Source organism: Diabrotica undecimpunctata, chromosome 11 (assembly GCF_040954645.1).
Source record: "Diabrotica undecimpunctata isolate CICGRU chromosome 11, icDiaUnde3, whole genome shotgun sequence".
In the NCBI taxonomy this organism is placed as follows: Eukaryota; Metazoa; Arthropoda; class Insecta; order Coleoptera; family Chrysomelidae; genus Diabrotica; species Diabrotica undecimpunctata.
Window position 1 is genome coordinate 18514874 of NC_092813.1, and position 62528 is coordinate 18577401.

The 62528-nt window shown below is 33.2% G+C and overlaps 1 long non-coding RNA gene across 2 annotated transcripts; it reads left to right on the forward strand.

Moving 5' to 3' along the window:
- The first annotated feature begins 36614 nt into the window (after positions 1-36614).
- LOC140452983 (uncharacterized) lies at positions 36615-59801 on the forward strand. 2 transcript variants are annotated; one of them, XR_011952273.1, is made up of 3 exons: positions 36615-36826; positions 41362-41530; positions 59549-59801. It is a non-coding gene; the product is annotated as an uncharacterized lncRNA (long non-coding RNA). The 2 variants fall into 2 exon arrangements; XR_011952274.1 differs by lacking the exon at positions 59549-59801 and adding an exon at positions 55195-55783.
- The last annotated feature ends 2727 nt before the right edge of the window (positions 59802-62528 follow it).

The window sequence follows — 62528 nt, forward strand, 5'->3', positions numbered from 1 at the left end:
AATTCCAGTATCTAGTATCTTAAATGAGCTTTTAACACCATTTATTCCAACTTGAATCGAGCGATCTTTAAAATTTTTTTTTATAAATGCAAGTATGTTACCTTGAATACCAGTATCTTTTAATGTTTGTAGAATACAGTGTCTCCATGCTCTATCGTAAGTTTGGGTAATATCGAAAAATATTAGTTTTTGGTTATTTGCAAAAGCTTCAATAATTGAAGTCTGTAATGCAACGTGATTATCTAATGTGGACCTGCTTCTTCGAAAACCACTTTGAAAGGGAGTAAGAAAGTTATTATTTTTCAAGTACCATATAAGGCGGAGGTTTAAAATTTTTTCTAGGATTTTGAACATGCAACATGCAAGAGAGATGGGTCGGTAAGAGGTAGGGTTGTCTTTTGGTTTGTTAGGCTTAATAATGGGAATGATAATTGCTTTAGACCAAAGATCTGGGAATTCATGCTTTAAGAAGCAGGTATTAAATAAATCTAACAGAATTAATTTGGCGCCGAATAGTAAGTTTTTTATGAAGACTGGTAGAATATCATCTGGTCCTGCAGATGTGTTTTTTATATTTGAGAGAGAAAATTCTAACTCTTGAAGAGTTATAGGAGCATTTAAGGGCTAGTCAGAGTTGTTAATGGAGATTGTAGAAGCTTCTATGTTTTTCTTATATGTTAGGGATTTGTCAGAAATATTTTTGTCGCTAGAATTTTCTTGATAGACATTAGCTAAAGTTTCTGCGATTGTATTTTTGCAAGTGATTAATTTATTATTGTGTGTTAAGGTGTTTATATTTCTATACGAATTGGAGCCTTTAAGTTTACGAATTTTAGTCCAGATAACCTCGGAGGGTGTTGACGAATTGATAGATGATACGTACTCTCTCCAGGTATTTCTTTTGCTTTTCGTTATGAGATATCTTGCTGTAGCCCTGAGTTTTTTGAAACTACGTAAATTTTCATTAGTATTATGTTTTTTAATTACATTAAAAGCATGGTTGCAAGAAGATAGAGCATATGCTACTTCATTGTTCCACCAAGGTACTGGAGGTCTTTTGTAGAAGTTTGTTTTACTGTAATGTAAACATAGCAAGGAAATAAAGAAGGAAAAATTAAGGGGTAATTAGCCTAGAAAAGAGTAATAATTATTTAAGTAATTATTATATATTCCAAATTGATTAAAGAACAAATAAATTCATAGCTAGTAAGTAACATAGTTAATGTATATATTTTTACATTAAACAAAGATTGAAAACTCGACCCAGTTTAAATGTATTACACGAGTCTCAAATATCAGGTCACCACGGTTGCTTAAAAGAAAAAAAATCACGTTTAAAAAACATAGACCTCCGCTGAAAAATAACACGGTGACTCAGTCAGCAAAAAAACCAATAACTCGGCCTTGGTACTACGACTAAAAATTGAGAATACGGGCTCATACAATAACGATACGCAGCGCTATTTAACTCGACGGGATAGTGTGACGCAGAAGTGCCGGTATCTGGAGATTAGAAAGTTCGCGATAGCGCGCCGTGCTTCAACGGACGGATCTCGAATCCATGTAGGACTGGAGGCGTATTCATTAGCTACAGCCTAAATACGCGAAGGTAACTAAGATCTATATACCAACCCAAGGTATATCTAATAATACGGAATTGTCCGCCCTTTAATTCCTTGCTTTGTCTCTTCTCGTCTCCCTTCGCGCCTGATCGAAACATTATTGGTCATAACTGATAGTTTGTAGTATACAGTCTATTTAATACATTGTAAACTCGAAATTTGTTTTGTTGTTCTTCCCGGCCGTTACAGGTAGAGACTAGAAGAGATACACATTTTCGCTTATGCAGTGCTCCGGCTTCTAACGTAAGCCCATAGCTTCTTACTCTTTGCAGGACCTGAGCCCGAAAATTCCTTAATCCCCTTCCTCCCAAAATCTCCCTACCCTCTTGTAAATCCGCGAGGGCGAAACCAGTCAGTCCAGGCTAGTGGAACCAGTAAGCCGTGCCCCGCTCGCAGGGATAAGTATCCCTAAGAATTGTAGATACATTGATAAGGATATTGAGACAGGCGTCTTCTACAATGGTGACAGCATTTATTAGAGTGGCGACAAATTATTAGAGTGGTGACAGCGGTTCCGGTTTAGGGAAATTAATTCGGAAAATAGGGATGATTAAGTCACTTCTTCAGTTTTTTTATTTTTTTGGTAAACTTTTGCAAGTTTTTTTATATTTATAATAATTTCTTCCATCGTTGAAATTTTGGTTTCACCAGTGACATTCCAAATTTTTTTTTCCTAGTACAGCAACAGAGTGAAATATACAGTGAATAATTCCCTTTCGTGTGCAGAATCTTTCGTGAATAAGCAAATTAATCAGTTGGAAAATTTCCATTCAGTACAAAATAATTTTTGCACTGTAGCACAAATTTGTCAGTAGAAAGTAGATTTTTTTTTTTTAAGGAAATAGCATCCTAATAATCCCGTCCTTAAACCCAGAATCCTAAGAAGCCTTACTAAGGTAGGTAAAGCCTTTTATAAACATTAAAGGAAGGACAATTTAAATATTTTTTCAAAAAAATTTATTATTACTAACACTTTACTGGAACAGTCGATTTTAATTGAACGTACAATTCTAATTTTATTTTATTTGACAACAATTTATTCTCTATATATTTGTTTTTTTTTACTTCTTAAAAATTACCATATAATACTCTACTAAACATATAAAGTATACAGTTTAAGACACTGGTATTATTTACATAGTAGTTGAAAATAAGGAATTTCAGTAACTAGGTCAAGTTCACAGTGTCGAGTGCATGACCTTGTTGCTTGTAAAAGTGCAAAATAGCATTTGTTGAGTATTACTAGATAACTGTTCACATATCACATTCAATTTTGTTTTAATGAATCAAGTGTGCCATATATATTTTGTTACTCGAGGAATATTTTGAAGAAAGTATAAAAGTATAAACATATATAAAAAAAAATTATTTTTTAACATGCCACAGGCAACGCCTATTACCCCAGTAACGATATCATGGCCACCGCAACCCCTAGGAGTTGTCGCGGCTACCCTAGCAGATTTCAATACAAAGATCCCATTCGATACTTCGAGAACCTAGAACAGCGCGCACAATTAGATAAACGGAAAGAAGAGGATGCCTTACAAATATTAAAATTCAAATTAACAGGATCGGCGTACCAATTTTTCAAATCAGATCCAACATTAGATAACCTGAACTACGGAGATTTAAAAGCGAAGCTAATCCAAAAATTTGCACCAAAAAAATTGCCAGGAGAGAGGACGATGATGCTCTCAAATTGCTTCCAAAGACACGACGAAAGCGTATCGGATTTTACGACAAGACTACAAATACTAGCTGTCAGAGTTCTAGAAGAAGATTTGGAAGGAGCAACAACCGAAGAGCAACCAGGTATTAGGAAGAAAAACAAAGAACTGGTACTTAACCAACTTAAGCTAGGACTCAGAGGAGATCTAATGAAAGAAACAGGCATCTTACTGTTAAAGGAGCCAAACTTAGACTTGGAAAAAGCAGAGAAAATAGTACCATTACAGGAGATAAATGTAATGATGATACAAGGAAGAGCGAATACAGCCAGAGTTTCAGCCATAAGAGAAGAACAAAGATGCCATTACTGTAACAGAACAGGGCATCTCATAAGGGAATGCAGAGCAAGGAAAAGGGGACAATTATCACCAGCAGCACAAGAATTTAAATGTTACAAATGTGGGAAAAAGGGACACTTCATAGAGGAATGCTGGACAGGAGCCAATCTAGCTAAGAAAACGGTAAAAGAATGCTTTGAATGTGGAAAGAAAGGGCACTGGGCAAGAAATTGCTTACTTAACAGAAGAACCTAACGACACTCAGCCAAAAAGTAGACGAGAGACAAAAACATACACGCAAAAATATGGAAGGAATAATTACACAAGCAAGCAACGAGACAATTCGCAAGGAAAGGAGAGAAACAGATGGAACAGCAACAGAGACAGGAACGAGGATAGAAGAAAACAAGAAACACGAGAAAGTCAACATAACAAGAACCGCAACCAAAATTTAAACTTACCATGGCCACTAATAAGCCCTCACCCAGTGGCCAAAATGGAAAAATTACGAGGGGCACACACAAAATAGAACACATCGATGACGGCACAGAAACAAAACAAACCTATGTAATAACACTCACGATTAATGGAAGAAAACTCTCCGCCATGATAGACACGGGCGGCGCGTTCTCATTGATAAGGAAATCACTAATAAAAGATGAAGATATAAACCCAGAAATCACGGAATCACTATCGCTACGAGGGATAACAGGACATGAGGTAGATATATACGGAACAGCATATGTGGATATACAAACAACACCCAAAAGCAGGAAAACAAAAGCCAGATTCATAGTCTGTAGCGACATAACGCTAGGCGAAGTATCAATGTTATTAGGTAGAGACTTTTTAGCAAGCCACAAAGCAATCATCTCATATGAAGACGAACCTTCACTAATATGATGGGGACAATCAATTCCAATGATAACAGCAGGAGAGATAATGGAAGTAATGACGGTAAAAGCATTCGACAATGACCACAAAACCACAAGACAAGAATGGAACAAATGGTTATCAATAGTAAAAGAATTTTTGGAAAAACAACATAAAAGTGTTATAAAAGAAGACAGAAAAAACTTTCCGAACGCAAACAGACAGGATACATCAAGAAAGAGCGAACCAAATAAACAAAAGGAGACACAAAAGGAATCCCAAATGCCAAGAGTATCACCAGAACAGCAGCCAACCACTACTAAAACATCGAACAGCAGGAACAAAATGAAAAGGACAGAAAAAACTAGAATCTCTACAAACAAAAGAACAAAGCAAAGAAGGAAAAACATGAAACAATATACAGATGATAAGAGAAAACGGCTATAAACAGCACAACACAATCAGGAAGAAACAGTACACCACATCAATGAAACACAACAGAAAAATGATCAGTCAAAGGTAGAAAAGACGGAACCTAAACAAAGAACGAGACCAAAAAGAAGAAACAAGAGAAAAGATAAAAAAGCCGAAGAAAAACAAGTGGACTTGGAAGAGATACCAGTCGACAAAAACAACGAATCAGAAAGGGTCAAGAAGATCGAACCATGAACCAACGATACAAATCTAAAGAATGAAGATAACCAACAAGAATACTTCTCAAAAAACAAAGAGTCTCCAATAGTACTGAACGAAGAGCTAGCCATACCGGCCCGATCAGAAGTCGTCACAATGGGAAAAATCAGAAAACAAATAGATGGTACGACAATAGTCTGTAAATCACAAAAAAATGGGCCACACTTCATACGAATGGCTAATGCAGTAGTGGATACTAAGGAAAATGATTCCCATAAGACTAATAAATGCATCGTTCCAAAGCATAACTTTGAGAAAAGGAGAGAAGATTGGAATAGCATCAGAATGTATTGTAGAACAACAACAAAAGAAAGCAGAAACAATCTCCAAATTTGATGTCTCAAACAATAAATGGATTGAAGATGAATTCGAAATGGAGCACCTATCCAGGGAAGCAAGACAAGAATTAATAAAGGTAATAAGAAAATATTACCACATTTTTACGGACGACAACGAGATTATTACAAACACATCGAAAGTCAAACACAGCATTACTCTAGAACCAGACACAAAACCAGTTTTCAAGACCCCATATAGAATGCCATATCAACAAAGAGGAGCACTCAAGAAAGAAATAGACAGACTACTAAAAGCTAAAGTCATAAGAGAATCAACCAGTCAGTGGAGCGCCCCAGTAGTATTGATTGTTAAGCAGAAACCGGACGGAACAGAAAAAATAAGATTGTGCATAGACTTATAGACTACAGAGGATTAAACGCAGTAACACAGAAAGAATATTACCCCTTACCAAACATAAATGACCTTCTACAAGGATATCAAGCAGGAGAGAAATTGTTATTTTCAGTAATAGACGTCGCGGACGCTTACCACCAGGTAGACATGGACGAAAAAGACATTCCACTAACAGGATTTAGTACATACCACGGACACTACGAAGTTACGAAAATGCTTTTTGGATTAGCGAACGCCCCAGCAACTTTTCAGCGATTTATGAACGCCATACTAGCCGGACTCACAGGAATATTTTGCATGGTATATCTAGATGATATGATACTATTCAACTATTTGGGCGAAATGGACCACATAAAGAAAATAGAAGAAGTCTTCGAAAGATTAAGCGACGCTAACATAAAATTGAAACCAAAGAAATGCAATTTTATTTTGCAAAAAGTAAAATATTTGGGACACATAGTAACACAGGAAGGAATTTCCCCAGATCCAGAAACATTGGAAGCAGTGCACAAATACCCGTTACCGAAAAATGTCAAAGGAATTAGATCATTTTTAGGACTTGTAAATTGGTATAGAAAATTCATCCCCAATATAACGGAAATATCAGCCCCTTTGGTAGAATTAACGAAAAATGACGTAAAGTTCAAAATATCAGAAGAAGTAATAAAAGCGATCGACACATTAAAAGGAATTCTAACATCCGACAAATTACTCATATTCCCAGATTTCAATCAACCGTTTATATTATCAACAGACTCATCAAATATAGGTGTAGGAGCTACAATAAGCCAGATAAGAGAAGGAAAAGAGAAACCGATTGCTTACGCAAGCAGAAAACTCAACAAGGCCGAACTAAACTATTTCACCACGGAAAAAGAACTATTAGCAATAATATACGGAGTGAAAACATTCAGATGCTACTTACATGGAAAAAAATTCACAATCATTACAGATCATCGACCACTAAAATGGGTATTATCACTCAAAGATCCTAGTTCCAGACTAACCAGATGGGCACTTACTCTAGCAGAATATGATTTCGAAGTCATTCACAGATCAGGGCGCAAGCACGGAAACGCAGATGCGCTCAGTAGAATGTACGAAACAACCAACAATTTCATAGACACCACATATGACGAATATTTAGAGTACAAAAAAATTAATACCTTACTAGGAATCCAAAATAGTACGATTAAAGAAGAAACCCCGATAATAACACCAGACGATCAACCATTAGCAATATTCATACCACGAGAAGGACTCATCATGGACCCCGTAACAAATCAACTCACAGAAGTGTTTGGAAAACCAGTGATACCGAAAAATCATGAAATATGCAGCATAGTACAATGGAACGTACCAGAAAAGAATCTCTACTATATTATAGAAAAGGCAAGACCAGAATGCGAGTCATCATATCAGAACGTTTGGGAATGCGTAAGGAACTTAAAAAATGAATGTGAACAGAATAAAGAAAATCAGATTACGATAATATACTCAGAAAAGCAACTTAACGGATTAGGTTGCGAAGAAATAAGCAAAATGGCTAAATTTATTTTTTACAACTCAAACATAAAAGTAGAAGTAGTAAAGCCGAAGAAAGAAAAGAAAATTCTATCATTTAAGGAGGAAGAACAATGGGAACCAGTTTGGGATAAAGATAACCTTGAGGAATAAACAACAACGAGACACCTTTTGCAAAAGTATTATACAACAAATGGAAATGGGAGAAGAAAAATGTAAAGAAAATTCTTACATAGACACGGAAGGACTGCTCTATCATTGTGACAAGAAAGGAGGAGCAGAGAAATTAGTAATACCCAAGACACTAGTAAGAAAAGTCTTAGAAGATTTCCACGATACACCGCTACATTGCCACAAGGGACAACAAAAGACGATAACGTCAATAACAGGTAGATTTTATTGGCCAACCCTCAGAGCGGACGTTACAAATTATTGTCAAAAATGCGATTCTTGTAACATAAGGAAAACTTCCCCGCATTTCAGAAAAGCGCCATTACAAATATTTACAGCAGTTACTAAACCATGGGAAATTGCGTCAATGGACATAGTAGGGCCTCTAACAGTGACGCATAATGCAAATCGTTATTTACTTACATTTCAGGACCACCTTACGAAATATTGTGATCAATGGATACCGTACGTATTAATGGCTTATCGAGGAAGTATACATTCTTCTACAGGATACATACCATATTATATGTTACACGGAACAGAACAAATATTACCCTTATATCTCATAACACAACCCCAGAGGAGGAGGTACGATTTAGACGAAAATTATGCAGCAGAGTTAGAAGCAAGAATTAAAACAGTATATACAAAAGCGCAGGAGAATGTAGAAAAAGCTAAAGAATCAAGGATAGAAAGATACAATAAAAACACAGAAATTAGAGAATTTGAAGAACGAGACAAAGTATATCTGAGAGACTTAAGTAGCACGACATGTCTTTCAAAGAAGTTACAGAAAAAAATGGATAGGACCATTTGAAATTATAGAAAAAGTCGGACCAGTGACGTATGCAGTGGGTACAAAAAAAGGAAAAACTAGACCGGTAGTGCACGTAAATAGGTTAAAGAAATATTACGAGAATGAAACAATTGATTACTGCACGGAGGAAGAAGAAGAAATAGGAGAATCAGAAAAAGAAGAAACGGAAGAAGAAGTTGACCTTTCGAAGGTGGCAACACTGCCATTATGGGGACCAGGAACTTCACTTAACAAACCGCCGAGAAGAAGAAAAGGAAGCCAGGGAGACATCAGCCAACAACCAAAAAGATCAGAACGAATAAGGAATAGATTAGGCAGCAAGCCCGAAAGAAAATGTTGCTGCATATCCCATAAAACAAAAAAGAAAGGATGGAACTCATACAACAGAAGAAGAAATAAAAATGAGACAACAATAATAACACTGAATGATGAGAACGCAGAAATGTTTTTCGACGCAGAAGACCAATAATGAAAATATCAATCAAAGATAAGAAAGGTTAAAAGCTTGGTATTACAAGAGACGGCCGCTCGAATGATACTAAAATTTTAACAAGAAATTCAATAAAGTAAGAAATCCGATATAAAGGTATACCATTACAAGTACAAGTCAAAAATATGTATTACTAACGTAATATACTCTGCATATTATCTCGCTCATCTGTCGCGTTCTATTATAAATAAACTTTCTTTTAATGACAGTCATATTATCACCGTATAGCAAGTATTATCATTTCTAGGAACGGAAGTGTTATAAAACACTGAAATGGAAGGCGACCAAAACTTCAATTTTCATGGCGACGTTTTAGAGAATGAGGCAGCGATGTCCAAAGCTAACAATCTCATAAATGACCCCCAACTCAAAGAAATAGCACTGGCTGTTTTCTGCTATTGTGAAATAGCTCTAATGTCAAACGCATTAGCGAACGACATTTTCAGCGGCGATGTAATCACCGATCCCGACACAATCACGGAAATAAAACAAGAATTTAATGTTTGCCGAGGCAAACACATTATTGGTGGTATTACCAACAGATGGGTAAATACCACATACTGGTTTCCTATATTAACAGAAGTAGTTAATGGAAGCTGTTCCAGCTGTACAATGCCAGCTTATAGCGTATTGTGCAAATGTGCAGAGAGGAATTTTCAGGCATTTGACCTGCGAATTCAAAAAGACAAATTGGGCAAGGCACCCAGCACAAGGACGCTCGCGTGGAGACCGCCCCCAGAACACCCACAGAAAATATACACGGAAAGAAGGAAGGAAAAACGCCGAATCAGAGCACTAGAATGGCGTCTGAAGAAGGCAGAAAAACGCCGAAACACTTGGTGCGACGAAGTAGACGTCGGTTTCAGATTCTCAGACGAGACACCCAAATTCCCTATATCTTACCAGCAATTTCCATACATCATCAAGCGAATAGAATCATACTTGCCTTGTTGGAACGTATAAATGTTCCGATGTGCATTCGATAATGTTTGCAAACACCCCACATCATCTCCTGACATATTATTTAGTGTCTCTAAACCTTGTTCACCCCCCGTAAGAAATTATTGTGCCTGTGACACAATCCTCTACCGACATACCACATTAGCACGGAAAATGTTAGCTCCCATAATCCGAAAATATGGAAAACAAATAACTATAGAAAGGGTGGGTTTTGCAATCCAGTATAAATGTAACGACGGATTGGAATATGGTCGTCACCCTTCCTAACAGAAGTACACATGTTAATAGGTAAGAAAATTCGCCATTAACAACAAGGGACGAAAGACCAAACACAGGTAATATACTCATTCACAGTTAAAAATAAATAGAGTTAATGAAAATAATTTTCTTTGAAAATATAAATAGGGCAGGCTCGAAAATTAAACAAAAATAGTTAAAAACTAATGTGGAAAAAGAAATCACTAAATAGAAATATAAGATTATTATTTTATCATAAAAATAAGCAAGAAATGAGGAAAAGAATAAGTAAATTAATAAAGGTTAATAAGGGTCTAAGCCTCTGCTAATTAGTAAAGAATAGGAGACTGGATTAGTACGGTTCTATACGCTATCCATGACTGCTATGTCGGAAACTAGTTGACAGACTTGGATTCCTATCAACGTAGAAAACAATAATAAAAAAAATAAAATTAGAGGTCAAGTTAGAAATCGTCAACAATTAAAAATGTAGTATAGTGAAAATGTAGTTCAAATACCAAGAGTTCATATTATAGGTCAGTATGCAATTTCTTCAACAAAGATTTGCCGCTCAGCAAAATGTAATTAATTAGCCTTGAATCATAATTACGATAAACAGTTGTAAAGTACAAACAACAGGTCATTTTGTTTAAAAAAAAATAAAGATAAACTCTATCTTGGAATTATTTTGGAATTTTAGGAAAGATTTAAGGAATAATCTTGAACTTTAAGAATTACATTTGAAAATAGGATACTTGATATAGTTTTCTGATAAAAGCAGAATTAAGTACACATATGATACTGTAAACAATAAGTGATAACAAGTTGAAAATTAAAAATATAAGACTTTACTTTACAGGGTGTATATATAACATAAATATCATATAGTACATTGTAATCGTTTAAAAATGCAAAGTCCCAATTATTAATATAACCTTTAATAACTATTTAAATATCAATTTATTTTATTAGTTTATGGTCATAAGGCATACTAATATGCAATACAATGTAGGTTAGTTTATAAGTCAGAATTATGTAAAGCTATCGCTACAATTGTCTGCAATAAGCAGCTATGTACGTATGTATAGGTTAAGGTGCGTTGGACTTACGCGTAAAAAGTACTAAGGCTAACTAAAGTTTGCTAACAGGAGTGCAACTGCTCGGGCAGTAATAACAGTGCGATTTGTTACAGAAACCACAAAGAAAACCATGGGTACTGTTCCAAAACCGATCACGCTGTTAATTATCATATTCCTGGCAGCAGTAACCAGCAACCAAACAGAAGGACTAATAGCTTATGACTGCAACGACCACAGATCAAACATTGCCGCCATATCCTTAAGGGAAGTTAAACCCTGTTCACCACCAGAGACGTCATACAACAAGGAGAATGTCACAGTGCAGATAATACAAAGGAACGCATTCGAGACGAAAAGAGTAATGACCTGCCTCATCACGGTGGAGAGACTCATGTTCCACTGTGGGATGTACAGCCACACCTCCATAGTCGATGGAGGACTTGACAATTACATCGAGAAGATAGGAGCAGAGGAATGCCGAAATCTACACCGCTACCGATCAATACAACTTTACAAGAAAACCATAGGGCAAATAACACTAAATGGGACCACCACAGCGTCAATCACATGGCAGCCTTCAAGAAAACGGCGAATGCTACGGGATTCTATATCAAGAAAATGGTAGAACGTGGAAAGACGTAGTAATACTAGTAACAGTAAAAATAACAGTATCCGACTACCAAGCTACAGTAAGCATAGACGACAATGAAATCCACCTACGAGAGGGAGTAACATGTCCATTCATCAATGGCTATTGCTTCGACTCTACAATAGGCGAAATAACCTGGGAACAATACAAAGACAACAGTTGTGAAAGTCATTTGTCACAACTTTATAAAGGGCACGGTGAAAAGATCACTAATAAACAATCCCTAGAAGAGCTGGTAATAGTAGAACAAGATAAAAACATATTTGCTCTAACGCTACACAAAAGGGCTATAATATGTAACACAGAGGTATGGCAAACTGAACACCCCCGAATCCTAATAAATTTCCTTGTAAACAACAAAATAAATCCTAGTATGCCACTCCTTCCTCAAAACGTAGACCTAATGACCTACATCAATAGCAAATTCCTTTACACCGACCAAGTCTACCAAAGAGAAATAGAGAATCTATACTTAGACACACTACTGCGTCGATTTCAAACAAAGAGAGAAATTTTAAAAAACAGATTACTAATGGCCCCATCCCTACCTAACGCTGTCAGTCAACTCATGCAGAACATGCCAGGGTACACAGGAAGAGTACTAGGAGAAGTACTTTACATAATGCAATGCACACCGAAACCAGTGACCATACGAAGAACAAACAAATGTTTCCATGAACTACCGATCTCACTACTAAACCAGTCAAAATTTATGTCACCAGTAACAAGAATAATCCAAGATTACGCCGAAGAAATAGATTGCAACCATGTAACACCTCCGATGTACTACGTAGAAGAACAATGGATCAGCTTGACACCAGACCCAACCAAGGCAGTCAATCCAACAGAAATCACAGTAGAAGCAGAATCATTAACAGACATGGTACCACTACAACCATTAGCAGCTGGCGGAATATACACACAACAAGAAAAACAAGACGCACAAAGGATAGTCACGTTCGGATCAGAAAGAAAAGCAGTAGAGAACATAATCACCAGAAGAAAAGCAGGCCTAGAGACAATAAATCAAGGGTATACATTAACCAAAATATTTGACGAAAATGAACTAAAAGAGATCGCTCACTCCACCCTCAATAGAATATGGGGATGGTTATCCACATTAGGAAATATCACCAGTAGCCTAATTGGCATATATTTAATATATAGAACAATTATATATGCTTGTGAAATAATACTGAATGGGTTAAGAATATAACAAACAATAGGATGCAGCTACATAATCATAGCAGGGTTATGGACAAACCTCACCAACTGGGTAACACACCGACATCAAAAATCAAAGAACGAAGAACAAAATATAAACCTGAATACAAGCAATGAGCAACCAGAATCAGAAGATGAATATTGAACAAAGAGATACAGCAAACGCATACCAGATACCAATTTATCAGAAGTATAACGCGGCAAAGTAAAGCAGTACCAATCAGAAACGACCAACCAGCGAGAGCAACCCAATGGAGACAGATAACACTTACGGTACGTGAAAATTGGCAAACGGACATTAGAAGCCAAGACGACGCGAGTAAAGTGCGGAATATCCCCACAGGGATACGCCGATAGTAAACGATCATAAGCAAAACCGCGATTGCCGAGAAACGCGAGTTACATTCGGAAAGAACAGTTTTAGAATTTAGAATTTTAGAATAAATGACACAATGTAGTCACAAAACACTGTAATAAGTCAAGAATGTTTTCACTTGTAAATTTCAATAAGAATTTAATACAAAAGTAACTCAACTTGTCATACACATAGGTACAATACGGGGGCAGCACGATACATTCGCTGACCACCGCACAAGAGTCTATAAGAAACAATATAATATAACATAATAATTGGGACTTAATATAAAAGAGGATAGTAGGATATAAGTAATGTAAGATGTAAGTAAAATAATTATTATGGTTTGGAAAAGGAAAAGGCCTCTCAGCCCATTTCTTTTTTTGCGAAGGGAGTAATGTAATGTAAACATAGCAAGGAAATGAAGAAGGAAAAATTAAGGGGTAATTAGCCTATAAAAGAGTAATAAATGTTTAAGTAATTATTACATATTCCAAATTGATTAAAGAACAAATAAATTCATAGCTAGTAAGTAACATAGTTAATATATATATTTTTACATTAAACAAAGATTGGAAGCTCGACCCAGTTTAAATGTATTACACGAGTCTCAAATATCAGGTCACCACGGTTGCTTAAAAGAAAAAATCACGTTTATAAAACATAGACCTCCGCTGAAAAATAACACGGGGACTCAGTCAGCAAAAAAAACAATAACTCGACCTTGGTACTACGACTGAAAATTGAGAATACGCTCTCATAAAAAAACTGAACAAGCGGGTCAGCGAGGACTAGTGGGAAGGTGGCACTCGAGAGCGCCCCACGCAAGAAGTACCGGAGATCGGACGATACGCAGCCAGTGAGCGCGCTATTTAACTCGATGGGATAGTGTGACGTAGAAGTGCCGGTATCTGGAGATTCGAAAGTTCGCGATAGCGCGCCGTGCTTCAACTTTGGAGGCGTATTCATTAGCTAGAGCCTAAATATGCGAAGGTAACTAAGATCTATATACTAACCCAAGGTATATCTAATAATACGGAATTGTCCGCCTTTTAATTCCTTGCTTTGTCTCTTCTCGTGACCCTTCGCGCCTGATCGAAACAGTATTGGTCATAACTAATATTTTTTAGTATACAGTCTATTTAATACATTGTAAACTCGAAATTTGATTTTTTGTTCTTCCCGGCCGTTACAGGTAGAGACTAGAACAGATACACATTTTCGCTTATGCAGTGCTCCGGCTTCTAACCTAAGCCCATAGCCTCTTACTCTTTGCAGGACCTGAGCCCGAAAAGTCCTTAATCCCCTTCCTCCCAAAATCTCCCTACCCTCTTGTAAATCCGCGAGGGCGAAACCAGTCAGTCCAGGCTAGTGGAACCAGTAAGCCTTGCCCCGCTCGCAGGGATAAGTATCCCTAAGAATTGTAGATACATTGATAAGGATATTGAGACAGGCGTCTTCTACAATGGTGACAGCATTCATTAGAGTGGTGACACATTATTAGATTACCTATATTATTTAAAGCTGCTTCTATAATTATATTGTTTAAGGAGGTAATATTAGAGTTTATATCATCACTTGGATGAGAATTTTCAATTTTCTTTTTTATGTCATCTTGACAAGACGACCAGTTTGCAGTTTTTTATTTCCAGGATTGATAGATTGGAAAATTAGGAGATTGAATTTGATTTAATGATATGCAGATAGGAAAGTGGTCACTGCCATATAACGATTTTAAAGTATTCCATGTGAGAAACGTTGATAAGGATTGACTACATAATGATAAATCTGTAGCGAAAAAAGAGCCGTTATAAGAGTTAAATCTGGTAGGTTCTCCTGTATTAAGTAATATTAGATCAGAAGAGTCAATGAGATGTTTCATTAGATTACCGTATTTGTCTGGTTTAGAGCTTCCCCATGCAGAATGATGACAATTCGTATCCCCTAAAATGATTTTTGGGTGTGGAATTTGATCAAGAAGGTTATTTAGTACTTGTAGGTCTACCTCGTTAGGATGTGGTAAATAAATGTTGCATATATTAATATGTTTTTGGTATGTTATACTCACTGCCACAGCTTCGAGATTAGTACTTAGTGTAATTGGCTTAGCTTCTAGGTCTGTACTTACGAAGATAGCTACTCCGCCACTGGCCTGTTGTGCTACTCTGTTTTTTGGAAAACATTGATAATTTCGAAGATTTATATTAACTTGTTTAAAATGAGTTTCTTGAAGACATAAGATCTTTGGGCATAATTCATTTAATAAGAGTTTTAACTGTTCCAAAAACTGTTCCTAAAATAAAGGAATTGGATATGTTAAAATTCTGCCTGAGATAATTATTCATCTGTTTCTTCTGTGGAAGAGATATTATTGGGTTTTAGTTTCTTTTTTAATCTAGTTATATTATTTTTTAATTTTGAATTGTGGGTATAAGCGTGAACAAAATTAAGGATCTCAATTAGCTCGGCAGTTTCATTCGAGTAATCTTTTGAAATTATTTCAGGGTGTTTGGCATATATTGTGTTTTCTAGAAAGTCAGATATTTCATTATAGTTTAGGATAAACGGTGGTGATCTGTTTTCTATTTTCTCTTTAATTGACTCTAGTGAAAGTAAAAGTTCTTCGCGGGAATTTCTGGCTGACTTTTTTGACTTTTTTTTTTGGTTTGCTTACTACAGGAGAAGTAAATATTTGTGAATCGGTCTGTGGGGTATTTTTGTTAATGTCTGGAGAAGATGAGATGAACCTTTTTAGTTGATTAGGGACGTTTGTAGTAATTGGGTTTGGTGTTATTTCTACTGGAGTAGGATTTCTGATGTTGTTTGAGGTTGATGATGTTGGAGTTTTTAAGGAAGATGTTTCAATTCTATTACTTACGGATCCTGTCAGGTTATTTATATCAGTTTCCATAATTTGTTTTATTTGGTTATTAGAGGATTTTATTGTAATTAATGTGTTTTGAAAAGTTTATGAGTATACACTTTGGGTATATATGGGTATAATAACAACTTTAAAACCTCAATATTTTGCTTGTGCAGCAAAAAATTTCATAACATCTGAAATATTGGACATTACTGCTCTCGACGCACAATTTCCACTTATTACTCTTATTATTGTCAAGTGCCGGATTGGTTACAAATATTTTTATATAGTTGTTGTTTATTTACCTGATAGGTTAAGTTTGGTAGACTTTGAATATTTTCTCGATTGCTTGGGGCAATTTGATTACTTAAATAATGACTGCATAGTACTAGGCGATTTCAATGTTTCAAAGTTTATAGATAATGATATGTCTGATTTCAAAACTTCTGTAGTTTTAAGTTTTGCGGGCTCTACTGGCCTTAGACAATTTAACAATGTTGTTAATCACTTGGGTAGACTGCTAGATTTGGTCTTATCGCATTTCAGTTGTGAAGTGAAGCATGATGACTCACCTTTGGTCTATGAAGACTCTCATCACCCAGCTCTTCTAATAACATTTACGGATATATTTGTAAAAGAGCCTAAATTTAGGTATGGTTTGGAGCAATTAACTTACAACTTTAAAACAGCAAATTTTCCTGCTTTATATCGAGAACTGTATGAAACGGATTGGAACTCTCTGGATACTTCTAATGACGTTAATGAAACTTTAAATAACTTTTATGATAAGATTTTTTCTGTGTTCAATAAGTATATTCCAGTTTACAAAAACTTTAGCCATAAATACCCACCCTGGTTCGATGCTGATATCATTCACAACATCAAATTAAAAGCAAAGTTTAGAAAAAAGTTTAAACGATTCAAAAATCAGTGTGATTTGCTTGAGTTTCAACGGTTAAAACACCTTGTCAAATCAAAAATCAGTTTGGCCTACAATGTATATGTCGAGAATATCCAAATTGTTTTATCCATCAACCCCAAGAAGTTTTGGTCGTACGTAAATTCAAAAAATAATAGTTCAAGAATTCCTGGTGTGATGAAATATAATGACATTACTACGTCCGACCCACAAAATATTGTGAATATGTTTGCAGAATTTTTCAAGAGTGTTTTTCTGTCATCAGATATTAATTTCAAGGCTAACTCTTCCTCAATTAACGCAGATTACTTAAATTTTTATCCTATTTTAGAGTCTGAGATAATTGTGGCTAGTAAGAAATTGAAAGACAAAATGACATGTGGACCTGATAATATTCCATCCTTTTTGGTTAAGGATTGCATAGGTGCCTTAACTGTGCCACTATTAAAAATTTTTAATTTATGTCTTCTTAACAAGGAATATCTGAGTCTCTGGAAGGAGTCAAAAGTGTGCCCAATATTCAAAACTGGTGAAAAGGGTCAGGTAGAAAACTACAGACCAATTTCCATTATTTGCAATCTATCGAAAGTCTTTGAAACAGTTTTGTATAATCGTATTTACTCACGCACTCGTAATCAGCTGTCTCAATATCAACATGGTTTTGTCTCCAACCGGTCCACTGTGACATACTTATTAATGGTCACACAATATATCTCAGCGGCCCTAGATAATAGAAGTCAAGTTGACGTCATATATACTGACTTTACGAAGGCGTTCGACAGAATTCACCACGGCGTATTACTTTCTAAATTGTGTCTCTTTGGTCTTTCTGAGGATGCCGTGACTTTTATGAGGTCTTACTTGTCAAATAGAACGCAGTTTGTTGCTTATAATGGTTACAAATCGGAAAAGTACCTAGCTTCTTCAGGGGTTCCATAAGGTTCTAATCTAGGTCCATTATTGTTCTTGTTATTTATTAACGATCTGTGTGAATCAATTTCTGCACCATGTTTATGTTATGCCGACGATTTAAAGATTTATTCATTGATAAGTGACCTTAATGATTGTTATTTTTTGCAGAGTGAACTGAATCGTGTACATGAATGGTGTAATGCAAATCATTTGAATCTTAATGCCAATAAGTGCAAAGTAGTTAGTTATTCTAGGAAACAGTCTAATGTATACCATCCTTATATTATCAATGGCAATGAACTTGAACGTTTAAATAAAATTAAAGACCTTGGAGTTACATTTGATTATAAACTCACCTTTGTTGAACATGTAAATCTAAAGGTTAAAAAAGCACTTAAATCTTATAGATTCATAATTAGAAATAGTCGAAATCTTACTAATATTAAGGCAATTAAATTACTTTATTACACTTTTGTACGCTGTAAACTGGAATATGCCTCTGTCATTTGGTCACCTTTTTATGATGTACATATCCAACTTATAGAGCAGGTGCAACGTAAATTTTTAAAATTTTTGTCTTTCAAAATTAACGGCATATATCCCAAGAGGGGCATCAGCAATAGTGAGTTGTGTAGCGGTTTGGACGTAGTATCATTAGAATCTAGACGAATTAATGCCTCCCTAATATTCCTGTACAAGCTACTACATAATCTCATTGACTGCCCTGATATTCTTCGACAAATAAATTTTAACCTTCCATCTTATCCAGTGAGAAATTCGATTACGTTCAGAAATACACAAGCTAGAACTAATCTTATGTTAAATTCTCCTCTATTTCTCATGTGTAACTATTATAATTCCTTAAGTGCTTACTGCGATATATTTCACTGCAGTTAAAGCAGCTTACTAGGATGGCTGAGATCTACCTAGGTGATTGAGTAGTTTCTTTATGTTAAGGTAAAATACTCGAAAAATGTGTTATTTAGTTAGTACTTATGAATTATTAATATATCATTTAACTTTAGTATTGTATTTTGTCCTATAAATGGATTCTGTTGGACAATAAACGCTATTATTACTATCCAGATTTAGCCATACAGCTCACACTCCCTCTAAGGGGAAAATTCACTCATCCCAGATACCTACGGTATCAAAAGGATTGAGCTCTAGTGGGACTCTTTCCATGTTATCGAGTCCTAGGTGACTTGGTATGTCGGTGTATCATCATTATTATCCAGATTTAGCCATACGGCTCACACTCCCTCTAAGGGGAAAATTCACTCATCCCAGATACCTACGGTATCAAAAGGATATATTATTATTATTCCAGATTTAGCCATACGGCTCACACTCCCTCTAAGGGGAAAATTCACTCATCCCAGATACCTACGGTATCAAAAGGATTGAGCTCTGGTGGGACTCTTTCCATCTTATCGAGTCCTAGGTGACTTGGTATGTCGATATATCTCCCAAAAATTTTCGTACGCATCTGGACGTCGAAAGTAACACAGCTTTCTGCATAATCTTATATAGATGTTTATTTAGACCCAGCTTTTTTATGTTTTCTAGGAGGCTTTTCGGGATGACTCCAGTGGTAGAAAGAATAATAGGTATCGTCTGGGTACTTTCCATTCTCCATTGTCTCCTGATTTGTATTTCTAGATCTCTGTACTTGGCGATCTTTTCGTTGTATTTAACACGTAAATTATTGGTGTTGGGTATCGCCACATCAATAAGTGTTGTTTGCCTAGTAATTTTATTAACTAGTATGAGATCGGGTCTATTATGGGCCACTGGTTGGTCTGTAAGCACAGTGCGGTCCCAGTATAGCTTGTAGTTGTCATTTTCAAGCATTCTATCAGGGACGTATTGATAATAAGGAAGATGGTCGGTTTGGAGAAGTCCCAGTTTGTCAGCTAGTTCTTGGTGGATAATCTTTCCTACTGAGTCATGACGTTCTTTATAATCAGTACCGACAAATGCCTGGCAGCCACCGGTAAGATGTTGGATGGTTTCTTGGGCTTGGCATCCATATCGGCATTTGTCATTTTGGACTTGAGGATCTTTAACAATATATTTCAGGTAATTTTTAGTTGGAATAACCTGATCCTGAATGGCAAGTAGGAAACCCTCAGTCTCGGGAAACATCTTTCCTGATGTCAACCAATAGTTCGACGCTGTATTGTCGACATATTCTTGGCTGATCTCATTAAGATGTCGCCCATGCAGAGGTTTACTCATCCAGGTGCCTAATTATTAATATTATTATTATTATTGTTATTATGTGAAACCGATATGTAATAAAAACATACACACACACACACGCAGTGATCAACCCTGCCCCTAGGAACATGTGTATACCAATGTAAAAATGGGATCCACATGTCCGAAGATCAAACCGGTCACACTTCGCTAGTCGAAGTGGTACCTATCTGACCCCCAGGCTTTTCCACCACCCCTCCTCATCGTGTGACTTACGTGAGGAGGCTTATGATCTGAAATTTACTTAAGATGCCCTGGGTAATAGGACATCCTCGGTTTTTAGTGAATGTGGTTATGCCACCTAACTGTAGGGGTAGCCACATCTAGGCTTTTCTCCCTATTTACTTTACTGACTCTATTGATTTTACTCTAGCTTTACGTCGGGACTTGAGTCCCTAAAAAAAAGAAAAAAGAGTGTGTGTTCCGACCATAGAGCCATCAGCCTGAGCTGATGACTCTATGTCCGGAAAAGAGTGTGTGCTCGGTCACTCAGCCGCCGATTTGGCAAAATAAATTTTGTTCTCCTCGCCGGCTGAGCACCCGAGAGGGGTCCCGCCACCAAGCCCATGTATGCCGCACATGACCTCAGTGCTCGGATTTCGCGAGTAGATCTTTCATTCGATCTGCCTTAAGGGCCTAGTCCGCGGAGCGGTATATAGAAGGCCTGACGGGCTCCTTCTATGTTTGCTATATAAGGTAAATTTACGTGAAACGGTTTAATGAAAAGTATGAATATATCAATATGAATTTACGTTATTTAATCAGAAAACACATTTTTTTTTTGTAAACTTCCTTGTGGCTTCGGGACTATAAAATGCCTGGGCAACAATTCTTTCCTTTTTTCCTTAATCCTATTTGTGTGCGTGTATTGGGGTGTGCATTCCCAAGTGTATAATGCTCTCACACACCCCGGTGTATATTGGACTTAATAATAATTACCTAAAAACCTAAAAAGAAAAACGTACCCTCTCGCCAGAGTTTTTTTGGTGTGTTTTCTGAATGACTGCATTTCTTTGTTCGTTCTTCTTGCAACCATCTCATTCTTTATTTTATTCGTTCGGGTTCTCCCTATATCGAGCTATCTGTTGTTTTGGTCTTCTATGTACCGTCCTTATGTTTTTATTGTAGTTAGTCAGCTCTCTTAACATTCTGCTTGGGTGGTTTCTTAGTCCGTTGAAAATTTCATATGCTCTCTCGTCTAGCGTGCGTAGGATTCTTGTTTGTCCTGAGTCTCTATATACGTATCTCAAGGGTACGTACCTTGGTATCTTGAGGGCATCTCTGAATATTTGATTCTGAGTGGTCTGTATCTTTTTCCTGTTTGTTTTACAGGTGTGTCCCCACGCTGCGGATGCATATGTTAGGACTGGCAGGATAATACTATTCGCAACCCTGATTTTGGTTTTAAATCGTAGTTTACTTTTCCTTCCTCTAAGTGTTGAGAGCTGACTTTTCAACGCTTTGGCTTTGAGTACTTGCTGATTGATGTGGTCAGTGAACGTTAGCTTCTTGTCTAGATGTACCCCTAGGTATTTAGCTTGGTTGGTCCAGTCTACTGGGGTGTTTTCGATTGTAATTTCGCGATTTGGTACACTTCTTCTGAGACTAAACATTACAGCCTGTGTTTTGTCTGGATTTAGTTCTATTTTCCATTTCATGCACCATCTTTGGAATCTGTTTAGTGCTCTTTGCAGATGATTAGCTGCGTGATCCGGGTTTCTCCAGCTAACAGCTATTGCTGTGTCGTCAGCGTAAAGACTCAATAGAGAGCCTGGCTCTTTTGGCGCGTCGGCCGTATAAATGGTGTACAGGTAAGGCGACAGCACCGCTCCCTGAGGCACACCCGCCTCCAAAGTCCCGACTTCGGATAGGGTTGCCCCTATTTGAACTCTGAACCTTCTGTTGGCAAGATATGACGCAAGGAGGCATGTCATCGCCTCACTGTAATCAAATTCATTCATTTTATAGATGAGTCCATGGTTCCAGACTCTGTCGAAGGCTTTGCTGACGTCCAAAAAAGCTGTAGCTGTGTACATTTTTTCATTAAATCCTTTGGTGATAAATTCTGTAAGTCGTAGTACCTGTAATTCACAGGAGTGTTCGCTTCTGTACCCGAATTGAGCCTCTGGTATGGTTCCTAGCATTTGTGATTCTTCATTGAGTCTTTTTAGTATGACTCTTTCCGCTATCTTGCTTATAGATGATAATAAGCGGATAGGTCTGTAATTTTGCGGAAATGTGCCGTTTTTACCAGGTTTTGCAATCATTATTACGTGTGCCTCTTTCCACCTATCTGGGAAATATCGTAGTTTTAGCATGCTGTTTATTATGTTAGTGATATAAACAACAGCTTTTGTTGGTAGATTTTTCAGCCCCCTATTTGTGATGTTGTCGGGTCCTGGGGCTTTTTTGGCATTTGTCATTTTTATAAGTTCCTTTATTTCTTTGGGAGATGTATTTGTAATACCTATTCTGCCCTTTTTCCTTCTAAGTCTTCTCGCTGCTCTTTCTACCTCTTCCTCAAAGTCTATGTCATCGTCGAGGTGTTCGTTGTTTCTACACGCCCTTTCTAATTCGTCCTTCATGACTTCGGCTTTGTCGATTTCCGTATGGACAATCCCGTTTACTCCGTGTAGGGGAGGTATGGGTTTCTTGTCCTTTCGGAGGATTTTAGATAACTTCCAGAAGGCGGATTTGTTAGGATTTAGCTCATCGATATAGGAGTCCCAGCTTTCATTTCTATGATTTTGAAGTTGTTTTTCCACTTCCCTGTCTAGCTCATTTGCAATCCTTTTGTCTTCTACCGTTCTTGTGTGGTAGGCTCTTCTTCTTTTCCGGTTTTTCTCTTTGATTAGGTTTTGAAGTTCTATACTTATATCCCTGAATCTTCCTCCTTTTTGTCTTGTGATTGTTTCGGTTTTGGAGCTGGCATCGATAGCATTGTTTATTGCTTGATCTAGTTTTATTACACTATCTTCTAGTTCTGTAATATTATTAATTGTTGGGATGTTACCGATGTTCTCGCTCACAATTCTTCTGAAGTTTGGCCAACTTGTCTTCTTTCTGTTGTGGGGCTGCAAATAGTTCAATTCTATTGCGCCCAGGGTCAGGACGATTAGGTTATGTGTCGAATCGCCTTCATTTAGAGAGTGTATCTCGTATTGTTGACCCACGTTGTGTAGGATTGCAATGTCCAGATACGTAGGGAGTTCTCCGTGAAAACATGTCGGTTCTGTTGGTCCGATGACATATGTGTTCGGTCTGTTCTCGAGATGGTTGCAGAGATATCTTCCGTTTCGGTTGGTCGTCCTATCAAACCAATTGGGAGATCTAGCATTTAGGTCTCCAATAATTATAGTTGGCTCTTCTGAGTTCAGTATTAGGCTCAAATCTTCGTTGAAAATCGGATCATGTGGTCTGACGTAAGCTGACACTATTTTTAGTGTTTCGTTGTTGGCCGTAAGTCAAATAATTGTGGCTTCCATTGTCACCAGTCCGTCTGGTGTTGAGATGTGCTCGTGTTCGAGTCCCTTTTTGACTAATATAGCTGTTCCTCCTGATAATGCTCTATGATCCGTTCTATAGATATCGTAGCCTGGAAATTTTGTTTTTTTCCTTTCTACTAGTTTGGTTTTTTGAAGGGCTACGATATCAAGCTCTAATCTGTTTATTATTTCATCCATAAGGTTGATCTTTTTGAATATTCCTCCGGAATTCCATGACCCAATGCGTAGATCATCGTTTTGGTTTGCTAACATTTTCGGACGGCTTCTCCAAATGCAGTCATCATTTTTGTTGCTTTGTCCATCATGGACATCATTTCCATCATTTTGTTATTATACTCTGTATGGAAGTTTGCGATGAGGGTAGCTGCGTCCTGTACCGACACTTCTTGTGGTTGTGCTGGAGCTTCTGTGGTGGTTTCAGCGGATTTTTTCGCTGCCTGTGCGTAGCTGACTCCTTTGTTGATTGGAGCGCTGTTTATGAGTCTTCCTACCGGTCTTGTTGGGGCAGGTGTTTTCTTTTTGGGGGCCTTAGAGCATCCTCTATAATTTGCTGTCTGCGCTTCACGACAGTTTGCACATTTGGGGTCGGTTTCCCGGCTTTTCTCACAGTCGTTACTGATATGGTTTTCTCCGCATTTTACACATCTGGATCCGCAATGGCAAGCCTTTGAGCTGTGATAGAACCCTTGACAGTTATAACACTGTAGGGTGTCTTTTGTGATTTTGAATTCATCCTCCACATAGATGCGCATGTAGCATATATCAGATATTTTTTTGATTTTTGCAACGTCTTCCTCTTTGAGGGTTTTCTCATAAAATTCGACTATCTCTTCATCAGGATGTGCTGCGGTTGGAGCGTATACTTGAATAGTTTTCAGGGAGATGTTCTCGTTTACATTTAATCTAATCATTACAATTCTTTCAGATATTCTTACGAATTACTCTACTTTATGTGCATATTTCTTGGAAATTAGGAATCCTACGCCATCTACGCTTTGTTCTTCTCGCCCAATGTAATATAGGACGTTACCGGACTCTAGTGTTATGCACGCTTCCTCTTTTCTTTTTACCTCTGCTAGACCAAATATGTCCCATTTTAAGTCCTTGATGTCTTCTTCGGGTTCGTGGACTTTTTCCATTTTTGATTAAGGACCTTATATTTGCGATGTTTAATCGTGTGATTTTTTAGCGATTTCTTGCTTCCCCCAGATTCCATGAAGCTGTCCTTTTTTCGAAAGGAGTGGGATTTGCCATTACTGTATGGTCTACCTACCTGAGAACCCATTCCCTTTGTTTTAGCTATCGCCATATTCCTATTTTTAGCCTTAAAACAACACGCTGGCTAGACGGGTTGGTGAGTGATTTTATACAATCTATAAAATCAAGGGATTGCTACTTGCGCCATTCACACCGTACCGAAGGTATTCTTCTCCGCCGTGGCTGCCGTTGTGGATTTCATTCGTGACCCTGGATAAGGGACCCTAAGCAGGTATTAGTTTTCCGGATCAGGAAACACCTGGAATCTGTGGAGGGCAGGGATTAATTTATTTTCCCTGATAGGACTATCCAAAGGAGTTCCTACCCGCTACCCGTAGTATCAAATGTAATTTTATGTTAATTGCATGCAACACTAGATAATGTTCTTTTAACTGCACAGAAAGCTGAAAAACTATTCTGTATTACTAACGACACATACTACTAAATTGACAAAACTCTTGATAAACTAAACTTTATGTAAACTGTAAATTGTAAAAATGTAAAATGTTCATTTTACTACTAATCATTCAATTACGCTCCTAACTGCTGACACAAAACCTTTAAAAAACTTCAGAAATTTGAAGAAAATTAACAAAGCGTTTCGAATAAGTGCAATATTGTTTGTTTTTTGAAACATAATACATTTGCCAATAATAAATTCTAATATTATTAAATTAGCATATTATGACTGAACTTTAACCCGGGAGTGGACGAGTGTGGTCTATTTCTATTGGTCACTGCAAGAATGAAAAATTATTGTAGAGATAATTCATAATGTCGTGGACCTGACGTCATCATTTAGTGACGTCGATTTACGGACGAAACAATAATATCAGGCATTTCCAAAAACATGCAGTTCTGTTCAGTGCTTTATCGTAGCGAGACAGAGACGAACTAGTTTTTTGCGTTAGTGAAATAGCTTTATTATTTTAATTTTTTTTTAAGAAGAATCGTTTTTAACATTTTACAGTGAGGTGCTAAAATTGTAAGTTAAATTATGTTTATTTTAATATTATATTATATATGTTTTGTACACTTACGACAAATTAATGAATTAAAAAAAATTCACTTTTAAAAGTCTGTAAAATCTGATAACTTTATTGTTTATTTTAATATTTTTTGCAAACAATTAATATGCTTTGTAAACGCTTATGATAAGTTAATGAATTAAAATGAAAAGTTCTTTTAAAGTGTGTAAAGCATTTAGTTCTTAGAGTGTATAAAGCCAAAGGGGCTCAGCTAGAAATTAAATGCTTTACACACTTTTAAAGTACTTTTCTTTTCAATTCATTTTTTTGTAAATGTTTTTCTTAAACATAACTAATATTTAACATTTTATATATTATCTAAAACCTAGCGGTTTTACAGGGAAAGTAACAATGGAAAAGCGGTCCATGGAGAAGGGAGACAAATTATTTTTATTTATTTATGAAACGGGAAAAAGATTTGGGATATTGCACAACTCCTTTGCCCCTAATAGAGCGAGTGGCTCAAGCAACTGGTACCTCAGAAAGTACAGTGAAGAGGATAATTAAGGAAGGCAAAGTAAAAACAAACCAGCAACTTCATAATTTGTATCACCCAGAACTAGTATTTGCAAGCCCAACCCCAAGTCATCAGTCAATCCATTTGAGGAACACGTTATAAGAAATACCATTTACACGTTTGCTACTATCCACAAAAGAAGACCTACCATGAAAGCTGTTTACGAATCTGTTAAAAACTAAGGAATTGTAACTGGTAAACTATCTTCCTTCAGAAAAATTGTGAAGAAATTAGGATTTAGGTGGAGAACAGTGAAAGACAATAGGAAACTTTTAATCGAAAAAACTGACATAAGAGCCAAACGAACAGAATTTTTAAGAAAACTCAAAAAGTATAAATCTGAAAGTAAGATATTTTTATTTATATTATAACTAATTTTACAGTAATTCTCAATATTTTTGTAGATAGAAATATTGTATATAATGATGAAACTTATATACATAGTTCCCACACAGTTCCAAAAGGTTGGGATGATGGACGAAAAAATGGTTGACAGAAAGAAACATATTTTTCGATGAAAGAGAAACAAAACCAGAGCTCTACAGTAAGGTACTCATTGCTAAACCTAAAAATCCAGTATATGCTGTAGACCAATTATTAGCACAGCACGGCCACTCGGTTTTACGTTTACCACCATATCATCCGGAACTTAACCCAATTGAAAAGATATGGGCCATTTTAAAAAATAAAGTTGCAGCAAGGAACACGACTTTTAAATTAGCAGATGTTTTAGAACTAGCAAAAATCAGGCTAAATAAAATCACGCCAGAAATATGGGCAAATACTTGCAGGCATGTTGATAAAGTAGAAGAAGAGTATTTCAGCCGGGAATACATCCTGGATGAAGCGCATGAAATCATTATAAATTTAGATGACGATAGCGAATCACCTGAAACAGAACTGTCTGATAGTGACGACGACTACGGCTACAACAACGACCTATAAATACCAACTAGTCAAGGTGACAAGCTAGGTTTTTCGTCTCTCATGTATATTTTTTAGTTCTTTTAACATTTTATTAATTATTTCATTTCTTATTTAGTTTAAATTACCGTGTATGTGTGTTTCTTATCGTGCGTAACCTAATATACCGTCTTCATGTAGATGCCGCATTAATATTCTTAAATACTTAGAGACTATTCCGGTTGCAGTCACATCGAGTATATAATATCAGTACCATCTAGAGAGTGTCATATAACCTCATAAAAGTAAATAGTTTATCACCGTCCATCCAAGTGCAAGAATGAAATTCCACAGTTCAGTCCAGCGTGCTGGAGAAAGAAGAAGAAAGATAGAACATTCATTATTAAAGGTAGTGTACATTTAATTTAAATACACAGACAATTTAATTAATTGATAACTTTTTATTTAAGTTATTTCGTCTTAAAACATAATACCAGCAGAAGTGGTTCTAATTTATTTAAACAATAATTGTTTTTAAACAAATTCTATAAATCAATTTCATCTGCCCGCACAAATTTATTTTCGCTCTTCTGGATCATTCTGAATAAAAAAGGTTTATTGTAATTTTTCTCTAAAGTTGATCGTTTTCAACTTATACAATTTAAAACTGAAAAAAAACACGAAAGTGACGATTTTTAAGGATCAAAAACACACAATTATTTTTGAATTCACCAAATATTATTCTATCAGTTTCTTATACTTTAGTTTGGTCTATTTGGTTTAAAACATTGTTTATAGTTGTTTGAGGCCCTTATCTCAACCTAAAAATGGATTTATACAAAACTGTTTAATAAATTAGGACCACTTTTTGTATGGGCGACCTCTTGAACATTATTCTGCGATCTTTTATTTAAGTGATTATGCAAAAAATCTCATGCGAATATTTTTCCCAATCAATTCGAGGTTTTCCTCTCGTATAAACATATTTTGCTGAATTTAAAACCAAAATCCTATTATTTTTCTATCATAGATTAATTTGTTATTTATTTATTTGTCCTGTAGATTTTTTTAGTCTTAAAAGGTTTATTTACAAGCCAAATTAGTGCAATGTACATATTTTACATTTTTACACAGCAATTCTGAAGACGGGAAGTCGTAAATTTTTATTACATCTTTCAATGTGAGATTAAATAAAAATGCGATGACTAACTGTAACTGTCATGTTTATTGGAAACACTCGACATCATTCGCACGTGCAAATCCTACCCTGTCGACCAATTTCCTATGAAATTAAAATGGTGCATGGTTTTAGGATACATTTATTTTTTCGAGCATGCGTATTTACGAGGTCCAGGAGATTTTGAAACATTTCTACATATTTTAACTGTTGTTTAACTTTTATTCTGTAGGAAATGATGTGTGTTTGTTGGAAAAGTAACGAAACTCTGAAGGAAATGCACAAGTTGTTGACTTGTTAACAGCTTAGCAAACTATTTATTAAAACCTTTCATAGTACTTGAACATATCGCTGACACCTCGAAATCGTCAGCGTGAGTGTTTATTATCTCAGATGTAGTCTAGATATTGAAATAAAAACACACACAGTGGCGTACTCGCCATAAAATGACCTTTTCAGCACCTTTCAATAATTGCTCACTCCAACTAATAGCTATATGTTTGGAACAAATTTATTGTTTGGTTTTGAGATATTTAAAAATATGTCCTGACAGACCCCACCCGTCCACTAGTGTTACTCTTGGAAGTTAAGATTCATATACTTGTAATGCAGTTTTTTCGGTTTTTGACCTGAAATATAATTTGTTTGTGGCTTTTAACGGATTTATTAAATCTTTGTTGGCTCTGTATGTGTACATTTTACTAGTATTTTTCACATTTTTTTTGTAAAACCTCCATTTTATTAAAAATTTCAGCTACTTAGAAAAATAAGTTATTCCCGATACAATCTCAAATTTTTGAATCGAGTTCTTTACTTTCGTTTTTTATATAAAGGGACAACGATTCATTACAAATTCGTTAGCTGGTGTGTGCTGTGTAAAGTTTGTGGTGATATTTATTTGGATTTATCAAATATCAAGAAATAAAACCAGTAAGTGTTCCACAGCAGTATTCTAATAGTTAATTATGAATCCGTATGAAAGAGAAATTGAAAAACTGAGACAACCCTATGAAGAAGTAGAAACTGATAATGAAGAAGTGGAAAAAATGGCAGAAAGCGACAACGATTCGATTGCTGACGAAAAATTTTTTTTAGAGAGCGATCACGTCACAGAACAAGAAGCTACAGGCGAAGAATCAGAAGAAGAAGAATCTGTTTCAGAAGAGAGTAGATCAGCTTATTATTATGGTAAGGATGGGACGAAATGGAGAAAAGAAGCTTCACTCATAAATGTTAGTACTCGAGCAAGGAATATTATTACACATTTGTCAGGAGTTACAGGAAATGGGTAGAATTCTTCTATACCTGTTGAATGTTTTATGCTGTTTTTTGGTGATATTCTTTCCATCATCATAGAAAATACTAATATATTATTCTGTAATATATAATAATAATAATATATATAATCTGATAATATATATCAGACTGTAAAATGTTTGTTAGAAGTTCACCAACTTACAGTGGTCGGTACTATTCAGTCCAACAGAAGAGAATTGCCGCATCAAATAACAGACATCAAACACCGATGTCAACATTTATCTGTTTTTGCATTTGGTACCGATATTACTGCAGTGTCATATGTACCAAAAAAATCAAAAAATGTATTGCTTTTGTCGAAATGTGTGCTATGATTCTCGAAAATAAAATTGATGAGGCATCTGGACAAGAAGCAAAACCAGAAATCATTATATTTTACAATCTGACACAGGGAGGATTAGACGTTGTTGACCGAAAAATACCTTCCTATAATGTTGCTAGAAACACTAGACGTTGGCCTATGGTAGTATTCTATGGCCTTATGAATATTGCTGCCGTCAATGCTTTCGAAATATACAAAAGCAACAATCCAGAAGGAGAATATAAAAATTGCAGAAGATTATTTATGAAAGATTTAGGAATAAATATGACAAAAGAAAATATGGGAAGTAGAGCTTTGAAACCTCATTTAGCTAGAGTTGTACGACAATCAGCGTCGTGCCTATCAAATACTCTTATGCCAGGCCCATTAGAAGTGACCACCAATAAAAGGGGAAATTTAAATACCAATGAAAGGGGAGAAGTAAAATTAAAACTTTTGTATTTTGTGCAGATAATTTTTTGTTATAAACAAATTTATGAAGCTTAATATTTGTATTTTAATAAAACATATGTGGGAATTTTGGAAAATATTTATTTACTAATCAGTACTAATAAAAAGTAAACAAAGCAGAAAATGCAAGGTTTTAGATTAATTGCTATATTTTTTGAAAAATAAAACAAAACGAAAATACAATGCCACAAGATCATTAAGTAGGAGACAGATAAACCGACAAAATCTTAAAAACATTATGTGAATGTTATCTGAAACTTGTGGGTCATTTAAATTTTGGTCCTGATAGACCCCACCCGTCCACTGAGATTTTTAGACCACACGTCTACTGCCGGGTTAAATCACACTTAAAAAATTAATTTATCCCTTTTACCATTTTGTATAACGCTAGCAGAAAAAAAGCTCATTTTGGTGCCGCTCAAACAGAGGCGCCCGTCTGCATTGTACTTCTTGCAGGCCCGTTATCACCGGCTCTGTTTCTGCATAATGGTTGAGATTCGTATTAATAAAATTATGTGAAAGTGATCACTTCCATATATATGGCAATACGTACTTCCCAGTCAAAACCTATTGTTAAGTTAGAATTATATAAAGAAAGATCAAGAACTGATGATTCACCTGCCGACATATTGGTTCTTCGTTTTCTTTTTCTGCTTGTTCAATCAAAAATTAACCCCTTAATTTGTAATCTCACATTATTCTTAACTTCTTAATCTATTATAGGTTCACCGTGTATAAGTGACATTGTGAAAATGATATCAAGTAATATTTTAATAATTAAAGTCCATTCACTTGTTAATGAATTGCCGAATAATATATTGTTTCTAATTGAACTTCCTAGGTGTTGCAATGATGGTCTAGATTAAATTGTAATGTAAGCATATAGTTCAAAGTTGGTTAGTATCATAGAAGCAATAACCTCTGTGCTTAGGTATGAAATATTTGTGAGATTATAAATTGGGGATTTGAGCACACGTGAGAGCAGTTTACTACAGTCAATCATAAGTAGTTACCTAACGAACATCATATTGTGTAATTACCAGTAGCTGTCAATAAATCAACACTTTTACTCCACAACTTCAACCTTTTATTATACCTATCATCGTCGATCGACAAGAAGCGGACAAAGGGGCATTTACAAACCGATTCAAACCTTAAAACTATGTTCGAAACTTTCCATTCTTCTTTTAGAATATGTTTCTATATATAATATATCACCCCAGCTACATAGTCATATCACTTCTTCGGGTATATAGAAGGTACCACCTTCCTAGTGGTCTTTTTGTATTGGATTTATCTATTTTCGCCCATTTCGAGATTCTTCCCGTATCTCTTTGTTAATATTATATCGTCATTTGTGGCGTCGTGCTCGTGTCCCTCTCATTGCATTCTGAACTCAAGTTTCTCTTAATGTATCCTCATTCCTTATTATATCTCTGAGACATATTCCTTTTATGTTTCTTAATACTTTCATTTCTGTAGTTCCCATCAATATTTCTGTAACAGCCGTTTTAGCTCTTGTTTCCGCTTCATATATTAGTACTACATTTACACATGCTTTATATATCGAGATTTTGATCTATGCGGTCATATAGCCTTCTCCCATATTGTGGCATGCTAAATTTTCCTATTACTGGCCTGTATTTCTATTTAACTATGTCTTGGGATTATTAATTTTTATCGCTTTAAGTACCTACATGTGAGTGTTTAAAAGACCCTTTTTCTTAAAATAGTTTTTTCGTCATAAATTATGTTTGGGACTATATTATTTCATAAACGAATACGCTTCCTCTTAAAACACCATTTAAGTATTAATAACATAATTCCTCTTAAAATTTTATTGGTTTTTAGTTAAAAGTGTTCGAAAGCGTTATTTTTTTATGGGAATACATATTTCGAAGCAAAATACACATCCTCTTCCCAAAAATTAATTAGCTAAGGCCGAATTTATCGAAAGGCACTATCCGTTTTTAATTGTCAGTTGCCAGATGCCAGTTAATATATTTGAATGTCAATATGCATTCAGACGTAGATATTTGTTGTTTAGTTGTAGAGAAACTCACTATAGTCAGCAGTGTGAATAAAAAATAAGTGTTTACTTTAAGAATTCAGTTATAGCATAATTACAATCTTATTAGATTCAGCTATAAGTTTAAGTACATTCTGAAAAATTTGTGAGTAATATTTTGCTTATACTTATAAGTGTATACTAAAAAATTTAAGTTTAAATTAACAACAGGAAACACAAATCTAGAAAAAACTTAAAACCGGCCGTATTCTATTTTTGTCAACAGTGTTTTCAGTTTATTTAGTTATTACAACCATTAGCAGACACACGTTTGTAAAAGTGTTAAAAATGAGTTCCGAGTACGACAGTCAATCTCTTGACTCCAAAGTCGGTGAAGAACAAAGTGGCAATTTGCGCTTCATAGAGGTTTTATCTAATCACAAAGTGTTATTTGATAAATCGCAGTTGCCATTAATAAGAAAAAATAAGGAAATTTCCTTAATTATAATGAAGGAATCATACCAAACGATTTATGGCAAAAGTATTAATGTAAAACAATTAAAAAAAAAAAGATTCAAAATATGAAAAACGAATTAAAAAAGAAAGCAGATAAGAAAGCAACTAGAAATAAAAAAATTATTTTGAAAGATGGGGAAAAAAAATTGATGGACATTATAGATAAAGATGAGAAAAACCCAACATGGCATAAAATTCCTGGAGCAGCGACAACGGGATTGAAGCCATTGGAAAATGTAGAAATGCAAAAACCAGCGAAGACAAGGCACTTTTTAGTCAGACCTACTCCTCCTTCCTCTTATATTACACCATCACAAACAAAAAGAAATAAGCTGGATAAACGGTGGTGATCTGTTTCTATTTTGTCTTTAATTAACTCTAGTGAAAGTAAAAGTTCTTCGCGGAAATTTCTGGTTGACTTTTTTGACTTTTTTTTTTTGGTTTGCTTACTACAGGAGAAGTAAATATCTGTGAATCGATCTGTGGGGTATTTTCGTTAATGTCTGGAGAAGGGACGTTTGTAGTAATTGGATTTGGTGTTATTTCTACTGGAGTAGGATTTCTGATGTTGTTTGAGGTTGATGATGTTGGAGTTTTTAAGGAAGATGTTTCAATTCTATTACTTATGGATCCTGTCAGGTTATTATCAGTTTCCATAATTTGTTCTATTTGGTTATTAGAGGATTTTGTTGTAATTAATGTGTTTTGAAAAGTTTATGGGTATGCACTCTGGGTATATATGGGTATAATAACAACTTTAAAACCTTAATATTTTTCTTGTGCAGCAATGTGAAACCACAATGTAATAAAAATATAGTTTTATCAAATGTTTTTTTAAACCCTTGTCTCTATTCGGATTGCCGAATATAGGCCTCTCCTAACTCTCGCCATTCATCTCTGTTGTTTGTACGACGTTTCCACATTGGCCCTGCCTGCAGTTCTTTTAATATCGTCAGTCCATCGCATTTGCGGTCTTCCTCGTGGTCTTTTGGCTTCATATGGCAGCCAATTCCCGATTTCTTTATTCCGTCGGCCATCCGTAATACGTTCGTTATGTCCAGCCCATTTCTTTACACCATCACAAGCAAAAAGAAATAAGCTGGAAGGGCAAGAAACAGATGAGACTGCAAAATTATGCACAGCAGATCTACAAAGACTGGTTCTTCTTGAGCAGTTAAAACTTACGCGCATGCAGATCGAGCGAGAATAACTTTTATTGAACAAGCTACGTCAAAGACTAATCGAAACCCAAGGTCTCGAAAGCGAAGGTCCCGAAATTTCAACTTCTTTATATTTAGACAAAATATATACAATGTTATATATTATGAAATATGATATATTTTTTAAGGTACACACCCTGTATATTTTTATTTGTTTCAACAGTTTTTAAATATAATTTTGAATTTATAACTATAACCCTTCTCCCCATCTCATAACATTTTCAGCGTCATTTTCTAAATTGTATTGCTTTTCTTCGTCATTCATGACATCTTCTTCTTCATCGACAGGAAGTAGATCATTTAAATACTTTGATATATTATGAAGTACACTACAACTAATAATAACAGATGCAATTCTGTCTAGTTTTACTCTAACCATATGTTGCAAAATTGGAAACCTTCTCTTCAGTTAGCCAATGCACCTTTCGATTATGACTCTTTCTTTCATGAAAAATGTGTTAAACGCAATTTCTTCACGAGTTTCGGGATTTCTGTATGGCGTCATCAGCCAACGTTTGATTCCATAACCAGAATCACCTAATAACATCATATTATTATGCTGCATATTATTCATTTCGACATAAATTGCAGAATTATTTAGTATCCTACTGTCGTGTACTGACCCAGGCCACTGAGCGTCTATGGAAGTAAATTCTTCTTTTGCATTACATGTTGCCTATACATTTATGCTAAAGTAACCTTTTCTGTTATAGTATTCGTCTCCATGCTCAGATGGTTTCGGAATTCTTATATGTGTACAATCAACAGCACCAAATGCACAAGGAAACTGATACTTAGCACTCCACTCTTGTTGTGCTTCAGCAATGTTATTTAAAGAAAAACGTAACCAAATATGTGATTTTTGAATTATTTTAGTCAAAACAAATTTCACAGTTTTACTCACTGTTGTTCGATGAACACCTTGCCAACTCCAATTTGAAATCCAGGATCACTTAAAAATCGAAGAAATATCTGCATTTTTTGTCTGGGATTTAATGCTCCTCCCCTTGTTTCTCCAGTGACTTCAATGAAATTTGCTACTAACTACTCCACATTAATTTTTGAAAAACGATATAAATTAATATGTTCCTCATCCCGACATTCATTTCCTAGAGAATAATATTTTCGACGTCAGATGTTCATAAATTGAGCCATTTTTAAACGTGTTCGATTGAAGTTCTATACAAGACTAATTTTTAAGCTGCACATTACAGTTGTTACTTTAAAATTTCAGTAAATGCTGTATTTTATTCACATCTAAATAAGCTTTTACTACAAAAAGACAGAAAATACTCAAAGCAAACAGAATAAACTTATAAGTTTAAGCTACGACTTAATATTATTCACAAAAATGTTAGCTTTTGCTACGAAAAAGGTATTTTAAGTGCATACTACAATTTTATTCACATTGCCCATTGTGATAAGTCGCTTACTGTTCGTTAATAATTAATTGTGATAGTAACAATTTCTGTATTGTCTATTTATACAGAGTTTCTCCCTCTGGCAATTCACTTGTGCTGTTAGTATTCACTCATAAGCCCCTGTGTCACGTGGAGGCCAACTACCCTTGGCAATATTTTTGCGGAAGAGGTAAAGATATCATATTTCAACATCTAATACCATGTGTTTATCTCCAGGCCTTCATACAGACCCTATCATCACAGGTCAACAAACCAGTGTGAATGAATATTTTATAATGATAATGTTTTTTGTTAGTGACAATAATTTTATCATTTTTTTTTTGATGATCGTTTATTTTTACTTTTTTTGTGAGATATTTTTGAGATGAGATAAGTCTTGATTAAAGTATTTCCCTATTGACTATTATTTGAAGTAAATAAATAAAAAATGACTACAATCTGTGTTAAAATTTAAGATTTTTAATGACAGTATGTCATGTTCTTTTATTAATGTTTTTAATGTTTTAAAATTAAGGAATCCGAACCTGTAAAGACATTAGTTATCTGCAATTGACCTTTGATTACCGATTAGAAAAGAGAAGCCTTCATGCAGAGTTAAATTACATTTTAGGATTAGACTTAATTTTCATTTCTATTGTAGCAGTTCTATTATTTGTAAAAATAAATTTTTAAAAAGGTGATTTTTGAAACAAATTATTTAATTGGCCCTGCGAACAGGATAGTCAGAGGTGAACAGTTTATCATCGTGTATTTCAATACTTTGCTGACTATAACGTTGAAAACTAGAAGTTACAAGAGATTCCTGCCTACTATCTGACATGAAACTACTATCTGAGTAAGTGCATATTTTATTTGGTTTTTAGGAAAATCTGTATCTCATTTCTATTTTCTTTGGTTACAATTTTTGCTTTTAATATATACACCTTTTTGGAATAACTTTACATGAACAGTGATCTTGAACATTTACTACTTAAATTCAGTCTCATTTCAATTTCTCACAAAAATCCTAATCAGTTAATCAATTCCCAACTAGAAAAGCATCAAAAAATGGCTACTCCAGTTATTACGGATGAACAATTGAAAAGGTTTTGTCAAATTATACCTATTTTTTCGCCTGAACAAAATGATACTTTATCTACGTTTATTATAAGAGTTGATGATATAATTAAACTCTTTGAATCTGGTACTTTTACAATGTGTTCAAATGTACAAGTCCATTTGTTAAATCTCCACATCGGTAGTAGACTAAAAGACACAGCTCATACGTATATCACTTCAAATAATTATCACGAATTTATTCCTGATTCTTTTACTACTTGGAAAAATATTCGTAAAGCCCTTTTAGAACAATTTGGTCAAACAAAATCAGAAGACACATTATTTTAATGAACTACAGAGAGAAAGGCAAAAACCTAACGAACATTATAGAGATTTTCATCTGCGAATTAATACTAAATTTAATATTCTTATGAAGCATGTACAACTATTATACATAATTGTGCACAGAAAATTGCAACATTAAAAGATATTTACTGTACAGAAGCTTTAAAAACCTTTATTTAAGGTTTACAGTCGCCTTACAGAGAAACTGTATATTATGCCAATCCTCGTACATTACAATGCCTTGAATAATGTGAGCGTTACGCTAACCTCATGACTCGTTCACGAAATATATCGCTGAACCAAAATAACCAGAGACCTTTTAATACATTTAATAATAATAGCAATGGCAACTATAATAATATGTCTAGAGATAAATGTAATACAAATAACTCTAGAAATAACAATAATTCAAATAATTTTCAAAGAAATTTCACTCCTCGACAACTACCATCACAACCACGACGTGATATAATACAACAAGTTAGAAATAATCAACAATGGGAACCAATGTCCATAAGAACTACTTCTATCAGACAAAACGTTCAGCACAATTTTCATAACTTAGAACAAGACCAATTTTTAGAAAATAATTATCCCAGCAATTCATATTCTTACGACGATTTGAACAATGAAGATAATTATTCTGGCACTTCTCAAGTAAACAATGGTATACAAGAGGATATAGAATATAGAGAATTTCTTTCTTTGAGAACTCTATTATAAATCCTGAACTTGTGAGTAATTTTCCAAAATATTTTTAATTCCAAGAAAATTTTACAATCAAGTCGGTATTTACAACTTTTCACAGTAATCAAAATATTAAAATTCCCATATTTAAAGAATATAATGTAGAAAATCTGGTAAAGTTCCGAATTTTTAATATTAAAATACCCATATTTAAAGAATATAATGTAGAAAATCTGGTAAAGTTCCGAATTTTTAAATGGCATGATAAATTTGATGCATTAATTGGCTCTAGTGACTTAAAAAAACTAAAAGCACAGATAAGCTACATAAATAAAACAATCAAATTAAATGATAATATTATTGCTTTTCAACTAGGAGACACAAGATGTAACCTAATTCCAGTAAATCAAATAGATGGTTACGCTTGTTTACCTGAAACTAAAATACAAGACCATATATTTATTCCACCATCGATACATAAAGTAATAAATGGTCACATAGAAATACCAAATCTAATTCTAAAGGCACCTCTTAATAAGCCCTTATATGTACAAAATCTAAATAATTTTGATGTGAAACAATATATAAAGGATGGAACAAAAAAAGATTTCGATGAAAATATAATACGCACTAATCATCTGAACAAAGAAGAAAAAGAAAAAAATATTAGACTTTGTAAAAGATACTCTTATCTATGTCATGACAATAAAGAATACTTGTCAGCAACGACACAAACTAAACATTTTATAAGAACTTTAGATGAAGATCCTGTATATACTAAAAGTTTTAGACATCCTCAAATGATGCAACAGAAAATAAAAAACAGCGTTTACAGTCCCTCAAGGTCATTATGAATATCTTCGAATGCCATTTGGACTTAAAAATGCTCCAAGTACATTTCAACGTTTAATGAATGAAGTTTTAGCTCCTCATACCCATACAAGATGCTTTGTCTACATGGACGATATCATAGTTTTTTCTAAAAGCTTACATGATCACCTTATTGATCTAAGATTAATCTTTGACTCTCTTGCTAAAGCAAACTTAAAAATACAGGTAGACAAAAGTGAATTTCTAACAAAAAAGGTAGAATTTTTAGGACACATAGTTAAACCTCAGGGAATCACTCCAAATCCATCAAAGATTGAAGGAATTAAAAAATACCCTATTCCTAGAACGGTTAAGGAGATCAAATCTTTCCTCGGCTTAATAGGTTATTATAGACGTTTCATTCCGGATTTTGCGAAAATAACATTTCCATTAAACAGGTGCACTACAAAAAAATGAAAAGATTGACATCGAACTTTCTGAATACAAAGAGGCATTTGAAAAATGCAAAGAACTAATTATTAATTCTCCCATTTTAAATTATCCTGATTTCTCTTTACCTTTTACGTTAACTACTGACGCATCTGATATAGCTTTAGGTTCTGTCCTGTCACAAAAGAATAAACCAATAGCCTTCTTTTCCAGAACGCTGAACACAGCAGAACGAAACTATTCAGTAATAGAAAAAGAATTATTGTCTATTATAGATTCAGTTAAATATTTTAGACCTTATTTATATGGCAGACATTTTACAGTATTAACAGATCATAATCCCCTCGTATGGCTAACGAAACTAAAAACTCCTAATAGTCGCCTAATACGTTGGAAAATTAAATTAGACGAATATCAGTTCGATATTAAACATTTAAAAGGTTCCAGTAACTCTGTAGCTGATGCACTATCACGAATAGAAATAAATATTCATGAAGATGATCCTAATGAAAATGACGAAACAAGTTCAATGGTCCCTATGATTACTGATTTACAAGAACATAACGTAGTAGAAAATGAAGGACTAGAAGAGTCTCAAAATTCTTCCGATAATCCTGATAAATTATTATCGAAATTTCTTAAATTCAGATCCACACAACCTTCAAATTGCGAGACGATTCATTCTTAAGAAGAAAACATTTCTGCAGGACTCCCTATTTCTGAAAAACCCTATCTATTCAAAAATCAAATAATAATAAACATTACACAAACACTTCGTTATGAATTTCTCAAACGATTCAAGAAAGACATACACTTAATTTATTTAGAAAAAGATAATATAGAAAATCAAATAATTAATCACCTTATAGAAATAATTGATCCCAATAAAACATATGGTCTATTTTTAACACAAAGGAGAATTTTAAAACCTATTATGGAAAAACTCTTACATGAGAACTTTATCTATACAAATATTGTTCTTTGTCTAACAAAATTACTTTACATTGAAGAAGAAAACGAACAAACAAACTATATAAAAAATTACCATCACCTAAATCATAATGGAATAAATGAAACCTATTCACACTTAAAGAAATCCATATATTTTCCAAACATAAAAGATTCGATTACAAAATATATAAATTCTTGTGACATATGTTTAAAAGCCAAATATGAAAGACAACCATATACAATACCATTTAAAGGCCCTATGTTACCTACCAAACCTCTACATACTTTACACATAGACGTATTTCATATTAAAGCAAATCAGTTTTTAACTATAATAGATCCCTTTTCTAAATACGCACAAGCATATTTAATAGAAGATCAAACAGCAATAACAATTTTGAATAAATTACGACATTTCTTCTCACATCATAATTTTCCAAAGAGAATAGTAGTGGACAGTGCAACTAACTTTGGTGCAAACCTAATTACTGAATATTTAAACTTATATAAAATAGAAAAGCATGTTACCACAACTGCAAATTCTACAAGCAATTCACCTATCGAAAGACTACATTCTACACTACTGGAAAAATTACGAGTTTTGCAAATCCAAAATCCCAATGAAAGGATTAAAAATTTAATGGTTAGCACAATCACTATCTATAATCAAAGTATTCATTCCTCAACTAACTTTACACCTTTTACCCTTTTGTACGGCCCTTACGAAGATGAGGTCCTCTTCGATAATGACCTAACAATATACGAAAATTACAATGAAAATAGAAAAAACGAAATACAACCATTTATACAACATGTATATAAAAATACTAAAGAAAAAATGACCCATAATCTAACTAAAGCAAATCGAAACAGAGAGGAGCAAATTCCCGAAGTTAATCCAGAAACTACAGTATATAGAAATAAGAAACAAATCAACAAAAATATACCTTATGAAAGTATTAAAATTCTTGAACAAAATGAAACCCTTATTTTTTCCTAACTTCTGCGAATAGAAAAATAACTGCGGATACTAATAGAAAAATAACATAAAAAGGATCAGAAAATAGTACATTTTCCTTTTATTTTTAGGTTACTTCTGCTTACTTCTCTACTCTACACCATCCAAGCTCAAGCTCAATGTTTTAACAACCCAAATGGATTTTTTCAAGAAGAAACCGGAATACAAACAGAAATAATTCAAAAACATAGATTTTTACTTTCTCTCAACTTAACACGTATCGAAAACCTAATAAAAAAGGTAAAAGTTAAAATTGACCACCCTGTATTACAAACGCAATATTCTAATTATTTAAAGGATATTATAGATCAATTTGCTATTCTTAACCACAATAGAAAAAGACGTGGACTAATTAATGGACTTGGATCTGTGATTAAATTCATAACCGGCAATCCTGATAACGATGACTTAAATAACTTTTATTCTCTATAAAATGATGTGTGTTCGTTGGAGAATTAAATAACGTAACTCTGAATGAAATGCACAAATTTATTTAGATGTTAACAGTTATAAAACTATACTAACTTAAGAAATACAAACTATATCCTAAAAACCTCTCATAGTTCTTGATCATATCATAAACACCTCGAGATTCTCAGCGTGGGTGTTAATCATCTTCTAAGTAGTCTGAATATTGAGATAAAACACACACGCACACACACACACACACACACACACACACACACACAGTGGCGTGCTCGCCATAACTCCTCCCTCCTGAAGACCGAAGCTGGGGTGTCTAAGAAGGGCTTCTTTTGCAGCTTCGAAGTTTTAACTTGTAGTGAAGAGCTTCTCTAGACATACTCCGTACAGGGCAGGTAGGGCCACATGGAACAAAAAAAAACCAACCGGCAATAACTTTTCTACTTTTGTTGTTATGAGAAAGTTATAGATGAAGTGTAACACAAGGTAATCGAATTATATGTTGCAGTTATTATTGATTAAAATTCCTTTATAATATGGATAATTAAAGCTCATATCTACTACTTGATGTGTTACACTTCAACTTCGTTTAGTTAATCGCATCATAAAATGGTTCTACATTATTAAAATGAAATTTTCGAATAACCTCGTTGTCTAATATAATTTTTAGAGTTTTATTGGTAGAATTTTCATTGACTTCAAGAAGAAAAATATCGTTTTAATTTTCGGCTGTAAGAAAACTCGGGAAACGGGACTTACAACGAAAAGTAACTCGGTAGAAGTGACCCACATATAAACACCGATAAGGGTCGGAGATTCGACGGGTTGACTGGTCGACGACTCTTTTCGCGGTGTAGAACGGGGAAGGAGATAACCAGCGAAATAACAAGAAAAGTCCAAGGAAAATATTGTAAGAATGGACAGCGACGAATACTCTACAGATGAAGGAAGAAAAAGGAAAGGAGAAAATATAGATTTTTTTGTAAACAGCAAAAAACACCAAGAACTCCTACAAAACGCCAAACAACTGAATCTGAAAAATTAGACCAGTTATTAATAATGATGAAAGAAATGAACACAACTCAAAAAGATATGAAGCAAGAATAGAAAGAAATAAAAACTGAAATAAGAGAAATTAAAGACCAACAAAACAAAACAAACGAAGCTCTACTAAAACTGACAGTAGAAAACGAACGAATTCAAAAAAGAAAATCAGGATATAAGAAAAGAGAATTCAGAAATAAGGAGAGAGTTACAAGAAATGAAAAAAGCAGTCCAAATAATCGAAAAAAATAAAAGAAAAAACAACATTGTAATGAATGGTCTAAAAATGGATACAAATGAACCAAGCAGCCTAAAAGAAAGAATAAAAGGACTTTTTAATAAACATCTTCAAATTGATATTACACCTACAACAGTAAAAAAACTGTTCAAGAACAACATATGGTCCTGTATTTAATACCGATTTTGGTGTATTTGGATTTCTTGGTCTTTTTAAAAAAATTTTATCTCCAACTTTATACTTTACTTCCAAATTACTCGTTCTTAAGTTATCAAAACGGTTCTTTTGCTTTTTCCTTTGATCGCATTGTTTTTCCCTTATATTTTCTAACTGATTATTATACGAAATTTCATCAAATTCTCATCCTGATCCAAATTCCGGATAAAAAATCATTTTTATAAGGAAATACTACACTATAGGGTGTAGTGGATGTTGAATGATGTTTACTAGAATTATATGAGTGTATAGCGACTAAAAGTGCATCTTCTAAGTCGCACTGGTTATGTTCTAAAAGATAACTTCGCAAAGTATCTGTTATGGTAGCATGGAAACGCTCAATTATACCGTTAGAGGCATGGTACTCAGACGAAGTAAGGTGCCATTCGATATTCAATGAATTAATTAAACTTTCCACCTTTTTATTATTAAATTCACCCCCGTGATCTGACATAATCATCTTAGGAAGGCCGAAAAGCGAAAATTAATTTTTTAATTTACTAATTATTGTTTCTGGGTTTTTATCAGTTCAAATATACGCTTGTGCAAATTTTGTTAGATTATCTATAACGGTAAGCATTTTTTGTTTATCAAAAAAGAACAGGTCTACAGATAAAGCCTCAAATGGTTTCTCCGGAGAAGGCCTTACATTTAAACCTTGAGTACGATTCCTACGATCAAATTTTGAGAGTTGACAAGTAGGGTATAAAGTAATAAATTCGGTTATTTCTCTATACATATTTTTCCATTTATAAAGTTGTCAAATTTTGTCTGCAGTTTCATTAATTCCTTTGTGATAATTACCCGGGTCGTTGTGATATTCGAAAATTATCCTTTCTCTATCCCGGTGTACAGAAAAACAAAAAGTCTAACGCAGCAGTTTAAAATTCTAGATGAATCTGCGGCTTAGACTAGAATATGCTGGTGTCAGATCGGCCTACGGTGGAGCAGTACGACAAGAGATAAGGGCTTGCGTCTCGGTGATACTCCTCCATAGATCCCTACTGGAAGGGCGTGACGCCTAAAATACCGGGTATATATATATATATATATATATATATATATATATATATATATATATATATATATATATATATATATATATATATATATATATATATGTATATATATATATATTTATTTACGGTAACAATTGACTTCCCACATGTAAAGTTGTAGGTTCAATTGGCTTCCGCTGGTCAATTGGCATCCGGTATTCGGATGCCAATTGACCTCTTCAAAATAATATCAGAAACGCATAGTGGATGATATTATAAGGCTCTTTACGCGATATGAACCCGGAATCCAATTGGACCGTTTTTGATTCGTAAATAAATCGTAGTTCGAGGCAAAAAATAAGCAGCGCCACCATCGATTTGTGTATATTGAGTTGAAGCGATATTCATGTCGTTACAGCTTAGCGGTTCAATTGGCATCTACAGGATGTGATACGATTTTGGAAGCCAGTTAGTCACTTAGATTGTCTTAGATTCCAGGTTTATAAAGGTTCGAGTAACATCTGGTCGATTCGCGTTTGAGTTTAATTCTTAGAATGGATATTTTTTGTTTAGTTTTTGGATTTACAATATATTATTGGTTTTATCTTACTTTCTTGTTATCTGCAGTCTTTTATTCTTTTTGAAAGGTTTTATAACCTTATTTCTCAGCGCCATGTGTATAATTTTTTGAAGCACATTGCTAAAACGTTGTGTATTAAAAAGCATTTAATGTTAGGGGTTGTAAATGCATTAAAAATGTTGTGAATTTTGAAAATGTGGTTTGGCGCTGTGTTAATAAGATTCTTTCGTTAAGATGCTTAGTTTTTATCTATCTCTGGTTATGCTTTGTCTTTTTTTCTGTCAAAATATTAACTAATATTATAAATGTGAGTATAAGGTGTTTGTCGGCTTGTTTTTTTTCGCATTCCCTGTTTAACTTTTTAACCGATCATATTGATTATTTTTGCAATTTTGACAGGGACACAAATAAGCACAGATGATACATTTTATTAAAAAAAGTTGTATTTTCAAGGGATACTTCTCGGCAGAAGACGCCATCACAATCGAATCGAGGATAAAAGCTAGTATTTTATATGTAAATGAGAATGCAATCCACTCTTAACTGATCAACATTTAATATGTCATCACAGGTGTTCCGTGTGCAATGCTGCTAGGTCACCTATGTGATCAGTTAAGAGTGGATTGCATTCTCATTTACATTTGAGATTCAGAGGACCTTGTCCCCTTAAGCAGAACGGACAACTTTCCAATGGAGAAGCCAAGCGTCACTGATGAGGTCTGGCGGACCGAAACTGCTGTTTGGCGTTTCACACTTGATGGGTTGTGTTGATCTGCGACCATTGGATCAATAGTATAATTCAATGCCAGTAGGTGTATTACCCCTCGGAGTAGTGGTTTTTGTTGATCCAAACATAATTGGTTGGGTTTCGGTGACCTAAACCGATCAGCAAAGGGCTCTTGTTGTTCCAAGTTGTACATGGGTGACCTGGTAGCATTGCACACGGAACACCGGTGATGACATATTAAATGTTGATCAGTTAAGAATGGATTGCATTCTCATTTACATTTGAGATGCAGAGGACCTTGTCCCCTTAAGAAGAACGGACAACTTTCCAATGGAGAAGCCAAGCATCACTGATGAGGTCTGGCGGACCGCAACAACTGTTTGGCGTTTCACACTTGATGGGTTGTGTTGTGCTGCGACCATTGGATCAATAGTATAATTCAATGCCGGTAGGGGTATTAGCCCTCGGAGTAGTTGTTTCTGTTGATCTAAACATAATTAATTGGGTTTCGGCGGCCTAAACCGATCAGCAAATGGCTCTTGTTGTTCCAAGCTGTACATGGGTGACCTGGCAGCATTGCACACGGAACACCTGTGATGACATATTAAATGTTGATCAGTTAAGAGTGGATTGCATTCTCATTTACATTTGAGATTCAGAGGACCTTGTCCCCTTAAGCAGAACGGACAACTTTCCAATGGAGAAGCCAAGCGTCACTGATAAGGTCTGGCGGACCGAAACAGCTGTTTGGCGTTTCACACTTGATGGGTTGTGTTGTTCTGCGACCATTGGATCAATAGTATAATTCAATGCCGGTAGGGGTATTAGCCCACGGAGTAGTTGTTTCTGTTGATCCAATCATAATTGGTTGGGTTTCGGTGACCTAAACCGATCAGCAAATGGCTCTTGTTGTTCTTAATATATTTAAATGCTGGTGTTATTCTTTTCTTTTGATCTGTCTGACTATTTTAGTTAATATATTACCTGTATATGACGTGATCGAGCAATATATTGTATTGGGCTTTTTCTCTTGTGGTGGGAAGATTGATTTAAGGGCTTTCTTGAGTAGTTTTTGCTGTAACATTTTGTTTATTATGTGTTCGTTGTATCCAATATTTATTGCTATAAGTTTAATGATATTCAATTCGATTTCGAAGTTATTATTTGACATTGGGATTTCTGTCAATCTGTGGAACATACTATAGTAGGCTGCTAATTTATGTTGTGCAGGATGGGATAAAGTACTGTGTATGGTTGTGTCAGTATGTATAGGTTTATGAAATACAGAGAACTCGTGTTTGTTTTCAATTCTTATAATTTTTAAGTCTAGAAAATTTATTGACTGGTTTTGTTTTATTTCTCTTGTAAATTTAATATTACTATGGATTGAATTAACGTATGATAAGATTTGGCCAAATTCATGAAACATAAAATAATGCAATGTCAAAACATGTAGCATGTTATTAATTATTCATACTTTATATGAAGCTGCAGAGATTACCTTTAGATATTTATTTAAAACATCATGATTCTCAATCTTCTAAAGAGTTTGAGAAAGTCCTAACAGAAACCGAGAAAATTTTAGTTCACTCTTTAAAACGCATAGTAATAAGAGGTAAGAGAGGTAGAGGCGTACCTGTTCTGTTTGACAAATTGACCAAAAGTGGAGTTGACACTTTAATTAAATATAGGAATAATTTTTTTACCTCTTACAACGAATACCTATTTGGCATACCGAATACTATTAACTGCATCAGTGGATATCATGTTCTCAGAAAGCATGCTTCTAAGGTGTTGAATGATGCAAACAAAATCACTACCCTCACGTCAACTCGCCTCAGAAAACACTTAGCAACAATAATACAAATTTTAAAAATGGAAAAGGGTGAACTAGAACAACTAGCAAAATTTATGGGGCGTACCTCAAAAACTCATGATGAGTGGTATCGTCTCCCGTCAGACATTTACCAAACCGCAAAAGTTTCCAAAATATTATTGCTCGCTCAAAACACTAATATTGACCAATATAAAAATCGAAATTTAAATGAGATTGAAGTCGATAACGAGATATTGGAAGACGCAGAAGAAGCTGATAGTGACGAAGAAAATACTAATCAACCTATTCTTCAACAAAATGAAGTAAACATCCCGTCACAAAATAGAATACAGGAGAAAGGTAAACGTATTTTAGTTCCATGGACAAAAGAGGAAAAAGAACTTACGCAAAAATTCTTTGCACGTCATATTAAGAAGAAAATTCCGCCAAAAAAAATGGAAGTTTTAAATTTGGTAGAAAAGTATCCAAATGTTTTTAAAAACAGGAAATGGGACACAATAAAAGTATTTGTACAAAATAAATATAAATCACAATAATTCATTCAAGTGGTTACGAGTTTCAATAAAATATTCTATTACAATCCTATAGTTTTAATGTATCCTTCATTACTTTCTTATTGAATTAAACCTAATTTTATTAACGTTTTAAAACGTCGTCATATTAATATTTTCTCTTGGATTTTGTAAATCCAATGAAATGTTGTAGATAGAATTTGAGGTTGGACAAACATTCATTTTTTCTTAGCTGTTCTAGTTTTAAAATAAAGTTTCTAACTAGTCTATGTTTCTAATGGTAATAGTGGGTTTTGTACAATTGCTAACGTATAGACTTTACCTATTTTACGTTTTTATCGAGGCTATTTTTTTTTAAATAAACCCGGTGTGGTCAATGTTGATTATTTCCATACGACATGTGAGTCCTAAAGTAACGGATAAATTCAATATTTTTGTAACTAAAAATATTTTGACGAAATCCTCGTACAGGTCGATTTTTGTTTTTTGTTGTGCATTTTTTCAATATAATCTTTTTATACAGGGCGTGTCGTGTAAGAGTGGCCAATACCAACTTTCTTATTTTAAATACAACACCCTGTATATTATTATGTCTTTTGATTTCTAAGAATATTCTAGATAAAATTTATATTCAATCTTCTATTCCTATCTTTAACTGTTTTTGAGTAATCGAGGTTGGAAAAGTGACAATTGCTCACAAAATCTAAACAGTTCGATCTAGAGTAAAATGGTTTTTATATTAAGACAAAAGCTTTTTGTATTTACAAAAAGCTTTTGTCTTTATATTGATTCAGGGTATACAGCCAACTATTGGATTTGGTCCATTTTAATTAGTTTTTATATTACTATCTTAGTTTTTAATATGCTATCTAGTGGTATTAAATAAAAATAAAATACGAAAATTGTCGTGGTCGGCCCTAAATTTCAAAATTTGTCATTTTGAATATAATCCTATCATCTCTGGGTTTGATACCACTAGATAGCATATTAAAAAGTAAGATAATAATGTAAAAACCATTTTACTCTAGGTCGAACTGTTTAGATTTTGTGAGGAAAAATACACGAAATGTCACTTTTCCAACCTCGATTATTTAAAAACGGTTAAAGATAAGAATAGAAGATTAAATATAAATTTTACCTAATATTCTAAGAAATTCAAAAATATAATAATACACAGGGTGTTGTATCTAAAATAAGAAAGTTGGTATTGGCCACTGTTACACGACACGCCCTGTATAAAAAGATTCTATTGAAAAAAATGCACAACAAAAAATAAAAACCGACCTACATGAGGATTTCGTCAAAAGATTTTTAGTTACAAAAATATTGAATTTATCCGTTACCTTAGGACCTCACTGTATATAAATCACAATGGATCATTTTATGTACCATTATAGGTATGTGCCATGTATAGCCTTGATAAAGACTTAAAATAAAGTAAAAACATTGGCAAATTTTAAACATTAACTAGGTTTTAATTGTCCCTAACCCACTATTACCATTAGAAGCTATTAAGTGGACACTACTCCTAAAACTTTGTTTACGTTGTAAGCTATGTATCGCCATTTTAAAAAGAGAGACCAAGAAATTTTGTAAATTATATGTTTGCAACTGTGTTTCTTACAAAAACCTTTTGTATGTATATAACTTCTTTATTATTCACTTCTAATGAAGTTAAGAGATAAAATACTGATTCTGAATTTTGTTTAAAAGAAGTGTACCTTTAAACATTTGATTTTCAACTTCTTCAAAGTTACAGTAATTTCAACATCTTTTCAATTATTGAGTACTTCAATTCCCAAGAGATTTCAGTAATTTTATTTTATTTTTTTCTACGTAGGGCAAACACAACCATGAGATATAATCGAGACTCCATATATTTCAAACTAGGTTGATTTTGATAAAATTGGTTTTTGTTAGGTACAGATAATAATTACCTATGTAGTGCCTTCATAACAGGTAATTCTTATTTTTATGTTACAGCCTTAAAATAAAACATACATTATGTCGAATAAATTTTGATATATTATTTATTAACAAACGGTTAAAGAAAAACAAATATGTGTTAAAATACGACTCTTTTTTAATTATTGCTTTTCATAGTATATGGACATAATATTTTATCTCTTTTTAATGTAAAAGAATCTGGTTCGTTTTGATTGTGCATCTATTATTATATAATACCACATCAAACCAGATTCAGTGACGTACGAGAAGTATGGGCAGAGGAAAGAAAAATACACACAGTTGTAAGAAGTCAGATACCAAAAAATAAAGGAGAAAGTTATGTGCACTTTGCGTTCGGCAATAATGTGCCTGTTGTCTTAAACATCTTCACTTGCAAAAATTTTCACAGTGAGTGTTATCAAATGGTCGTATACTCTTATAAGTACTTTTGTTTGCTTTCTAAGTATTTTTCATGGACTTTGAATTTGCTAAAATATTGGAAAGTGTCATCGAAAATGCAAATCGAAGAGAAATACGAACAAGAACGAGAAAATACAGCCCATATAGCCCATAATGCGACGTAACAGCCCAAGACATGAAGTTACAATCATTGTAACATTTAATTTTAACATTTAATCCTACTATACCAGAATTTCTTTAGTAATACCAAATAATTCATTACAACAGAGCTCTTTTACTCAGGGAATAATCAGACTAGAAGTTGTTAAAAGACGATAAAACATTTTTAAATTACTGAGCTTAAAAAATGTAAAATAAAAGTATTTAGCAAATTAAATCAAATTTGAAGCTATCATAATTTTAAAAGAAAAATATTCAATCTCGAAAAAAGCAATAACTACCTGCCTACAATTTATGGATAAAGAGTAATATACTCTAACAAGTTAAATTTTTAAACATCCGTTTCGACAACAAAATATTACAATGACTGAACAGATGAATTGACTCAGGTAGAATTCCACCGAAACCTTTAGGTATTATTGTCGACTTGAGTCATAAACCAATGGATGCTAAAGGTCCAAAGCCAATCGATGCCAAAGAAACCGCAACAGCGATTGATGCCAATTGGTACCGCAACAGAATTCGCTGTATATTGTGGCCCGTGAATATTCACGGATGCCAAATGGGAATACTTTTCGTCCAGAAGTCAATTGGTACTACAAAGAAATATATATATATATATATATATATATATATATATATATATATATATATATATATATATATATATATATCTACGGCATAAAGTGGACTCCGCCCATGTTAAAATTCAGGTTCAATCGAGCTCCGTGGTCAAGTGGGTACCGATATACGGAGCTCACTGACTATAAAGAGCTCAGGGCTAAATGGATGAGGATCAAAAAAACAAGTTTTGAAAAATTATTTTTTTAAGTTTAAAAACTAGAAATAAAAATAATTAACAGAACGGGCACTTCATTTTGGTTACTAAATCTTATAGTAACTTACAGAAAACGCATAGATTATGTTTTTGGGTTATCAATTTACAAATTACTATAAATATAAATTTATTTATCTTTTGATGTCATGAAATCTTAGGCTAAATGAGTAAGGGTCCACTGACGTGTCTTAAAATGAAACTAAAAATACAGATAAGGTAGTCTATATTTTCAAAAGTAGTATCATACAGATCTGATGCTGTTGATTACACAAAGCTACAAATACAGTAGAAAATTGTTAGTAATGGATACATTGAAAAGCTTAGGTTAAGTGGCAGTGCGTCAAAATATGCTTGAGACTTTACAGAGCAATTTTTTTTTAAATACTGAATATCATCTGCTTTTACAATATGCTAGCTCTGGCAGGTCAAAACAGTCTTCTGGTAGTGCAATTTTTTTCCTCTTATGCTTAGTAACAATACTTTCTTCATTTATGCCATTAACAGTCTGACGATGTAACATCGAAGGTGATGAGAAACGATGTTTAGTTGCCGTACAGGTCTTGTTTTGAACAAACAACTTTTTGTATACAAAGGAAAAAGAAACTTAGTCCATTACTTAAATATTTCCTTGATACCTGCTTCCAAATTGTCACTCAATTTTTTTATAATATTTTCGAATAATTGTAATTTAAAACGAACGGCGTGTATTTCGACGTTTTTTAATAACGATCTTAAAAATATTTACTGGACTAGTTTCACGTCCCTTGGCACACCCTAACATGTACTCGAAGATCATAAGTGGTTTGAAACTTTTTTAATGATAAGTGGACTCTCGTCTGGCATATATCATTTGGGGTTTATATCTATTAGATAATTATATACAAATATACTTCAAAAATATATTTCTTAACACCTTCGCTGCGCCACCAGTTGAAAAAGACTGGTAACTACGTTTGCAGAAATTACGGCTAAAAATAATTACATGTATTTCCATCTGGCAAGTAACGTACAAACGAAACGCGTTGGTAAAAACTAACATTATAGGTACCTATATTATTGTCTGAAAAAGATCTGTCTAATAGAGGGATAATTTAGTACCAGTTGTATTCGAGTGGTAACGCATACAAGTTATTTATTTTTCATTGTAAGATTCCCAGATGAATTCATCTGGCGATTAATTTCATTTCTAATTACCAGTTTGGTTTAGTTACCTCGGTCGAGCCATAATATTGTTTAAAATATGTGTATAAGAATTGAGTAAAATGAGTAGTAGAATTGTTAAATTAGTAAATTTGGCGTTCCAGAATGCAACTACAAGTGGTAGTTGTGTAGACCTCAATCAGAATTTTGATTGGCACCAAAAAACAATTATAAATACTTTGAGCGAATCAGAGGAAGAACCCTTTAGCAACCATTCGGACTGTGATTCTAATTATGCTCCTTCTGAATTCTGAACTAATTCAGATAATAATGAATATAAAATCAGTTCCGCGAAAACATATACGAACTAAACCCGTAGGGCCTGGTAACAAAAAAGGCGAAATTGTATGGAATATTTCAAGAAGCTGAGAGAAACAATGAAAAGTAAAGAAGCTGATAAAAAGGTTTAAAGTTACTACATACTGCAGCATATGCGAGAGAAAACCTGCTTTATACCATGTTTTAATTTTAAACACAATGCATAAATTTTAAAACTTATTCTCACAAATAATAATTAGTATTTGTTATTTTTATATATTATGAAAAATATGTATTTTGTTCTCAAACGTTTTGGTTTCATTTTATTTGAAAATATTATATGCACTTCTTAAACATTTCAATTTTTGCTTTACCAAAAGGAATAGCCTGGTACTGATATAGTGTCCATCAAGTTTGTATATTCCTTGTATGTATACAACTATTAGTTACTACACATAAATCTTTAAAAATTGACAGATAGATCTCACATTTCTTAAGAACTACCAGTATATTGCGACTGGTGTATCTAAATACAGAATTCTACAGTACCAATCAATTACAACTGGTAAGCATACAAGATAATAATTGAATTTTTCGTAACCGCAGCGAAGGTGTAAAAAAAAAGTGATCGGTGACCAACGAAGACATTAAAATTTTCAATATGGTGGCACTTAACCTTTTAATTAGTGCTACTTTATGTATGGCACGCCGAAAAATTTTAAAATTTAAATTGGCCCTTTGATTAAAAATGTTGCATATATTTTGTCTTTAGAGACAGTACACCTATGTGGTATATTTTTACGAGCGGCAGATTTTTTCTATTGGAGTTAAAATGATTTTATGCATATCTATATTTAGAAATATGGTATAGGGCTCTTTGAAGTTGGATTTTAGTATTATCACTATTTTAATGTAAATGGATATAGTGCAGTGTATGTGTGTAGAGACAAGGAAGGTGGAGGTGTAGGGATATTTATTAAGGACTGTTTTGATTATGCTGAAGTCCATAGATATATCACAAAATGTTCAATAGTTTTCTTACAGATCAATAGGTATTTGAAAATGGGAGCAATATACAGTCATCATGATTTTCATCACAACGATCTTTTATTTAATTTTATTTAATTTTATTTAATTTTATTAAATTTTATTTAATTTAATTTAATTTAATTTAATTTAATTTAATTTTATTTAATTTTATTTAATTTTATTTAATTTTATTTAATTTTATTTAATTTTATTTAATTTTATTTAATTTTATTTAATTTTATTTAATTTTATTTAATTTTATTTAATTTTATTTAATTTTATTTAATTTTATTTAATTTTATTTAATTTTATTTAATTTTATTTAATTTTATTTAATTTTATTTAATTTTATTTAATTTTATTTAATTTTATTTAATTTTATTTAATTTTATTTAATTTTATTTAATTTTAATTAATTTTATTTAATAATTTCATTTAATTTCATTTAATTTTATTTAATTTTATTTAATTTCATTTAATTTTATTTAATTTTATTTAATTTTATTTAATTTTATTTAATTTTATTTAATTTTATTTAATTTTATTTAATTTTATTTAATTTTATTTAATTTTATTTAATTTTATTTAATTTTATTTAATTTTATTAAATTTTATTTAATTTTATTTAATTTTATTTAATTTTATTTAATTTTATTTAATTTTATTTAATTTTATTTAATTTTATTTAATTTTATTTAATTTTATTTAATTTTATTTAATTTTATTTAATTTTATTTAATTTTATTTAATTTTATTTAATTTTATTTAATTTTATTTAATTTTATTTAATTTTATTTAATTTTATTTAATTTTATTTAATTTTATTTAATTTAATTTAATTTAATTTAATTTAATTTAATTTCATTTAATTTAATTTTATTTAATTTAATTTAATTTTATTAAATTTAATTTAATTTTATTAAATTTTATTTAATTTTATTTAATTTTGTTTAATTTTATTTAATTTTATTTAATTTTATTTAATTTTTTTTTAATTTCATTTAATTTTATTGAATTTTATTTAATTTTATTTTATTTTATTTAATTTTATTTAATTTTATTTAATTTTATTTAATTTTATTTAATTTTTTTTAATTTCATTTAATTTTATTGAATTTTATTTAATTTTATTTTATTTTATTTAATTTTATTTTATTTTATTTAATCTTATTTAATTTTATTTAATTTTACTTAATTTTATAATTTTATAATTTTTAATTAATTAAATTTTTTAAATTAAATAATTTTTATTAATTTTTATAATTTTTTGTAATTTTTTATAAATTTTTATAATTTTTTATAATTTTCAGTGTTTTATTGTTATATAAAATGAATTTCCATCAAGTAACTGTTGAATCCATCACTTATTAAAAATATCTTGTTAGCATTGTTAACGTAGTACTCATAAAACCAATTTGGTTAGTCAATATGTATATTGAATTAGACTTGTAATTTATTAAATTTTTTGAACATTTTAGAGAGCGGTCGCCTGGAAACGCGAATAAATAGCAAGTTGCAATAAATACGGTTGGAAAGAAGAAAAGAAGACCAACAAATCGACATTTAACAAGGCATATTTTTATCCAATCTGATTTTTTTTTAATTTTATACTTTTTAACATTTATCAAATTTATTGAAAATTTTAGAGCGGTCGCTTGGAAACACGAATAAATAGAAAGTTGGAATACATACGACTGAAAAGAGGAAAAGAAGACGAACAAAACGACATTCAACATACCAATAGTTTTATCCAATCTGAGTTTTTTTTTAATTTGATGCTTTTTACTATTCATCAAATTTTCTTAAAATTTTATAGGGCGGTCATCATTTAGAGTCGTCGAAAGGTCCAAACGGCTGTAAACTAACCTATTGTACTATATTTATAAACTGTTTATCCATTTTGCTTATATTTTTCGTTATTCGGCTATTTTAACCAAAATGTAAGATTTACGATTATAACCACATTATAAAATTCGAGGAGGTGCAAAAGATTTGCCTTGGTTTTTGGCAGTCGTTTAAAAACGCAAATAGATCCGAAGTTATAATGAAGATGGTTGAAGAGACAGAAAAAAGACAAGCCCATAGACATGCAACAAGGCATAGTTTTATCCTGTCTGAGTATTTTTTAAAATTATATGCTTTTTACCATTTATCAAATTTTCTTAAAATTTCAGAGAGTGACCATCATTTAAAGTCGTGGAAAGGTCCAAACGGTTGTAAACTAACCTATTGTACTATATTTATAGACTGTTTATCCATTTTTCTTGTATTTTTCGTTATTCAACCATTTTAACAAAAATTTAAGATTTAGTATTAGTCACATTAGAACATTCGAGAAGGTGCAAAAGATTTGCCTTGGTTTTTGGGCGGTCGCTTGAAAACGCGAATAGATGCAAAATTACAATAAAGATGGCTGAAAAGAGGGAAAAAAGACGAGCCCATAGACATTCAACACAGCATCCTTTTATCCAATCTGAGTATTTTTTAATTTGATGCTTTTTACTATTCATCAATTTTGCTTAAAATTTTATAGGGCGGTCATCATTTAGAGTCGTCGAAAGATCCATACGGCTGTAAACTAACCTATTGTACTATATTTACAAACTGTTTATCCATTTGGTTATAGTTTTCGTTATTCAGCCATTTAAACCAAAATAAAAAATTTACGATTATAATCACATTATAAAATACGAGGAGGTGCAAAAGTTTGCCTTGGTTTTTGGGCGGTCATTTGAAAACGCTAATGGATGCAAAATTACAATGAAGATGGTTGAAAAGAGGGAAAAAAGAAGAGTTTATAGACATCCAACACGACATCGTTTTATCCAATCTGAGTATTTTTTTTAATTTATGCTTTTTACCATTTATCAAATTTTCTTAAAAGTTCAGAGAGGGGTCATCATTTAAAGTCGTCGAAAAGTAAACTAACGTATTTTACTATATTTATAAACTATTTATCCGTTTTACTTATATTTTTCGTTACTCAGCAATTTTAAGCAAAATGTAAAATTTACAGGTATAATCACATTATAAAATCTGAAGAGGTGCAAAAGATTTGCCTTGGTTTTTGGCGGTCGTTTAAAAACGCAAATAGATCCGAAGTTATAATGAAGATGGTTGAAAAGTGGTAAAAATACAAGCCCATAGACATGAAATAAGGCATAGTCTTATCCAATCTGAGTATTTCTTAAAATTTAGGCTTTTTACCATTTATCAAATTTTCTTAAAATTTCAGACAGCGGTCATCAGTTACAGTAGTCGAAAGGTCCAAACCACTGTAAACTCACCTATTTTACTATATTTATAAACTGTTTATCCATTTTGCTTACCTACCTATATTTTTTGTTATTCAGCCATATCATGTAAGATATACGATAATAATACGTGTTTAAAATACGTTTTTAAAATTTAGGCTTTTTACCATTTATAAAATTTTTTTAAAATTTCAGAGAGCGGTCATCATTTACAGTCGTCGAAAGGTCCAAACCTCTGTAAACTAACCTATTTTACTATATTTATAAACTGTTCATCCATTTTGCTATTATTTTTCGTTGTTTAGCCATTTAAACCAAAATGTAAGATTTACCATTATAATGACATTAAAAAATTCGAGGCGCTGCAAAACATCTGCCATGGCTCTTGGGCGGTCGCTTGAAAACGCGAATAGATGAAAAATTACAATGAAGATTGTTGAAAAGAGGGAAAAAAGACGAGTCCATAGACATCCAACACGACGTCGTGTTATCCAATCTGAGTTTTTTTTTTTAATTTATGCTTTTTACCATTTATCAAATTTTCTTAAAATTTTAGAGACCGGTCATCATTTAAAGTCGTCGAAAGGTCCAAACGGCTGTAAACTAATCAATTTTACTATATTTATAAACTTTACTATATTTATCCATTTTGCTTACCTATATTTTTTGTTATTCAGCCATATGATGTAAGTTATACGATTATAATCACATTAAAAAATTCGTGGAGGTGCAAAAGATTTGTCTTGGTTTTTGTGCGGTCGCTTGAAAACAGAAATAGATCAAAAGTTACAAAGAAGATGGTTGAAAAGAGAGAAAAAAGATGAGCCCATATATATCCAACATGGCATAGTTTTATCTAATCTGAGTATTTTTTAAAATTGTATGCTTTTTATCATTTATCAAATTCTCTTAAAATTTTAGAGAGCGGTCAACATTTACAGTCGTCGAAAGGTGCAAACGGCTGTAAACTAACCTATTGTACTATATTTATTTGAAGTCCTGGATATGTCTTGCTATTGTAACCTCAATTTTCTATAAACCTGCACAAAAATTTAAAAATGGTTAATTTTATTCCCATCACCTCAGCAACGAATTGCTGCAACTGTTTATCTCCAATAAAAGTCAAAATAAGGTTAATTACTCAGACATAAAAGAACTCACATTTCAGTCGGAAAACTCTAAAATGGAAAAGCGAACAAACTTACTACACACAAAAAATCATAAAACGCAAATGATAAAAATTACCTGTCTATACTTTTTTTTAACAAAAATAAAACACTTTCACAACTTTGGAATTTTATCTGCTCTTAAATACCTAAAGAAGGTTTTACACGTATATCTTCTGCTTAAAATTTATATCTACTTTTAAACTTTTTTTTTTTTGTTTTGAAACTTATGCGATACTTTTATGGCGAGTGTATAAAAGGATCAGACAGTTTAAAACCCTCTCGAAAACTTTCAGGAAAGTACTGTTTTATGAACCCCGCACGTTATTAATTTTTTTGTTTTTATTTTTACATTATATTAGGTAACACGGAAACTGTTATCCTCACTTTGACTTCATAAAGCATAACTGGAGATTCCAATATTAGTGTTTCTTAACGTAATTTCCTTTATTATTCTGTTTTAAATCCAAAACTGGAGTTCGAACGTGTATAAAGGAGTAATCATGCCATCTTTTTCTGCTTCTCTCTTATCTTTATAAACCGTAGTGCTATCGATAAATCATAATTATAGTTAGTGTTATTATAAACTTGGACAATTTACGTACCTATGTATTAAAACATTTATTTACATTTTTTGGTGCAAATAATAATTAGTACAACGAAGAAATCAGCGAAAAACTAATCCTGCCCACCAGTGGCGTGGGCAGATCTATATTGGATTTGAGGTTAAAGACTAATTTCATCGTAGTTAACACCAAATAATTTTAGTGATAAAATGTTGTTTGCTTTTGACTACAAGGGCGACAAAACATCGAACAGATCTCCAATTGCTCTAAATTCTACATGGTGTCTCAAAACACAAATAGTAATGTTTCAAGCCGAACTCCTTCATTGGTTTTTCCTGCTGAAGCTGAAAATCTTAAGGCATTTGACTGTGTAAAGGCAGTAGGTGACGCTATTGGTCCTAAATATATCTCTCTTGCATCTAGAATATCCAATAATCGAATCTGTATATCGACGGCAGAAAGGCAGGACCTCATAACTAACAAATTTGCATAAAACGAGATATTTCGGTTTTCGGTTTAGAATAAGTAGCGGCATCTATTAACCAGTGGTTACAGCTGGAAAAATTTCCGGAAGGCTTTAAATTACAGAAAACGGTACCTCGTAACTTTTTGCAGCCATTATGTTGATGCAGTACCTCGTAATTGTCAATTTAGCCATGCTAAAATATATGTTTCACACCTCGATTCTGTGCATACTAATCATTGCTTTTCTAAGCTTATTTGTCGCTATATATTGGCAATATTTTACAAGAATTACGAGAAACGGTGCAAAGAGGAAAATCATAAAGTACTTTATCTAAAACTATTCAAGAACGTGGTAAACCAGATAAAAATTTCTTTGTTCAGCCTCGCAAAGATCAATGCGATATTTGTTTTATGTATAAAATGGCAATTTCGACCAAAAAACTTGCGAAAGAAAAATTTGGCAAGATCTTAAAAAGAACAAGACAAGGAAAAAGCATTAAAAGGAGCCGTGCAGTTGTCTCCACAAATACCTGCAAGCGCACTTTATTATAAGACTAAATTGTGTTGTCACAACTTTACATTGTAACTTGGTAACAAATAAAAATAAATTCTTCCAGAATTTATTTGATACTTTTAATTAAGACAAAGTTAATATGTTATTATTATTTTTTTAATAAATTATTTAAAGACATAAAGTTGTTTTTCTTATTTTAAAATTGAGCACTACTTCGTAAGTGAACTCTTAGATAAAACATTACCTTGTAACTAGTATCATTTTACTTAAATTCAAAATTACTCTAAAAAATATTTGTTTGTTTTATTTTGCTCACCAAAGGTAATCCTATTTCACAAAAAAAACATAATAAGATGCGCCCTAAATGAAATATGATACGGTTTTTTGGTCTCCTCGAAAATCATCATCTTGCCACTTACAAGTTCCTGCTTTTACGCCGTCGATATATTAAAATTTCTCGAATTTCTCTTACTAAAAGAATAATAATCTCAAATATTTTGTACAGAATGCTATCGAAGATAGTATACGATCAGTAAAAAGAACAGGAAAACGATAGAACGACAACTTACTGGAGGAACATTGAAAAACAAAAAGAGTCCTGTCTACATAAAAATAAGAACAAGAAGAAAAAGAAGAAGAAGAAGAAAATACCGAAGACTTTAATGTGAAACCTACTGAAAACACAAGGGAACTAGATCAGCCAATGGCACCTCCCACCTCTACAAACAAACGAGGATATTCTGAAGTTCAAACCAGTTCCACTGATCCAGAACTAGTTCTAATGTGATGGCTCTCCCTAAAATAAATACCAAAAAACCATAAAAGAAACGAAGGGTCTTCTTCACAAAATGCACTCAAGGAAACTGCAAAACAGTCTATTAAAAATATGTACCATCAATACCCCGAAATATTGCATGCCTTCTGACAACATGATCGCATTTATAGAAAATACTTTCGGTTGTAGTGACCAATATGCTGAGGCCAAAAATTTCGCTAATAAGGTCACAATTCTAATTTACATCCGCTACATCGAATTTTTACAGAAAGATCTGTGAAAATCAGAATAACTCGCATAATAAAAAAAATAATAAATTGAACATTGACTTAAATGAAACTGAAAACTCGCCAAGCTCTAATATCTCCCAAGAACCAGCGATGATGATTACCATTCTGATTTATCCCAACTATCCGAAAAATCATTCCATTGATACTAACATCATCCATCACTCAAACTTCACGCTAATACAGTGTAACTGCGATGGTTTTCATCCTGTCCTGTAAAATCTGCAATCCCTTATATCTGATCACTCTCGCGATTTTCTTTGCTTACAGGAAACCAATTTTACCACAGCTCAGAATCCTTGCTTAAAAGATTTTGTTGCTTACAACTATATTAGAACTAGTAATTTACATGCAAGTGGCGGAACTTCCATCTTTATACTTAAAGCACCACCAAGAGTTTTCTTTAAATACTAATTTGGAGGCAATAGTAATAACTCCCTGGTGTATCAATAAAGTAGTCGTTTCTAGTATATACATTCCTTTTTACGTTAACTTCGGAGCTAACAGAGCTCCGATCTATTCCATCTTATTCAACAACTTTTCGTTCCGTTTGTATTAGTTGGCGATTTCAATACCCATAATACACTATGAAGATCTAAATGAACATTTGGTCGAGGAAAAATTATCTAGCAGATAATAAACAATACCAATATTAACCTTTTAAACGTTGGAAACTCTACATATTTTCATATACAATCCAGAACGTTTTTCTCCATAGACTTGAGTTTTTGTAATCCCAAAATCGCTCCTCTCTACCACTGAGACATTCTTCAAAATTTATATGATAGTAATCATTATAAGAATACAATTCTTATTTATAATAGTTCACCTAAAACCAACTATGTTTATGAAAAATGGAAAATTTCTCAAGCAAACTGGGATTTCCTTAGTAAAATTCTTAGGGATTTAACGGATATAATTTATCTTTAGAAATAACGTTGATGAATCTCTAACGCACTTTACGGATTACCTTATCCCTGCTGCTGACCAATTCATAGGTAAATATGTGATAAATTAAATTCCTCAAGGAAAACTGAAAAACACGCTTTTAAAAGGTGAGTGCAAAATCAAATCGAATTCTATAAGTGAGCAGAAAAGTATCGTGAGCAAACTTTGTGAGTTCTATTTCTACAGATTTCCGGACAAAAATTACGCAGATGAAGGTTGTAAATACAACTTCTTCAAAATCTGTAATAATTTATGAAGATAATGTAGTTAAGGATGATCAACATAAATAACTTACATACTGGACAACACTTCCATGACAAAACCAAAGCCAACTTTTTTATTCCGTACGCGAATAATAATACACCCCTTGCTTTAGATCAGTCGAATCCAATTAATCACCATTTTCCCGAACAAAAACTAAATTTCGCCATCTCTTTTACAAAAAATTCAGCAGTAGGTTCTGATAACACTGTCAATTTTCCTTAAAAATCTTCATCAAGCAACGCTATCCAAACTCCTCGTACTTTATAATATGATATGGTGTAATCAAGATTTCTCCGCCCTCTGGCCACAATCAATCATTATACCTATTAACAAAACTAATTGCTTATTAAGCTCTTCTTATCAAACTTCTGCTTTGCCACCTGGAGCATCATAATCTTCTAGAGGCTGCTCAATCAGGTTTTACAGCCAATATGGACAGTTTGGTTCTTCTTCAATCAGAAATTTCTAAAGCCATAACAAATAAGAGTGATGTTGTCGCTGTGACCATGGGTATACAGAGCGCCGTTGAGACTGTATCTAATGTCTTTCATCGTTAAAAAACTTCTTTACAAA